Source organism: Pelophylax lessonae (assembly GCF_965119305.1).
Source record: "Pelophylax lessonae genome assembly, chromosome: 2".
Classification (NCBI taxonomy): domain Eukaryota; kingdom Metazoa; phylum Chordata; class Amphibia; order Anura; family Ranidae; genus Pelophylax; species Pelophylax lessonae.
The window spans coordinates 751,626,197-751,698,285 of NC_138769.1; the positions used below are offsets into that span (position 1 = coordinate 751,626,197).

The 72,089-nt window shown below is 49.2% G+C and overlaps 2 protein-coding genes across 2 annotated transcripts; both read left to right on the forward strand.

Moving 5' to 3' along the window:
• The first annotated feature begins 20,035 nt into the window (after positions 1–20,035).
• On the forward strand, positions 20,036–51,531 carry LOC309545538 (radial spoke head 1 homolog). Its single transcript, XM_082244749.1, has 9 exons — positions 20,036–20,185; positions 33,072–33,185; positions 34,952–35,057; positions 37,603–37,693; positions 38,547–38,682; positions 39,917–39,988; positions 44,326–44,446; positions 47,885–48,076; positions 51,385–51,531. The coding sequence occupies exons 1-9, from the start codon at positions 20,132–20,134 to the stop codon at positions 51,396–51,398; spliced, it is 900 nt and encodes a 299-aa protein (XP_082100875.1). The 5' UTR covers positions 20,036–20,131; the 3' UTR covers positions 51,399–51,531.
• A 7,444-nt stretch (positions 51,532–58,975) lies between these two features.
• Positions 58,976–60,277, forward strand: LOC309548404 (uncharacterized protein; the record flags this gene model as incomplete). Its single annotated transcript, XM_082248343.1, has 1 exon — positions 58,976–60,277. One exon carries the CDS (start codon positions 58,976–58,978, stop codon positions 60,275–60,277), a length of 1,302 nt encoding a protein of 433 aa, XP_082104469.1.
• Positions 60,278–72,089: the final 11,812 nt, after the last annotated feature.

A 72,089-nucleotide genomic window follows, 5' to 3' on the forward strand; every position in this document is an offset into this window, starting at 1 on the left:
TGCAGACATGATACAAGAGATGGTCAGAGACTGCAGACATGATACAAGAGATGGTCAGAGACTGCAGACATGATACAGGAGATGGTCAGAGACTGCAGACATGATACAGGAGATGGTCAGAGACTGCAGACATGATACAGGAGATGGTCAGAGACTGCAGACATGATACAGGAGATGGTCAGAGACTGCAGACATAGCACAAGAGATGGTCAGAGACTGCAGACATGATACAGGAGATGGTCACAGACTGCAGACATGATACAGGACATGGTCAGAGACTGCAGACATGATACAGGAGATGGTCAGAGACTGCAGACATGATACAAGAGATGGTCAGAGACTGCAGACATGATACAAGAGATGGTCAGAGACTGAGGACATGATACAGGAGATGGTCAGAGACTGAGGACATGATACAGGAGATGGTCAGAGACTGCAGACATGATACAAGAGATGGTCAGAGACTGCAGACATGATACAAGAGATGGTCAGAGACTGAGGACATGATACAGGAGATGGTCAGAGACTGAGGACATGATACAGGAGATGGTCAGAGACTGCAGACATGATACAAGAGATGGTCAGAGACTGCAGACATGATACAGGAGATGGTCAGAGACTGCAGACATGGTACAGGAGATGGTCAGAGACTGCAGACATGATACAAGAGATGGTCAGAGACTGCAGACATGATACAAGAGATGGTCAGAGACTGCAGACATGATACAGGAGATGGTCAGAGACTGCAGACATGATACAGGAGATGGTCAGAGACTGCAGACATGATACAGGAGATGGTCAGAGACTGCAGACATGATACAAGAGATGGTCAGAGACTGCAGACATGATACAGGAGATGGTCAGAGACTGCAGACAGGATACAGGAGATGGTCAGAGACTGCAGACATGGTACATGAGATGGTCAGAGACTGCAGACATGGTACAAGAGATGGTCAGAGACTGCAGACGTGATACAGGAGATGGTCAGAGATTCTGTGAAGATTCTGTGACTCCTATGTGAGGATTCTGTGACTCCTATGTGAAGATTCAGTGACTCCTATGTGAGGATTCTATGACTCCTGTGAGAGGATTCTGTGACTCCTATGTGAGGATTCTGTGACCCCTATGTGAGGATTCTGTGACTCCTATGTGAAGATCCTGTGACTCCTATGTGAAGATTCTGTGACTCCTATGTGAAGATTCTGTGATTCCTATGTGAAGATTCAGTGACTGCTATGTGAGGATTCTGTGACTCCTATGTGAGGATTCTGTGACTCCTATGTGAGGATTCTGTGACTCCTATGTGAGGATTCTGTGACTCCTATGTGAGGATTCTGTGAGGATTCTGTGACTCCTATGTGAGGATTCTGTGACTCCTATGTGAGGATTCTGTGAAGATTCAGTGACTCCTATGTGAAGATTCTGTGACCCCTATGTGAGGATTCTGTGACTCCTATGTGAAGATTCTGTGATTCCTATGTGAAGATTCAGTGACTGCTATGTGAGGATTCTGTGACTCCTATGTGAGGATTCTGTGACTCCTATGTGAGGATTCTGTGACTCCTATGTGAGGATTCTGTGACTCCTATGTGAGGATTCTGTGAGGATTCTGTGACTCCTATGTGAGGATTCTGTGACTCCTATGTGAGGATTCTGTGAAGATTCAGTGACTCCTATGAGAGGAATCTGTGACTCCTATGTGAGGATTCTGTGACTCCTATGTGAGGATTCTGTGACTCCTATGTGAGGATTCTGTGAGGATTCTGTGACTCCTATGTGAGGATTCTGTGACTCCTATGTGAGGATTCTGTGAAGATTCAGTGACTCCTATGAGAGGATTCTGTGACTCCTATGTGAGGATTCTGTGACTCCTATGTGACGATTCTGTGACTCCTATGTGAGGATTCTGTGACCCCTGTCATGATTCTGTGACTCCTATGTGAAGATTCTGTGACTCCTATGTGAGGATTCTGTGACTCCTATGTGAGGATTCTGTGACTCCTATGTGAGGATTCTGTGAAGATTCTGTGACTCCTGTCATGATTCTGTGACTCCTATGTGAGGATTCTGTGACCCCCTATGTGAGGATTCTGTGACTCCTATGTGAGAATTCAGTGACTCCTATGTGAGGATTCTGTGATTCCTATGTGAAGATTCAGTGACTGCTATGTGAGGATTCTGTGACTCCTATGTGAGGATTCTGTGACTCCTATGTGAGGATTCTGTGACTCCTGTGATGATTCTGTGACTCCTATGTGAAGATTCTGTGACTCCTATGTGACGATTCTGTGACTCCTATGTGAGGATTCTGTGACTCCTATGTGAAGATTCAGTGACTCCTATGTGACGATTCTGTGACTCCTATGTGAGGATTCTGTGAGGATTCTGTGACTCCTATGTGAGGATTCTGTGACTCCTATGTGAGGATTCTGTGAGAATTCAGTGACTCCTATGTGAGGATTCAGTGACTCCTATGTGAGGATTCTGTGACTCCTATGTGAGGATTCTGTGACTCCTATGTGAGGATTCTGTGACTCCTATGTGAAGATTCTGTGACTCCTATGTGATGATTCTGTGAGGATTCTATGACTCCTATGTGAGGATTCTGTGACTCCTATGTGAGGATTCTGTGGCTCCTATGTGAGGATTCTGTGACTCCTATGTGATGATTCTGTGACTCCTATGTGAGGAATCTGTGACTCCTATGTGAGGATTCTGTGAAGATTCTGTGACTCCTATGTGACGATTCTGTGACTCCTATGTGAAGATTCAGTGACTCCTATGAGAGGATTCTGTGACTCCTATGTGAGGATTCTGTGACTCCTATGTGAGGATTCTGTGAGGATTCTGTGACTCCTATGTGAAGATTCTGTGATTCCTATGTGAAGATTCAGTGACTCCTATGTGAGGATTCTGTGACTCCTATGTGAGGATTCTGTGACTCCTATGTGAAGATTCTGTGACTCCTATGTGAAGATTCTGTGACTCCTATGTGAGGATTCTGTGATTCCTATGTGAAGATTCAGTGACTGCTATGTGAGGATTCTGTGACTCCTATGTGAGGATTCTGTGACTCCTATGTGAGGATTCTGTGACTCCTGTGATGATTCTGTGACTCCTATGTGAAGATTCTGTGACTCCTATGTGAAGATTCTGTGACTCCTATGTGAAGATTCAGTGACTCCTATGTGAGGATTCTGTGACTCCTATGTGAAGATTCTGTGACTCCTATGTGAAGATTCTGTGACTCCTATGTGAGGATTCTGTGACTCCTATGTGAGGATTCTGTGAGGATTCTGTGACTCCTATGTGAGGATTCTGTGACTCCTATGTGAAGATTCTGTGACTCCTATGTGAGCATTCTGTGAGGATTCTGTGAGGATTCTGTGACTCCTATGTGAGGATTCTGTGAGGATTCTGTGACTCCTATGTGAGGATTCTGTGACTCCTATGTGACGATTCTGTGACTCCTATGTGATGATTCTGTGACTCCTATGTAAGGATTCTGTGACTCCTATGTAAGGATTCTGTGACTCCTATGTGACGATTCTGTGACTCCTATGTGATGATTCTGTGACTCCTATGTGAAGATTCTGTGACTCCTATGTAAGGATTCTGTGACTCCTATGTAAGGATTCTGTGACTCCTATGTGAAGATTCTGTGACTCCTATGTGAGGATTCTGTGACTCCTATGTAAGGATTCTGTGACTCCTATGTGAAGATTCTGTGACTCCTATGTGAGGATTCTGTGAAGATTCTGTTACTCCTATGAGAAGATTCTGTGACTCCTATGTGAGGATTCTGTGACTCCTATGTAAGGATTCTGTGAAGATTCAGTGACTCCTATGTAAGGATTCTGTGACTCCTATGTGAGGATTCTGTGACGATTCTGTGACTCCTATGTGATGATTCTGTGACTCCTATGTGAAGATTCTGTGACTCCTATGTGAGGATTCTGTGACTCCTATGTGATGATTCTGTGACTCCTATGTGAAGATTCTGTGACTCCTATGTGAGGATTCTGTGACCCCCTATGTGAGGATTCTGTGACTCCTATGTGACGATTCTGTGACTCCTATGTGAAGATTCAGTGACTCCTATGTAAGGATTCTGTGACTCCTATGTGAAGATTCTGTGACTCCTATGTGACGATTCTGTGACTCCTATGTGACGATTCTGTGACTCCTATGTGAAGATTCTGTGATTCCTATGTGAAGATTCAGTGACTCCCATGTGAGGATTCTGTGACTCCTATGTGAGGATTCTGTGACTCCTATGTGAGGATTCTGTGACTCCTATGTGAGGATTCTGTGACTCCTATGTGAGGATTCTGTGAAGATTCAGTGACTCCTATGAGAGGATTTTGTGACTCCTATGTGAGGATTCTGTGACTCCTATGTGAAGATTCTGTGATTCCTATGTGAAGATTCAGTGACTCCTATGTGAGGATTCTGTGACTCCTATGTGAGGATTCTGTGACTCCTATGTGAAGATTCTGTGATTCCTATGTGAAGATTCAGTGACTCCTATGTGAAGATTCTGTGACTCCTATGTGATGATTCTGTGACTCCTATGTGAAGATTCTGTGACTCCTATGTGACTCCTGTGTGACTCCTATGTGAAGATTCTGTGACTCCTATGTGAGGATTCTGTGACTCCTATGTGAGGATTCTGTGAAGATTCAGTGACTCCTATGAGAGGATTTTGTGACTCCTATGTGAGGATTCTGTGACTCCTATGTGAAGATTCTGTGATTCCTATGTGAAGATTCAGTGACTCCTATGTGAGGATTCTGTGACTCCTATGTGAGGATTCTGTGACTCCTATGTGAAGATTCTGTGATTCCTATGTGAAGATTCAGTGACTCCTATGTGAAGATTCTGTGACTCCTATGTGATGATTCTGTGAGGATTCTATGACTCCTATGTGAAGATTCAGTGACTCCTATGTGAGGATTCTGTGACTCCTATGTGAAGATTCAGTGACTCCTATGTGAGGATTCTGTGACTCCTATGTGAAGATTCAGTGGCTCCTATGTGAGGATTCTGTGACTCCTATGTGAAGATTCAGTGACTCCTATGTGAGGATTCTGTGACTCCTATGTGAAGATTCAGTGACTCCTATGTGAGGATTCTGTGACTCCTATGTGAAGATTCAGTGACTCCTATGTGAGGATTCTGTGACTCCTATGTGAAGATTCTGTGATTCCTATGTGAAGATTCAGTGACTCCTATGTGAGGATTCTGTGACTCCTATGTGATGATTCTGTGAGGATTCTATGACTCCTATGTGAGGATTCTGTGACTCCTATGTGAGGATTCTGTGGCTCCTATGTGAGGATTCTGTGACTCCTATGTGAGGATTCTGTGAGGATTCTGTGACTCCTATGTGAGGATTCTGTGACTCCTATGTGAAGATTCTGTGACTCCTATGTGAGGATTCTGTGAGGATTCTGTGAGGATTCTGTGACTCCTATGTGAGGATTCTGTGACTCCTATGTGACGATTCTGTGACTCCTATGTGATGATTCTGTGACTCCTATGTGAAGATTCTGTGACTCCTATGTAAGGATTCTGTGACTCCTATGTAAGGATTCTGTGACTCCTATGTGACGATTCTGTGACTCCTATGTGATGATTCTGTGACTCCTATGTGAAGATTCTGTGACTCCTATGTGAGGATTCTGTGACTCCTATGTGAGGATTCTGTGACTCCTATGTAAGGATTCTGTGACTCCTATGTAAGGATTCTGTGACTCCTATGTGAAGATTCTGTGACTCCTATGTGAGGATTCTGTGACTCCTATGTAAGGATTCTGTGACTCCTATGTGAAGATTCTGTGACTCCTATGTGAGGATTCTGTGAAGATTCTGTTACTCCTATGAGAAGATTCTGTGACTCCTATGTGAGGATTCTGTGACTCCTATGTAAGGATTCTGTGAAGATTCAGTGACTCCTATGTAAGGATTCTGTGACTCCTATGTGATGATTCTGTGACTCCTATGTGAGGATTCTGTGAGGATTCTGTGAGGATTCTGTGACTCCTATGTGAGGATTCTGTGAGGATTCTGTGACTCCTATGTGAGGATTCTGTGACTCCTATGTGATGATTCTGTGACTCCTATGTGATGATTCTGTGACTCCTATGTGATGATTCTGTGACTCCTATGTAAGGATTCTGTGACTCCTATGTGAGGATTCTGTGACTCCTATGTGAGGATTCTGTGACTCCTATGTGATGATTCTGTGACTCCTATGTGAAGATTCAGTGACTCCTATGTAAGGATTCTGTGACTCCTATGTGAAGATTCTGTGACTCCTATGTGAGGATTCTGTGAGGATTCTGTGAGGATTCTGTGACTCCTATGTGAGGATTCTGTGAGGATTCTGTGACTCCTATGTGAGGATTCTGTGACTCCTATGTGATGATTCTGTGACTCCTATGTGATGATTCTGTGACTCCTATGTGATGATTCTGTGACTCCTATGTAAGGATTCTGTGACTCCTATGTGAGGATTCTGTGACTCCTATGTGAGGATTCTGTGACTCCTATGTAAGGATTCTGTGACTCCTATGTGATGATTCTGTGACTCCTATGTGAAGATTCAGTGACTCCTATGTAAGGATTCTGTGACTCCTATGTGAAGATTCTGTGACTCCTATGTGACGATTCTGTGACTCCTATGTGAAGATTCTGTGACTCCTATGTGATGATTCTGTGACTCCTATGTGAGGATTCTGTGACTCCTATGTGATGATTCTGTGACTCCTATGTGAAGATTCAGTGACTCCTATGTAAGGATTCTGTGACTCCTATGTGAAGATTCTGTGACTCCTATGTGACGATTCTGTGACTCCTATGTGAAGATTCTGTGACTCCTATGTGAGGATTCTGTGACTCCTATGTGACGATTCTGTGACTCCTATGTGAAGATTCTGTGACTCCTATGTGACGATTCTGTGACTCCTATGTGAAGATTCTGTGACTCCTATGTGATGATTCTGTGACTCCTATGTGAAGATTCAGTGACTCCTATGTAAGGATTCTGTGACTCCTATGTGAAGATTCTGTGACTCCTATGTGACGATTCTGTGACTCCTATGTGAGGATTCTGTGACTCCTATGTGAAGATTCAGTGACTCCTATGTAAGGATTCTGTGACTCCTATGTGAGGATTCTGTGACTCCTATGTGACGATTCTGTGACTCCTATGTGAAGATTCTGTGACTCCTATGTGAAGATTCTGTGACTCCTATGTGACGATTCTGTGACTCCTATGTGATGATTCTGTGACTCCTATGTGAAGATTCAGTGACTCCTATGTAAGGATTCTGTGACTCCTATGTGAAGATTCTGTGACTCCTATGTGACGATTCTGTGACTCCTATGTGAAGATTCTGTGACTCCTATGTGATGATTCTGTGACTCCTATGTGAAGATTCAGTGACTCCTATGTAAGGATTCTGTGACTCCTATGTGAAGATTCTGTGACTCCTATGTGACGATTCTGTGACTCCTATGTGAAGATTCTGTGACTCCTATGTGAGGATTCTGTGACTCCTATGTGACGATTCTGTGACTCCTATGTGAAGATTCTGTGACTCCTATGTGACGATTCTGTGACTCCTATGTGAAGATTCTGTGACTCCTATGTGATGATTCTGTGACTCCTATGTGAAGATTCAGTGACTCCTATGTAAGGATTCTGTGACTCCTATGTGAAGATTCTGTGACTCCTATGTGACGATTCTGTGACTCCTATGTGAGGATTCTGTGACTCCTATGTGAAGATTCTGTGACTCCTATGTGAGGATTCTGTGACTCCTATGTGAGGATTCTGTGAAGATTCAGTGACTCCTATGAGAGGATTTTGTGACTCCTATGTGAGGATTCTGTGACTCCTATGTGAAGATTCTGTGATTCCTATGTGAAGATTCAGTGACTCCTATGTGAGGATTCTGTGACTCCTATGTGAGGATTCTGTGACTCCTATGTGAAGATTCTGTGATTCCTATGTGAAGATTCAGTGACTCCTATGTGAAGATTCTGTGACTCCTATGTGATGATTCTGTGAGGATTCTATGACTCCTATGTGAAGATTCAGTGACTCCTATGTGAGGATTCTGTGACTCCTATGTGAAGATTCAGTGACTCCTATGTGAGGATTCTGTGACTCCTATGTGAAGATTCAGTGACTCCTATGTGAGGATTCTGTGACTCCTATGTGAAGATTCAGTGACTCCTATGTGAGGATTCTGTGACTCCTATGTGAAGATTCAGTGACTCCTATGTGAGGATTCTGTGACTCCTATGTGAAGATTCTGTGATTCCTATGTGAAGATTCAGTGACTCCTATGTGAGGATTCTGTGACTCCTATGTGATGATTCTGTGAGGATTCTATGACTCCTATGTGAGGATTCTGTGACTCCTATGTGAGGATTCTGTGGCTCCTATGTGAGGATTCTGTGACTCCTATGTGAGGATTCTGTGAGGATTCTGTGACTCCTATGTGAGGATTCTGTGACTCCTATGTGAAGATTCTGTGACTCCTATGTGAGGATTCTGTGAGGATTCTGTGAGGATTCTGTGACTCCTATGTGAGGATTCTGTGACTCCTATGTGACGATTCTGTGACTCCTATGTGATGATTCTGTGACTCCTATGTGAAGATTCTGTGACTCCTATGTAAGGATTCTGTGACTCCTATGTGAGGATTCTGTGACTCCTATGTAAGGATTCTGTGACTCCTATGTAAGGATTCTGTGACTCCTATGTGAAGATTCTGTGACTCCTATGTGAGGATTCTGTGACTCCTATGTAAGGATTCTGTGACTCCTATGTGAAGATTCTGTGACTCCTATGTGAGGATTCTGTGAAGATTCTGTTACTCCTATGAGAAGATTCTGTGACTCCTATGTGAGGATTCTGTGACTCCTATGTAAGGATTCTGTGAAGATTCAGTGACTCCTATGTAAGGATTCTGTGACTCCTATGTGATGATTCTGTGACTCCTATGTGAGGATTCTGTGAGGATTCTGTGAGGATTCTGTGACTCCTATGTGAGGATTCTGTGAGGATTCTGTGACTCCTATGTGAGGATTCTGTGACTCCTATGTGATGATTCTGTGACTCCTATGTGATGATTCTGTGACTCCTATGTGAGGATTCTGTGACTCCTATGTGAGGATTCTGTGACTCCTATGTGATGATTCTGTGACTCCTATGTGAAGATTCAGTGACTCCTATGTAAGGATTCTGTGACTCCTATGTGAAGATTCTGTGACTCCTATGTGAGGATTCTGTGAGGATTCTGTGAGGATTCTGTGACTCCTATGTGAGGATTCTGTGAGGATTCTGTGACTCCTATGTGAGGATTCTGTGACTCCTATGTGATGATTCTGTGACTCCTATGTGATGATTCTGTGACTCCTATGTAAGGATTCTGTGACTCCTATGTGAGGATTCTGTGACTCCTATGTGAGGATTCTGTGACTCCTATGTGATGATTCTGTGACTCCTATGTGAAGATTCAGTGACTCCTATGTAAGGATTCTGTGACTCCTATGTGAAGATTCTGTGACTCCTATGTGAGGATTCTGTGAGGATTCTGTGAGGATTCTGTGACTCCTATGTGAGGATTCTGTGAGGATTCTGTGACTCCTATGTGATGATTCTGTGACTCCTATGTGAAGATTCTGTGACTCCTATGTAAGGATTCTGTGACTCCTATGTGAGGATTCTGTGACTCCTATGTGATGATTCTGTGACTCCTATGTGAAGATTCAGTGACTCCTATGTAAGGATTCTGTGACTCCTATGTGAAGATTCTGTGACTCCTATGTGACGATTCTGTGACTCCTATGTGATGATTCTGTGACTCCTATGTGAAGATTCAGTGACTCCTATGTAAGGATTCTGTGACTCCTATGTGAGGATTCTGTGACTCCTATGTGAGGATTCTGTGACTCCTATGTGATGATTCTGTGACTCCTATGTGATGATTCTGTGACTCCTATGTGATGATTCTGTGACTCCTATGTAAGGATTCTGTGACTCCTATGTGAGGATTCTGTGACTCCTATGTGATGATTCTGTGACTCCTATGTGAAGATTCAGTGACTCCTATGTAAGGATTCTGTGACTCCTATGTGAAGATTCTGTGACTCCTATGTGACGATTCTGTGACTCCTATGTGATGATTCTGTGACTCCTATGTGATGATTCTGTGACTCCTATGTAAGGATTCTGTGACTCCTATGTGAGGATTCTGTGACTCCTATGTGAGGATTCTGTGACTCCTATGTGATGATTCTGTGACTCCTATGTGAAGATTCAGTGACTCCTATGTAAGGATTCTGTGACTCCTATGTGAAGATTCTGTGACTCCTATGTGAGGATTCTGTGAGGATTCTGTGAGGATTCTGTGACTCCTATGTGAGGATTCTGTGAAGATTCAGTGACTCCTATGTGAGGATTCTGTGACTCCTATGTGAGGATTCTGTGACTCCTATGTGATGATTCTGTGACTCCTATGTGATGATTCTGTGACTCCTATGTAAGGATTCTGTGACTCCTATGTGAGGATTCTGTGACTCCTATGTGAGGATTCTGTGACTCCTATGTGATGATTCTGTGACTCCTATGTGAAGATTCAGTGACTCCTATGTAAGGATTCTGTGACTCCTATGTGAAGATTCTGTGACTCCTATGTGATGATTCTGTGACTCCTATGTGATGATTCTGTGACTCCTATGTAAGGATTCTGTGACTCCTATGTGAGGATTCTGTGACTCCTATGTGAGGATTCTGTGACTCCTATGTGATGATTCTGTGACTCCTATGTGAAGATTCAGTGACTCCTATGTAAGGATTCTGTGACTCCTATGTGAAGATTCTGTGACTCCTATGTGAGGATTCTGTGAGGATTCTGTGAGGATTCTGTGACTCCTATGTGAGGATTCTGTGAGGATTCTGTGACTCCTATGTGATGATTCTGTGACTCCTATGTGATGATTCTGTGACTCCTATGTAAGGATTCTGTGACTCCTATGTGAGGATTCTGTGACTCCTATGTGAGGATTCTGTGACTCCTATGTGATGATTCTGTGACTCCTATGTGAAGATTCAGTGACTCCTATGTAAGGATTCTGTGACTCCTATGTGAGGATTCTGTGACTCCTATGTGAGGATTCTGTGACTCCTATGTGATGATTCTGTGACTCCTATGTGATGATTCTGTGACTCCTATGTGAAGATTCAGTGACTCCTATGTAAGGATTCTGTGACTCCTATGTGAAGATTCTGTGACTCCTATGTGACGATTCTGTGACTCCTATGTGATGATTCTGTGACTCCTATGTAAGGATTCTGTGACTCCTATGTGAGGATTCTGTGACTCCTATGTGAGGATTCTGTGACTCCTATGTGATGATTCTGTGACTCCTATGTGAGGATTCTGTGAGGATTCTGTGAGGATTCTGTGACTCCTATGTGAGGATTCTGTGAGGATTCTGTGACTCCTATGTGATGATTCTGTGACTCCTATGTGATGATTCTGTGACTCCTATGTGAGGATTCTGTGACTCCTATGTGATGATTCTGTGACTCCTATGTGAAGATTCAGTGACTCCTATGTAAGGATTCTGTGACTCCTATGTGAGGATTCTGTGACTCCTATGTGAGGATTCTGTGACTCCTATGTGATGATTCTGTGACTCCTATGTGATGATTCTGTGACTCCTATGTGAAGATTCAGTGACTCCTATGTAAGGATTCTGTGACTCCTATGTGAAGATTCTGTGACTCCTATGTGACGATTCTGTGACTCCTATGTGATGATTCTGTGACTCCTATGTAAGGATTCTGTGACTCCTATGTGAGGATTCTGTGACTCCTATGTGAGGATTCTGTGACTCCTATGTGATGATTCTGTGACTCCTATGTGAGGATTCTGTGAGGATTCTGTGAGGATTCTGTGACTCCTATGTGAGGATTCTGTGAGGATTCTGTGACTCCTATGTGATGATTCTGTGACTCCTATGTGATGATTCTGTGACTCCTATGTGAGGATTCTGTGACTCCTATGTGATGATTCTGTGACTCCTATGTGAAGATTCAGTGACTCCTATGTAAGGATTCTGTGACTCCTATGTGAAGATTCTGTGACTCCTATGTGAGGATTCTGTGAGGATTCTGTGAGGATTCTGTGACTCCTATGTGAGGATTCTGTGAGGATTCTGTGACTCCTATGTGAGGATTCTGTGAGGATTCTGTGAGGATTCTGTGACTCCTATGTGAGGATTCTGTGAGGATTCTGTGATGATTCTGTGACTCCTATGTGAGGATTCTGTGACTCCTATGTGATGATTCTGTGACTCCTATGTGATGATTCTGTGACTCCTATGTGATGATTCTGTGACTCCTATGTGAGGATTCTGTGACTCCTATGTGAGGATTCTGTGACTCCTATGTGAGGATTCTGTGACTCCTATGTGATGATTCTGTGACTCCTATGTGAAGATTCAGTGACTCCTATGTAAGGATTCTGTGACTCCTATGTGAAGATTCAGTGACTCCTATGTAAGGATTCTGTGACTCCTATGTGAAGATTCAGTGACTCCTATGTAAGGATTCTGTGACTCCTATGTGAGGATTCTGTGACTCCTATGTGAGGATTCTGTGAGGATTCTGTGACTCCTATGTGACGATTCTGTGACTCCTATGTGAGGATTCTGTGACTCCTATGTGACGATTCTGTGACTCCTATGTGAGGATTCTGTGACTCCTATGTGAAGATTCAGTGACTCCTATGTGACGATTCTGTGACTCCTATGTGAAGATTCTGTGACTCCTATGTAAGGATTCTGTGACTCCTATGTGAAGATTCTGTGACTCCTATGTAAGGATTCTGTAAGAGAAAAAAGATGCGATCCCTGATACCTAAACTAAGTTGGTGTAGCCACCGTCCCAGAGAAACGTATTAAAACATTTTGATGCCTCAGGTCAAAGGAAATGGGACTTTTACGGGCTTATTAAAAAATTATATTTATTGGAGATTATTAGAAAATTTCTTGCTATTGAGCAAAGAATATATAGAAATACAAACAAAATAATATAATACAAATGGTGCAAATGGGTTATAGACCCATGTGAGAAGGTGAAAATGGAACGAAAGGTGACAAGGTGGAAATGGTGACTTTTTTGAAACTCTGTCTGTGGGGCTCAGAATTGTGAGCTTGTTGAGAGAGAGTGTGTGTCTTGTCAGACTTCCAACGCGTTTCGGCGTATATTGCCTTTATCAAGGAAGCGGAGACAGTTCACCATGTCTGAAATATGTAATAAATATATATTGAAATGTACAATATAACACTATTTGAAAAAATAGTGAAAAAATATATGTAGTAAACACATACAGGTGACCGAGGCGGTTATGTCCCGGGTTGTATTATTCCCATTGCTCTTCCAAAACTATTCTCACGGGATTTCTGTGGAGTGGCTGTCTGAAATGATATGATTTTGGGTGATGGTAATATTGCCGGTTTGATATGGTTAAAATGGGAAATATATAGGCAATATATGTTAAGCAGACTTACATAGCATAGGGATCACATGGAGGGGATCCTTATCTAACAGCATGGGGGTCACATGAAGGGAATCCTTCTGGTTGGCCTAAAGGTATAGCATATTGGATCAAAATTTGAAAATGTATTTATTTTATTATTTCAATAGCTTTTTCCTGAGAGCACTGTAAAGTATGGTGCTGGTCACTTACAATTGAAAGACTTGATGGTGATCCAATTTTGTTAGGAGGCCTGTGGAGAGGAGGAGGATTGAGAGGATTCTGTGACCACCTATGTGAGGATTCTGTGACTCCTATGTGAGGATTCAGTGACTCCTATGTGAGGATTCTGTGACTCCTATGTGAGGATTCTGTGACTCCTATGTGAGGATTCTGTGACTCCTATGTGAGGATTCTGTGACTCCTATGTGAGGATTCTGTGACTCCTAAGTGAGGATTCTGTGACTCGGTGTACGGAGTACTCCTGACTTGGAACTGTGATAGGTTGTTTCCAGCATGTCAGTGTGCTGTGAGTGGCTGATTGGTTACAGGGAGGGGCGGAGCTCTCTCACTCTAGGATCAGACCTGATTCTCCTATAGAGTCAATAGTGATCTGTTTCATATGAATCCGTTCCGTCAGATGAACTGAACATTACTACTGTGCTGTCAGTGCTGCCTCTGTCAGTGCAGCGTTAGTGAGAGTGTAACAGACACTCTGCTTACAACTGGAGCCAGTAACCCCGCCATGGATCCGCAGACCGGGCTTTTGGCCCCTCTCAGTGGCGGAACGTCGGGGCCCAGTTGCCTGTGTGACTCCTGCAACCCTGGAAGTGTTATGTAATGGTATCAGCCAAATGATCAGACCAGTGGTGATGTGCAATTTCTACTTTACTTAACAATGTAGAACGTAGATTACACAGGAGATCATGTAATCAGGGGTTTGCAGTACAAAACAGCAATATGAGGAAGGGAGAAACAGGCATAAAACGTGTGAAAACAATTCTATTGCAGTTCTACTAACGGCCACTAGATGGCAGCAGAGTGCTCTGAGTTCAGTTTACTGATAGGATAAAGAACTGAAGATTCTCACCTGTTCCAAGAGATTGATCGTTCATTCAGCAGACTGTGAGCTGAGGGGATTTCCTGCTGGCACAGACTTCACACAGGCGCTGCTGATGCTGACTTTGGTCAGGAGGCTCTGGGGGCCATAGATAGGACCAACCGACTGCTTGGACAACTTCTCCACATGGACTGTAACAGAGTCCTCTCCAGTGACTGGGGCTTGGATAGATGCTGCGTGCTCTTGTGCTCACTGCTGGTGGCCCACACACCAGACTGATCAGATGAGGACCCAGCACCTGGGAACAGCTCACTTGCCCAGTCACTGCTGGTGGCCCGCACACCAGACTGATCAGATGAGGACCCAGCACCTGGGAACAGCTCACTTGCCCAGTCACTGCTGGTGGCCCGCACACCAGACTGATCGAATGAGGACCCAGCACCTGGGGACAGCTCACTTGCCCAGTCACTGCTGTCCCATCAGGCAGGATCTCTCTGAGCACAGGAAGCTGGGCGGAGCTGGCATTTATACTCCCTGGGCGTGTCCTGGAACTCAGGGGATGCTGGGAGCCCAGAGGATTGTGGGGAATCGAGTTAAAGGGACTTGCACCTGCATCTGCATAAAGGGGCACACCACTACAGTAGTTCCACCACTGTCACCAACCCATCTTATGGTGCCTGCATAGTTCTAAGACCAACGCCACTTACCAAAGCCAGCAGCCGGACACCAATGATCTTTCTGGACACAATCACCACATAGATGTCCTGACTAACTCTTCTCACTGCCAGATTCTTCCACCGGTCAGCTTTCTCCCCATGGTACTGGTACTCACCAACCCACCAGTCAGCCTTCTCCCCATAGTACTGGTACTCACCAACCCACCGGTCAGCCTTCTCCCCATGGTACTGGTACTCACCAACCCACTGGTCAGCCTTCTCCCCATGGTACTTGTACTCACCAACCCACCGGTCAGCCTTCTCCCCATGGTACTGGTACTCACCAACCCACCGGTCAGCCTTCTCCCCATGGTACTGGTACTCACCAACCCACCGGTCAACCTTCTCCCCATGGTACTGGTACTCACCAACCCACCGGTCAGCCTTCTCCCCATGGTACTGGTACTCACCAACCCACCGGTCAGCCTTCTCCCCATGGTACTGGTACTCACCAACCCACCGGTCAGTCTTCTCCCCATGGTACTGGTACTCACCAACCCACCGGTCAGCCTTCTCCGCATGGTACTCACCAACCCACCGGTCAGCCTTCTCCCCATGGTACTGGTACTCACCAATCCACCGGTCAGCCTTCTCCGCATGGTACTCACCAACCCACCGGTCAGCCTTCTCCCCATGGTACTGGTACTCACCAACCCACCGGTCAGTCTTCTCCCCATGGTACTGGTACTCACCAACCCACCGGTCAGCCTTCTCCGCATGGTACTCACCAACCCACCGGTCAGCCTTCTCCGCATGGTACTCACCAACCCACCGGTCAGTCTTCTCCCCATGGTACTGGTACTCACCAACCCACCGGTCAGCCTTCTCCGCATGGTACTCACCAACCCACCGGTCAGCCTTCTCCCCATGGTACTCACCAACCCACCGGTCAGCCTTCTCCCCATGGTACTGGTACTCACCAACCCACCGGTCAGCCTTCTCCCCATGGTACTGGTACTCACCAACCCACCGGTCAGCCTTCTCCCCATGGTACTGGTACTCACCAACCCACTGGTCAGCCTTCTCCCCATGGTACTTGTACTCACCAACCCACCGGTCAGCCTTCTCCCCATGGTACTGGTACTCACCAACCCACCGGTCAGCCTTCTCCCCATGGTACTGGTACTCACCAACCCACCGGTCAACCTTCTCCCCATGGTACTGGTACTCACCAACCCACCGGTCAGCCTTCTCCCTATGGTACTGGTACTCACCAACCCACCGGTCAGCCTTCTCCCCATGGTACTCACCAACCCACCGGTCAGCCTTCTCCCCATGGTACTGGTACTCACCAACCCACCGGTCAGCCTTCTCCCCATGGTACTGGTACTCACCAACCCACCAGTAAGCCTTCTCCCCATGGTACTGGTACTCACCAACCCACTGGTCAGCCTTCTCCCCATGGTACTTGTACTCACCAACCCACCGGTCAGCCTTCTCCCCATGGTACTGGTACTCACCAACCCACCGGTCAGCCTTCTCCCCATGGTACTGGTACTCACCAACCCACCGGTCAACCTTCTCCCCATGGTACTGGTACTCACCAACCCACCGGTCAGCCTTCTCCCTATGGTACTGGTACTCACCAACCCACCGGTCAGCCTTCTCCCCATGGTACTGGTACTCACCAACCCACCGGTCAGTCTTCTCCCCTTGGTACTGGTACTCACCAACCCACCGGTCAGCCTTCTCCGCATGGTACTCACCAACCCACCGGTCAGCCTTCTCCGCATGGTACTCACCAACCCACCGGTCAGTCTTCTCCCCATGGTACTGGTACTCACCAACCCACCGGTCAGCCTTCTCCGCATGGTACTCACCAACCCACCGGTCAGCCTTCTCCCCATGGTACTCACCAACCCACCGGTCAGCCTTCTCCCCATGGTACTGGTACTCACCAACCCACCGGTCAGCCTTCTCCCCATGGTACTGGTACTCACCAACCCACCGGTCAGCCTTCTCCCCATGGTACTGGTACTCACCAACCCACCGGTCAGCCTTCTCCCCATGGTACTGGTACTCACCAACCCACCGGTCAGTCTTCTCCCCATGGTACTGGTACTCACCAACCCATGTGATGGCTGACCATAGAAAAGAGTGGTGACCAGGCTCGCCCTCCTATGTTCTGGTATAGATGGATATTTAAGGGGGGCACTCAGTACACAGCTCAGACCCCCAACAAACATCTACATCACCCAACCATCTACATCACCCATTCTCAGCCAGGGTGCTGAGGGTCCCCAGGGTTCCTTCAGAAGTTCTCAGGGGTTCCATGAGCTGTGGCTGATTGTCCTCCTATTTACAGGACTGACACCACACTGACACCACTCACCAAAACCAGGACACCAATTATCTGTCTGTCTGGGGGGACTTCTGAGCCCCCCTGGTGAGGGATGGATTTCCTCAGTGACCACCAACATAAAAAGTGTTTTTCCTGCTGACACCCGATTTATCCCTAGGGGTTCCCTGAGACCCGAAAATTATTTGAAAGCTCCGGGGAAATGTTGCGGCACTGTGCGGGTAACTGCTCCTTGTATACAGAAAATATATACTCACCCGATCCCCCGATCCTCCCTGCAGCTCCTTTCTGTTTTCTTATTATTATTTTTTTGTGTTCTTTGGTTTTTTTTTTTTTTTTTTTCTCTGTTGGTTGACAGCACTGTGGGGGGGGGGGTGTTCTTTTTTTTTTTTTTTTTTTACGTTTTACTCTTTCTTTTTTTATTTATTTATTTTTTGGTGAGCTTTGGTTTTCTTTTCTCTGTTGGTTGACAGCCGCGTGGGGGTGGGGGGGGGGGGTTATTTTTTAATTAAATTTATTTTTTTTTCCTTTTTTTCTATTTTTATTTGGAGGGGATATTTTTGTATTTTTTTTTATTTGTTCCACCTTTTTATTTCTACGTTTTGGGTGGGGTTTTTTTTTATTTTATTTTTTTATTGTTTTCAATGTGTTTTTGTTTTCATTATTTTCTTCTGTTTCCTTTTTTTATTCTCTTCTATATTTTTTTTGTGGGGGGTTATTTCTTTATTTTTTATTTTTTAATTTCCTTCTCTTTGGTGTTTTTTGGTGTTCTTTGGTTTTTATTTTTATTTCTATTGGCTGGCAGCTGAGCAGGGGGGGGGGGGGTGCTACAGTATACAATATACGTGTGTGGATAATATGTGGAGGATTTCCATAAGTATGTATTCATGATGTGTGCTTAGATCTGTATGGGGGCTTATGTGGGGGATGGGGGGGGGGGCTTATAGTTTTTAGTTTAAAAAATATATTTTTTGGAGGGGGCTTTTTTTCTGTGTTATTTATTTTGTTTTTTGTGGGGGGTGTTATTTTTTTACATTTAATATTGTTTTTTTTTTTTGTTTTTTTGTTTTAATTTTTTTTGTTTTTTTTTCTCTTTTTTTTATTATTTATTGCTTTATTTTTTGGTGTTCTGTTTATATTTTTCTCTGTGTTGGTTGGCGGCTCTGTAGGGGGGGAGGGGTTCTGTAGGGGCGGGGAGCTGTAGGGGCGGGGCTCTGTAGTATATTTGTGCGCTATATTCAGGATTTCCATAAATATATGTATAAGACATAGGCTAAGATCTGTAATGGGGGAGAATGTGGAGACTGGGGGGGGGGCTCATAATTTTATGGGGGGATTTTAGGTGAAATTTTATTTTTTACACTTTTTAGTCACATAAATTTGTGGGGGGGGGGGGTCTTTTTTTGTATATTTTGATTTCGTTTCTTTTCAGTTTTTCTTTTTTTTTGGTGGGGGGGGGGGCTGTTTTAAATTAATTTTTTTGTTTTTTTTTTTGCTTTCCTATTTTTTTGGAGGGGGGGGGGGTTATTTTTGTATTTTTTGTTTTATTTATATTTCTTCAGTTTTTTATTTCTATGTTTTTGGTGGGGTTCTTTTTTTTTTGTTTTATTTTTTATTGTTTTCAATTTTTTTTTAATTTTTTTTTCTGTTTCCTTTTTATTTTTTTCCCTTTTGTTTGTTTTCTATTTTTTTTTTTCGGGGGAGGGGGGGGTTCTTATTTTATGTTTTGCTTTCCTTTTTTTATATTTATTGTGTTTTGTTTGGTGTTCTCTGTGTATGGGGGCGGAGCTCTGTAGGGGGCGGGGCTTTGTAGGGGGATAGGGCTCTGCGCTATATTCAGGATAAGACGTGTACAAGGATCTGTATGTGGGGGCGGGGTTCATATTTTTGGGAGGAGTTTAGGTGTAACGAGCCCCTCCCAACACATTTCTTCCATCAGAACGGGCCACACTATCAAACACGCCCCATTACAAATTTGACCAATAGACACTCAGTATTCATGAAAACCCCGCCCCACGATCAGTCGCTATCCACACATGATAAGTAGGACCTCGAACTAAGGGATAAAACACGCCCCCCGAGACATCTACCAATCAGCCGCATGAAAATCCCGCCCACCAACCAATCACTGAACCGCATCATAATTAAAAGTTGAGAGAGAAAAACTCCCAATCCGTGCGCGCGGTTTATAAAACTCCCGCCCACCAACCAATCATTGCGCACATGGTGACGGAAAGCTTGGAGAAAACACGCCCCCTCTGCATCAGCGCTCAGTACACCGTTTGTAAGCGAAAGATACTCGGGCTGCGCTGACCAATGAGGTTCCAGTCACATGACATGACCCCGCCCCCCCGCCAAATTCATCACTCTCCCGCCTCCTGCCCCGGAAGTGTGCGTCTCCATGGTGACGTGATTCGGCTTGTGGGCGGTCCCGGTGTCCATGGAGACGGAGATACACAGAGCGCTGACTACAGAGTAGAGAGGAGAGGAGAAGATGTCTGACCTGGGATCAGAGGAGTTCGAGGAGGAGCAGGAGGCCGACCTGGGGGTGAGACTCTCACACACACACCGGGGGGGTATATACACAGTGTCTACGTCACACATCCCCATCACCTGAGATTATCCCTCTCTGCTGTGGTGTCACCAGGACAGGAAAATAGAGGAAATCTCCCCCAATGGGGACACCGGTTCTCCTCACATTTCCCCTTGTCTCTCGGGTACAGGAAGTGAGGGGAAATCTCCCCCAATGGGGACACCAATTCTTCTCTAACTTCCTGTTGCATCTCAGGGACAGGAAGTGAAGAGAAATCTCCCCCAGTGGGGACACCAGTTCACAAGTCACTTCCTGTTGCGTCTCAGGTACAGGAAGTGAAGAGAAATCTGCCCGAATGGACACTGGATCTTCTCTCACTTCCTGTTGCGTCTCAGGGACAGGAAGTGAAGGGAAACCTCCAATGGGGATACCTGTCAGTGAGGGGGGGGGGGGGGGGTATAACCCGTCATATACTCCATCATATACTCCATCCAACATGGAAAAGATAAATATATATACAGAGTATCCGTCATTTCCTAGTGACAGTGCCATCTCCGCAACAATGTAACTATTCATGGGAGAAATTATATATACACCCCTCCCCCTATGTCTCTCCAGGTGTCGGGGTCTCACCTCTTTGTCTCTCCAGGTGTCGGGGTCTCACCCCTATGTCTCTCCAGGTGTCGGGGTCTCACCTCTATGTCTCTCCAGGTGTCGGGGTCTCCCCCTATGTCTCTCCAGGTGTCGGGGTCTCCCCTCTATGTCTCTCCAGGTGTCGGGGTCTCCCCTCTATGTCTCTCCAGGTGTCGGGGTCTCCCCTCTATGTCTCTCCAGGTGTCGGGGTCTCCCCTCTATGTCTCTCCAGGTGTCGGGGTCTCACCCCTATGTCTCTCCAGGTGTCGGGGTCTCACCTCTTTGTCTCTCCAGGTGTCGGGGTCTCCCCTCTATGTCTCTCCAGGTGTCGGGGTCTCACCCCTATGTCTCTCCAGGTGTCGGGGTCTCACCTCTATGTCTCTCCAGGTGTCGGGGTCTCACCTCTTTGTCTCTCCAGGTGTCGGGGTCTCCCCTCTATGTCTCTCCAGGTGTCGGGGTCTCCCCTCTATGTCTCTCCAGGTGTCGGGGTCTCCCCTCTATGTCTCTCCAGGTGTCGGGGTCTCACCCCTATGTCTCTCCAGGTGTCGGGGTCTCACCTCTTTGTCTCTCCAGGTGTCGGGGTCTCCCCTCTATGTCTCTCCAGGTGTCGGGGTCTCCCCTCTATGTCTCTCCAGGTGTCGGGGTCTCCCCTCTATGTCTCTCCAGGTGTCGGGGTCTCCCCTCTATGTCTCTCCAGGTGTCGGGGTCTCACCTCTATGTCTCTCCAGGTGTCGGGGTCTCACCTCTATGTCTCTCCAGGTGTCGGGGTCTCACCCCTATGTCTCTCCAGGTGTCGGGGTCTCACCTCTATGTCTCTCCAGGTGTCGGGGTCTCACCCCTATGTCTCTCCAGGTGTCGGGGTCTCACCCCTATGTCTCTCCAGGTGTCGGGGTCTCACCTCTTTGTCTCTCCAGGTGTCGGGGTCTCCCCTCTATGTCTCTCCAGGTGTCGGGGTCTCACCTCTATGTCTCTCCAGGTGTCGGGGTCTCACCCCTATGTCTCTCCAGGTGTCGGGGTCTCACCTCTATGTCTCTCCAGGTGTCGGGGTCTCACCCCTATGTCTCTCCAGGTGTCGGGGTCTCACCCCTATGTCTCTCCAGGTGTCGGGGTCTCACCTCTTTGTCTCTCCAGGTGTCGGGGTCTCCCCTCTATGTCTCTCCAGGTGTCGGGGTCTCCCCTCTATGTCTCTCCAGGTGTCGGGGTCTCCCCTCTATGTCTCTCCAGGTGTCGGGGTCTCCCCTCTATGTCTCTCCAGGTGTCGGGGTCTCACCCCTATGTCTCTCCAGGTGTCGGGGTCTCACCTCTATGTCTCTCCAGGTGTCGGGGTCTCACCCCTATGTCTCTCCAGGTGTCGGGGTCTCACCCCTATGTCTCTCCAGGTGTCGGGGTCTCACCTCTTTGTCTCTCCAGGTGTCGGGGTCTCCCCTCTATGTCTCTCCAGGTGTCGGGGTCTCACCTCTATGTCTCTCCAGGTGTCGGGGTCTCCCCTCTATGTCTCTCCAGGTTTCGGGGTCTCACCCCTATGTCTCTCCATGTGTCGGGGTCTCACCTCTATGTCTCTCCAGGTGTCGGGGGATCACCTCTATGTCTCTCCAGGTGTCGGGGTCTCACCCCTATGTCTCTCCAGGTGTCGGGGTCTCACCCCTATGTCTCTCCAGGTGTCGGGGTCTCACCTCTATGTCTCTCCAGGTGTCTGGGTCTCACCTCTATGTATCTCCAGGTGTCGGGGTCTCCCCCCTATGTCTCTCCAGGTGTCGGGGTCTCACCCCTATGTCTCTCCAGGTGTCGGGGTCTCCCCTCTATGTCTCTCCAGGTGTCGGGGTCTCCCCTCTATGTCTCTCCAGGTGTCGGGGTCTCCCCCCTATGTCTCTCCAGGTGTCGGGGTCTCACCTCTTTGTCTCTCCAGGTGTCGGGGTCTCCCCTCTATGTCTCTCCAGGTGTCGGGGTCTCACCCCTATGTCTCTCCAGGTGTCGGGGTCTCCCCTCTATGTCTCTCCAGGTGTCGGGGTCTCACCTCTATGTCTCTCCAGGTGTCGGGGTCTCCCCTCTATGTCTCTCCAGGTGTCGGGGTCTCACCTCTATGTCTCTCCAGGTGTCGGGGTCTCACCTCTTTGTCTCTCCAGGTGTCGGGGTCTCCCCTCTATGTCTCTCCAGGTGTCGGGGTCTCCCCTCTATGTCTCTCCAGGTGTCGGGGTCTCCCCTCTATGTCTCTCCAGGTGTCGGGGTCTCACCCCTATGTCTCTCCAGGTGTCGGGGTCTCACCTCTTTGTCTCTCCAGGTGTCGGGGTCTCCCCTCTATGTCTCTCCAGGTGTCGGGGTCTCCCCTCTATGTCTCTCCAGGTGTCGGGGTCTCCCCTCTATGTCTCTCCAGGTGTCGGGGTCTCCCCTCTATGTCTCTCCAGGTGTCGGGGTCTCACCTCTATGTCTCTCCAGGTGTCGGGGTCTCACCTCTATGTCTCTCCAGGTGTCGGGGTCTCACCCCTATGTCTCTCCAGGTGTCGGGGTCTCACCTCTATGTCTCTCCAGGTGTCGGGGTCTCACCCCTATGTCTCTCCAGGTGTCGGGGTCTCACCCCTATGTCTCTCCAGGTGTCGGGGTCTCACCTCTTTGTCTCTCCAGGTGTCGGGGTCTCCCCTCTATGTCTCTCCAGGTGTCGGGGTCTCCCCTCTATGTCTCTCCAGGTGTCGGGGTCTCCCCTCTATGTCTCTCCAGGTGTCGGGGTCTCCCCTCTATGTCTCTCCAGGTGTCGGGGTCTCACCTCTATGTCTCTCCAGGTGTCGGGGTCTCACCTCTATGTCTCTCCAGGTGTCGGGGTCTCACCCCTATGTCTCTCCAGGTGTCGGGGTCTCACCCCTATGTCTCTCCAGGTGTCGGGGTCTCACCTCTTTGTCTCTCCAGGTGTCGGGGTCTCCCCTCTATGTCTCTCCAGGTGTCGGGGTCTCCCCTCTATGTCTCTCCAGGTGTCGGGGTCTCACCCCTATGTCTCTCCAGGTGTCGGGGTCTCACCTCTATGTCTCTCCAGGTGTCGGGGTCTCACCCCTATGTCTCTCCAGGTGTCGGGGTCTCACCCCTATGTCTCTCCAGGTGTCGGGGTCTCACCTCTTTGTCTCTCCAGGTGTCGGGGTCTCCCCTCTATGTCTCTCCAGGTGTCGGGGTCTCACCTCTATGTCTCTCCAGGTGTCGGGGTCTCCCCTCTATGTCTCTCCAGGTTTCGGGGTCTCACCCCTATGTCTCTCCATGTGTCGGGGTCTCACCTCTATGTCTCTCCAGGTGTCGGGGGATCACCTCTATGTCTCTCCAGGTGTCGGGGTCTCACCCCTATGTCTCTCCAGGTGTCGGGGTCTCACCCCTATGTCTCTCCAGGTGTCGGGGTCTCACCTCTATGTCTCTCCAGGTGTCGGGGTCTCACCTCTATGTATCTCCAGGTGTCGGGGTCTCCCCCCTATGTCTCTCCAGGTGTCGGGGTCTCCCCCCTATGTCTCTCCAGGTGTCGGGGTCTCACCTCTATGTCTCTCCAGGTGTCGGGGTCTCACCCCTATGTCTCTCCAGGTGTCGGGGTCTCACCCCTATGTCTCTCCAGGTGTCGGGGTCTCACCCCTATGTCTCTCCAGGTGTCGGGGTCTCACCCCTATGTCTCTCCAGGTGTCGGGGTCTCACCTCTATGTCTCTCCAGGTGTCGGGGTCTCCCCTCTATGTCTCTTAAGGTGTCGGGGTCTCATCCTTGTGTCTCTCCAGGTGTCGGGGTCTCACCTCTATGTCTCTCCAGGTGTCGGGGTCTCACCTCTATGTCTCTCCAGGTGTCGGGGTCTCACCTCTATGTCTCTCCAGGTGTCGGGGTCTCCCCTCTATGTCTCTCCAGGTGTCGGGGTCTCACCCCTATGTCTCTCCAGGTGTCGGGGTCTCACCCTTATGTCTCTCCAGGTGTCGGGGTCTCACCCCTATGTCTCTCCAGGTGTCGGGGTCTCACCTCTATGTCTCTCCAGGTGTCGGGGTCTCCTCCTATGTCTCTCCAGGTGTCGGGGTCTCACCTCTATGTCTCTCCAGGTGTCGGGGTCTCACCCCTATGTCTCTCCAGGTGTCGGGGTCTCACCCCTATGTCTCTCCAGGTGTCGGGGTCTCACCCCTATGTCTCTCCAGGTGTCGGGGTCTCACCTCTATGTCTCTCCAGGTGTCGGGGTCTCCCCCCTATGTCTCTCCAGGTGTCGGGGTCTCACCCCTATGTCTCTCCAGGTGTCGGGGTCTCACCTCTATGTCTCTCCAGGTGTCGGGGTCTCACCCCTATGTCTCTCCAGGTGTCGGGGTCTCACCCCTATGTCTCTCCAGGTGTCGGGGTCTCACCTCTTTGTCTCTCCAGGTGTCGGGGTCTCCCCTCTATGTCTCTCCAGGTGTCGGGGTCTCCCCTCTATGTCTCTCCAGGTGTCGGGGTCTCCCCTCTATGTCTCTCCAGGTGTCGGGGTCTCACCTCTATGTCTCTCCAGGTGTCGGGGTCTCACCTCTATGTCTCTCCAGGTGTCGGGGTCTCACCCCTATGTCTCTCCAGGTGTCGGGGTCTCACCTCTATGTCTCTCCAGGTGTCGGGGTCTCACCCCTATGTCTCTCCAGGTGTCGGGGTCTCACCCCTATGTCTCTCCAGGTGTCGGGGTCTCACCTCTTTGTCTCTCCAGGTGTCGGGGTCTCCCCTCTATGTCTCTCCAGGTGTCGGGGTCTCACCTCTATGTCTCTCCAGGTGTCGGGGTCTCCCCTCTATGTCTCTCCAGGTTTCGGGGTCTCACCCCTATGTCTCTCCATGTGTCGGGGTCTCACCTCTATGTCTCTCCAGGTGTCGGGGGATCACCTCTATGTCTCTCCAGGTGTCGGGGTCTCACCCCTATGTCTCTCCAGGTGTCGGGGTCTCACCCCTATGTCTCTCCAGGTGTCGGGGTCTCACCTCTATGTCTCTCCAGGTGTCTGGGTCTCACCTCTATGTATCTCCAGGTGTCGGGGTCTCCCCCCTATGTCTCTCCAGGTGTCGGGGTCTCACCCCTATGTCTCTCCAGGTGTCGGGGTCTCCCCTCTATGTCTCTCCAGGTGTCGGGGTCTCCCCTCTATGTCTCTCCAGGTGTCGGGGTCTCCCCCCTATGTCTCTCCAGGTGTCGGGGTCTCACCTCTTTGTCTCTCCAGGTGTCGGGGTCTCCCCTCTATGTCTCTCCAGGTGTCGGGGTCTCACCCCTATGTCTCTCCAGGTGTCGGGGTCTCCCCTCTATGTCTCTCCAGGTGTCGGGGTCTCACCTCTATGTCTCTCCAGGTGTCGGGGTCTCCCCTCTATGTCTCTCCAGGTGTCGGGGTCTCACCTCTATGTCTCTCCAGGTGTCGGGGTCTCACCTCTTTGTCTCTCCAGGTGTCGGGGTCTCCCCTCTATGTCTCTCCAGGTGTCGGGGTCTCCCCTCTATGTCTCTCCAGGTGTCGGGGTCTCCCCTCTATGTCTCTCCAGGTGTCGGGGTCTCACCCCTATGTCTCTCCAGGTGTCGGGGTCTCACCTCTTTGTCTCTCCAGGTGTCGGGGTCTCCCCTCTATGTCTCTCCAGGTGTCGGGGTCTCCCCTCTATGTCTCTCCAGGTGTCGGGGTCTCCCCTCTATGTCTCTCCAGGTGTCGGGGTCTCCCCTCTATGTCTCTCCAGGTGTCGGGGTCTCCCCTCTATGTCTCTCCAGGTGTCGGGGTCTCACCTCTATGTCTCTCCAGGTGTCGGGGTCTCACCTCTATGTCTCTCCAGGTGTCGGGGTCTCACCCCTATGTCTCTCCAGGTGTCGGGGTCTCACCTCTATGTCTCTCCAGGTGTCGGGGTCTCACCCCTATGTCTCTCCAGGTGTCGGGGTCTCACCCCTATGTCTCTCCAGGTGTCGGGGTCTCACCTCTTTGTCTCTCCAGGTGTCGGGGTCTCCCCTCTATGTCTCTCCAGGTGTCGGGGTCTCCCCTCTATGTCTCTCCAGGTGTCGGGGTCTCCCCTCTATGTCTCTCCAGGTGTCGGGGTCTCCCCTCTATGTCTCTCCAGGTGTCGGGGTCTCACCTCTATGTCTCTCCAGGTGTCGGGGTCTCACCTCTATGTCTCTCCAGGTGTCGGGGTCTCACCCCTATGTCTCTCCAGGTGTCGGGGTCTCACCCCTATGTCTCTCCAGGTGTCGGGGTCTCACCTCTTTGTCTCTCCAGGTGTCGGGGTCTCCCCTCTATGTCTCTCCAGGTGTCGGGGTCTCCCCTCTATGTCTCTCCAGGTGTCGGGGTCTCACCCCTATGTCTCTCCAGGTGTCGGGGTCTCACCTCTATGTCTCTCCAGGTGTCGGGGTCTCACCCCTATGTCTCTCCAGGTGTCGGGGTCTCACCCCTATGTCTCTCCAGGTGTCGGGGTCTCACCTCTTTGTCTCTCCAGGTGTCGGGGTCTCCCCTCTATGTCTCTCCAGGTGTCGGGGTCTCACCTCTATGTCTCTCCAGGTGTCGGGGTCTCCCCTCTATGTCTCTCCAGGTTTCGGGGTCTCACCCCTATGTCTCTCCATGTGTCGGGGTCTCACCTCTATGTCTCTCCAGGTGTCGGGGGATCACCTCTATGTCTCTCCAGGTGTCGGGGTCTCACCCCTATGTCTCTCCAGGTGTCGGGGTCTCACCCCTATGTCTCTCCAGGTGTCGGGGTCTCACCTCTATGTCTCTCCAGGTGTCGGGGTCTCACCTCTATGTATCTCCAGGTGTCGGGGTCTCCCCCCTATGTCTCTCCAGGTGTCGGGGTCTCCCCCCTATGTCTCTCCAGGTGTCGGGGTCTCACCTCTATGTCTCTCCAGGTGTCGGGGTCTCACCCCTATGTCTCTCCAGGTGTCGGGGTCTCACCCCTATGTCTCTCCAGGTGTCGGGGTCTCACCCCTATGTCTCTCCAGGTGTCGGGGTCTCACCCCTATGTCTCTCCAGGTGTCGGGGTCTCACCTCTATGTCTCTCCAGGTGTCGGGGTCTCCCCTCTATGTCTCTTAAGGTGTCGGGGTCTCATCCTTGTGTCTCTCCAGGTGTCGGGGTCTCACCTCTATGTCTCTCCAGGTGTCGGGGTCTCACCTCTATGTCTCTCCAGGTGTCGGGGTCTCACCTCTATGTCTCTCCAGGTGTCGGGGTCTCCCCTCTATGTCTCTCCAGGTGTCGGGGTCTCACCCCTATGTCTCTCCAGGTGTCGGGGTCTCACCCTTATGTCTCTCCAGGTGTCGGGGTCTCACCCCTATGTCTCTCCAGGTGTCGGGGTCTCACCTCTATGTCTCTCCAGGTGTCGGGGTCTCCTCCTATGTCTCTCCAGGTGTCGGGGTCTCACCTCTATGTCTCTCCAGGTGTCGGGGTCTCACCCCTATGTCTCTCCAGGTGTCGGGGTCTCACCCCTATGTCTCTCCAGGTGTCGGGGTCTCACCCCTATGTCTCTCCAGGTGTCGGGGTCTCACCTCTATGTCTCTCCAGGTGTCGGGGTCTCCCCCTATGTCTCTCCAGGTGTCGGGGTCTCACCTCTATGTCTCTCCAGGTGTCGGGGTCTCCCCCTATGTCTCTCCAGGTGTTGGGGTCTCACCCCTATGTCTCTCCAGGTGTCGGGGTCTCACCCCTATGTCTCTCCAGGTGTCGGGGTCTCACCCCTATGTCTCTCCAGGTGTCGGGGTCTCACCTCTATGTCTCTCCAGGTGTCGGGGTCTCCCCTCTATGTCTCTTAAGGTGTCGGGGTCTCATCCTTGTGTCTCTCCAGGTGTCGGGGTCTCACCTCTATGTCTCTCCAGGTGTCGGGGTCTCTCCTCTATGTCTCTCCAGGTGTCGGGGTCTCACCTCTATGTCTCTCCAGGTGTCGGGGTCTCCCCTCTATGTCTCTCCAGGTGTCGGGGTCTCCCCTCTATGTCTCTCCAGGTGTCGGGGTCTCACCCCTATGTCTCTCCAGGTGTCGGGGTCTCACCCCTATGTCTCTCCAGGTGTCGGGGTCTCACCTCTATGTCTCTCCAGGTGTCGGGGTCTCACCCCTATGTCTCTCCAGGTGTCGGGGTCTCACCTCTATGTCTCTCCAGGTGTCGGGGTCTCACCCCTATGTCTCTCCAGGTGTCGGGGTCTCACCCCTATGTCTCTCCAGGTGTCGGGGTCTCACCCCTATGTCTCTCCAGGTGTCGGGGTCTCACCCCTATGTCTCTCCAGGTGTCGGGGTCTCAACTCTATGTCTCTCCAGGTGTCGGGGTCTCACCCCTATGTCTCTCCAGGTGTCGGGGTCTCACCCCTATGTCTCTCCAGGTGTCGGGGTCTCACCTCTATGTCTCTCCAGGTGTCGGGGTCTCACCCCTATGTCTCTCCAGGTGTCGGGGTCTCACCCCTATGTCTCTCCAGGTGTCGGGGTCTCACCTCTATGTCTCTCCAGGTGTCGGGGTCTCACCCCTATGTCTCTCCAGGTGTCGGGGTCTCACCCCTATGTCTCTCCAGGTGTCAGGGTCTCACCTCTATGTCTCTCCAGGTGTCGGGGTCTCCCCCTATGTCTCTCCAGGTGTCGGGGTCTCACCCCTATGTCTCTCCAGGTGTCGGGGTCTCACCTCTATGTCTCTCCAGGTGTCGGGGTCTCCCCTCTATGTCTCTTAAGGTGTCGGGGTCTCATCCTTGTGTCTCTCCAGGTGTCGGGGTCTCACCTCTATGTCTCTCCAGGTGTTGGGGTCTCACCTCTATGTCTCTCCAGGTGTCGGGGTCTCACCTCTATGTCTCTCCAGGTGTCGGGGTCTCCCCTCTATGTCTCTCCAGGTGTCGGGGTCTCACCCCTATGTCTCTCCAGGTGTTGGGGTCTCACCCTTATGTCTCTCCAGGTGTCGGGGTCTCACCCCTATGTCTCTCCAGGTGTCGGGGTCTCACCTCTATGTCTCTCCAGGTGTCGGGGTCTCCCCCTATGTCTCTCCAGGTGTCGGGGTCTCACCTCTATGTCTCTCCAGGTGTCGGGGTCTCCCCCTATGTCTCTCCAGGTGTCGGGGTCTCCCCCTATGTCTCTCCAGGTGTCGGGGTCTCCCCCTATGTCTCTCCAGGTGTCGGGGTCTCCCCCTATGTCTCTCCAGGTGTCGGGGTCTCCCCTCTATGTCTCTCCAGGTGTCGGGGTCTCACCCCTATGTCTCTCCAGGTGTCGGGGTCTCACCCCTATGTCTCTCCAGGTGTCGGGGTCTCACCCCTATGTCTCTCCAGGTGTCGGGGTCTCACCTCTATGTCTCTCCAGGTGTCGGGGTCTCCCCCTATGTCTCTCCAGGTGTCGGGGTCTCACCTCTATGTCTCTCCAGGTGTCGGGGTCTCCCCCTATGTCTCTCCAGGTGTTGGGGTCTCACCCCTATGTCTCTCCAGGTGTCGGGGTCTCACCCCTATGTCTCTCCAGGTGTCGGGGTCTCACCCCTATGTCTCTCCAGGTGTCGGGGTCTCACCTCTATGTCTCTCCAGGTGTCGGGGTCTCCCCTCTATGTCTCTTAAGGTGTCGGGGTCTCATCCTTGTGTCTCTCCAGGTGTCGGGGTCTCACCTCTATGTCTCTCCAGGTGTCGGGGTCTCACCTCTATGTCTCTCCAGGTGTCGGGGTCTCACCTCTATGTCTCTCCAGGTGTCGGGGTCTCACCTCTATGTCTCTCCAGGTGTCGGGGTCTCCCCTCTATGTCTCTCCAGGTGTCGGGGTCTCCCCTCTATGTCTCTCCAGGTGTCGGGGTCTCACCCCTATGTCTCTCCAGGTGTCGGGGTCTCACCCCTATGTCTCTCCAGGTGTCGGGGTCTCACCCCTATGTCTCTCCAGGTGTCGGGGTCTCACCCCTATGTCTCTCCAGGTGTCGGGGTCTCACCCCTATGTCTCTCCAGGTGTCGGGGTCTCACCCCTATGTCTCTCCAGGTGTCGGGGTCTCACCGCTATGTCTCTCCAGGTGTCGGGGTCTCACCCCTATGTCTCTCCAGGTGTCGGGGTCTCACCTCTATGTCTCTCCAGGTGTCGGGGTCTCCCCTCTATGTCTCTCCAGGTGTCGGGGTCTCACCCCTATGTCTCTCCAGGTGTCGGGGTCTCACCCTTATGTCTCTCCAGGTGTCGGGGTCTCACCCCTATGTCTCTCCAGGTGTCGGGGTCTCACCCCTATGTCTCTCCAGGTGTCAGGGGTCTCACCCCTATGTCTCTCCAGGTGTCGGGGTCTCCCCTCTATGTCTCTCCAGGTGTCAGGGTCTCACCTCTATGTCTCTCCAGGTGTCGGGGTCTCCCCCTATGTCTCTCCAGGTGTCGGGGTCTCACCTCTATGTCTCTCCAGGTGTCGGGGTCTCACCTCTATGTCTCTCCAGGTGTCGGGGTCTCCCCTCTATGTCTCTTAAGGTGTCGGGGTCTCATCCTTGTGTCTCTCCAGGTGTCGGGGTCTCACCTCTATGTCTCTCCAGGTGTCGGGGTCTCACCTCTATGTCTCTCCAGGTGTCGGGGTCTCACCTCTATGTCTCTCCAGGTGTCGGGGTCTCCCCTCTATGTCTCTCCAGGTGTCGGGGTCTCACCCCTATGTCTCTCCAGGTGTTGGGGTCTCACCCTTATGTCTCTCCAGGTGTCGGGGTCTCACCCCTATGTCTCTCCAGGTGTCGGGGTCTCACCTCTATGTCTCTCCAGGTGTCGGGGTCTCCCCCTATGTCTCTCCAGGTGTCGGGGTCTCACCTCTATGTCTCTCCAGGTGTCGGGGTCTCCCCCTATGTCTCTCCAGGTGTCGGGGTCTCCCCCTATGTCTCTCCAGGTGTCGGGGTCTCCCCCTATGTCTCTCCAGGTGTCGGGGTCTCCCCTCTATGTCTCTCCAGGTGTCGGGGTCTCACCCCTATGTCTCTCCAGGTGTCGGGGTCTCACCCCTATGTCTCTCCAGGTGTCGGGGTCTCACCCCTATGTCTCTCCAGGTGTCGGGGTCTCACCTCTATGTCTCTCCAGGTGTCGGGGTCTCCCCCTATGTCTCTCCAGGTGTCGGGGTCTCACCTCTATGTCTCTCCAGGTGTCGGGGTCTCCCCCTATGTCTCTCCAGGTGTTGGGGTCTCACCCCTATGTCTCTCCAGGTGTCGGGGTCTCACCCCTATGTCTCTCCAGGTGTCGGGGTCTCACCCCTATGTCTCTCCAGGTGTCGGGGTCTCACCTCTATGTCTCTCCAGGTGTCGGGGTCTCCCCTCTATGTCTCTTAAGGTGTCGGGGTCTCATCCTTGTGTCTCTCCAGGTGTCGGGGTCTCACCTCTATGTCTCTCCAGGTGTCGGGGTCTCACCTCTATGTCTCTCCAGGTGTCGGGGTCTCACCTCTATGTCTCTCCAGGTGTCGGGGTCTCCCCTCTATGTCTCTCCAGGTGTCGGGGTCTCCCCTCTATGTCTCTCCAGGTGTCGGGGTCTCCCCTCTATGTCTCTCCAGGTGTCGGGGTCTCACCCCTATGTCTCTCCAGGTGTCGGGGTCTCACCCCTATGTCTCTCCAGGTGTCGGGGTCTCACCCCTATGTCTCTCCAGGTGTCGGGGTCTCACCCCTATGTCTCTCCAGGTGTCTGGGTCTCACCCCTATGTCTCTCCAGGTGTCGGGGTCTCACCCCTATGTCTCTCCAGGTGTCGGGGTCTCACCGCTATGTCTCTCCAGGTGTCGGGGTCTCACCTCTATGTCTCTCCAGGTGTCGGGGTCTCACCCCTATGTCTCTCCAGGTGTCGGGGTCTCACCCCTATGTCTCTCCAGGTGTCGGGGTCTCACCCCTATGTCTCTCCAGGTGTCTGGGTCTCACCCCTATGTCTCTCCAGGTGTCGGGGTCTCACCCCTATGTCTCTCCAGGTGTCGGGGTCTCACCGCTATGTCTCTCCAGGTGTCGGGGTCTCACCCCTATGTCTCTCCAGGTGTCGGGGTCTCACCTCTATGTCTCTCCAGGTGTCGGGGTCTCACCTCTATGTCTCTCCAGGTGTCGGGGTCTCCCCTCTATGTCTCTCCAGGTGTCGGGGTCTCACCCCTATGTCTCTCCAGGTGTCGGGGTCTCACCCTTATGTCTCTCCAGGTGTCGGGGTCTCACCCCTATGTCTCTCCAGGTGTCGGGGTCTCACCCCTATGTCTCTCCAGGTGTCGGGGTCTCACCCCTATGTCTCTCCAGGTGTCGGGGTCTCACCCCTATGTCTCTCCAGGTGTCAGGGGTCTCACCCCTATGTCTCTCCAGGTGTCGGGGTCTCCCCTCTATGTCTCTCCAGGTTTTGGGGTCTCACTTCTATGTCTCTCCAGGTGTCGGGGTCTCACCAGGTGTTGGGGTCTCACCCCTATGTCTTTCTCTCTTCCAGGAATATGAAGGGGAGCGGAATGAAGTTGAGGAGAGACACGGTCAGGGTAAAGCGCGGTTGCCGAACGGTGACACCTATGAAGGGATGTATGAGAAAGGGAAGAGACAAGGCCAGGTGAGTACAGATCCTCCATATATCTGCCGTCCACTCTCATGCAGCAATCCCTCCATAACCGGGCTCATCCTGAAGTCCTGGGAAGTGACCTCCATGGGCCATCACATTCCTCCCACACTCCTCCTCGCTCACACCTTCTTCTTACATCTGTCCAGTCCCGTGTTTTGTATAGCAGCTCTCACTTCTTTCCGTGTCCCCCAAACTCTTTGGCTGCTTCACCATAAAAGTGAGACTTCCTTTTTCTGAATCTGAAGGAATTTCCACCCAGCCCCCAAGTCTGAGAGCAGCAGGAGGAGCGGCCTCTTCTCATCACTATTCTAATACACCCAGAGGGAAACTGATCACTACATAAACATAATGCATCAAATATTTATAGTACATACCTAATACAAAGGAAGAGGAGATTGGGGACCCTATGATGGTTGGATCAAAGGCAAAAGAGCTTGGGGATCCTTCAGTAGTGTGATTGGAGATGGAGGAGGTAAGAGACCCAACAGTGCAGGGATCAGAGGTAGAAAAACGTGGGGACCCTACAATGGTTAAATAAGAGGTAGAGGAGATTGGAAACCCCTTAGTGGTGAAATTGGAGATGGGAGAGGTAAGAGACCCCACAGTGAAGGGATCAGAGGTAGAAGAGATTGGGAACACCACAGTGGTAGGATAGGAGATTGGGGAGTTGCAACATACCCCACAGTGGTGGGATTGGAGGTAGGGGGGGAAGGAAACCCCACAGTGGTGGTATCAGAGGTAAGAGAGGTTGGCAATCCCATGGTAGTTGGATCAGAGGCAAAAGAATTTGGTGTTCCTGCAGTGGTGGGATCAGAGCTAGGAGAGGTTGTGGATCCCAGGGCGGTGGGATTGGAGCTAGGAGAGGTTGTGGATCCCAGGGCGGTGGGATTGGAGCTAGGAGAGATTGAGGATCCCATGGCGGTGGGATTGGAGCTAGGAGAGATTGAGGATCCCAGGGCGGTGGGATTGGAGCTAGGAGAGGTTGGGGATCCCAGGGCGGTGGGATTGGAGCTAGGAGAGATTTGGTACCCTCGTGGTGGTGGGATTGAAGGTAGAGCAGATTGAAAACTCTGGGAAACTCAACAGTTGTGAAATAAGAGGTAGGTGAGATTGGGGACCCAACTGTCATAGGATCATAGGTGGGCGTGGCCCCACAGTGGTGAGTTTGGAGGTGGGAGAGATAGGCGACCCCAGGGTGATGAGATCAGAGGTAGGTGAGATTGGGGACACCAAAATGGTTGGATCAGAGGCAGAAGATATTGGGGACCCCTCATGAGTGGGGGGAGGAAGAGACCCAACAGTGGTGGATCACAGCTAGGAGAGGTTGGGGATCCCATGGCGGTAGGATTGGAGTTAGAGAATGGGGACTCCACAGTGGTGGGATGGGAGGTGGGAAATGTAGGAAACCCCATAAAGGTGATATCAAAATTAGTAGAGATTGGGTATCCAATGATGGTGGGATTGAAGGTAGAAGAGATTGGGGCCCTGGGAGACTTAACAGTTGTGGAATCGGAGTTGGGAGAGATTGGGGGCCCCACTGTCGTAGGATTAGAGGCAGGAGAGATTGGGGACCCCACGGTTTGGAGGGAGGAGGAATTGGGGACCTCATGGTGAGGGGATGGGATGTCCCCTGCCATCTACACACTGCTGGCATGCCTGGCACAACTCATATGGCAGAGCCCCGAAGGGGTAACGGGCCCGGAGATGAGGCTGGATGTGTGTATGTGTAGAATATTAATCCTTCTTTCCATTGACAGGGAACTTACAGATTCAAGAACGGCTCCCGGTACATAGGAGAGTATTACCAGAACCGGAAACACGGCGTGGGGACCTTCATGTATCCTGATGGATCCAAGTACGAAGGTAACTGGAGAAGAATTTGGAGACCCCTTTCTCTGTCTTGTTCTTCAATAAAAGCTTTTGAGTTGAAGACCAAATAATCTCAGCATTCAGCCAGGTAACATAAAAAACGCATTTCAGGCTACACTACCCACCTTCAACCTGGAGGTGTCACCCGTCATGCCTCTTCTTCACCCGTCCTCAGTCTTCTGGATTTAATAACGCCCAGCATCAGACTTAGGCCATGATATGAATTCACAGAGTCATGGAGACATCCTTAGGTGGTCCCATAATGTGGGTTGGTCATGTGACATTGGGTCTTTCCTCTGTCTCCTGATCTCCTCCAGTGGTGGGTGGTGCTATGATACAGATTGGTCACGTGAAATTGGGGCTTTCCTTCTTCTCCCATTCTCCTCCAGCTGTGGGCGGGTCTTGGGAGACGATGGAAAGCCCCAATAACACGTGACCGGACCACCTACCACTGGAGATCAGGAGAAGGAAAGTCCCAATGTCATGTGACTGGACCACCTACCACTGGAGATCAGGAGAAGGAAAGTCCCAATGTCACGTGACCGGACCACCTACCACTGGAGGAGATCAGGAGAAGGAAAGTCCCAATGTCATGTGACCGGACCACCTACCACTGGAGGAGATCAGGAGAAGGAAAGTCCCAATGTCACATGATCAATCCGTATTATAAGGGCAGCCCCAATGTCAAGTGACCGCCCCACATCTGAGGACCACCCATCACTGGAGGAGATTGGGAAAATAATTGAAGCCCCAAAGTTATGTGACCAACCTGCATTAGAGAATCCCTGCATTAGAGTTGGGCTCTTCTCCTCTCTTTGGGTTATGGATGGGCTCTTCTCCTCTCTTTGGGTTATGGATGGGCCCTTCTCCTCTCTTTGGGTTATGGATGGGCCCTTCTCCTCTCTTTGGGTTATGGATGGGCCCTTCTCCTCTCTTTGGGTTATGGATGGGCCCTTCTCCTCTCTTTGGGTTATGGATGGGCCTTTCTCCTCTCTTTGGGCTATAGGTAGACCCTTCTCCTTTCTTTGGTTAATGGACGGGCCCTTCTCTTTTCTTTGGGTTATGGGTGGGCCCTTCTTCTCTCTTTAAGCTATGGGTGGGCACTTCTCCTCTCTTTGGTATATAGACAGTCCCTTCTTCTCTCTTTGGTTCATGGATGGGCCCTTCTCCTCTCTTTGGGTTATGGGTGGGCAGGCCCTTCTTCTCTCTTTGTGCTATGGGCGGGCCTTTCTCCTCTTTTTTTGGGCTATGGGTGGACCCTTCTCCTCTCTTTGGGCTATGGCAGGCCCTTCTCCTCTCTCTTGATTATGAATGGCCTATTCTCCTCTCTTCGCTTATAGTTGGGCCCTTCTCCTCTCTTTGGGCTATGGACGGACCCTTCCCTTCTCTTTGGCTTATGGGTGGACCCATGGGTGGGTGGCTATGAGCAGCCCGTCTTCTCTCTTTTGGTTATGAGCGGGCCCTTCTTTTCTCTTTGGGCTATGGATGGGTCCTTCTCCTCTCTTAGAGCTATGGACAGGCCCTTCTCCTCTCTCTTGATTTATGAATGGTCTATTCTCCTCTCTTTGCTAATGAACGGGCCCTTCCCCTCTCTTTGGGCTATGGGTGGGCTTTTCTCCTGTCTCTTGATTATGAATGGCCTAATCTCTTCTCTTCACTTATGGATGGGCCCTTCTTCTCCTGGATGAAAGGGGGGGGGGTCAGAGGGGTGACCAGATGGCTTACAGAGGAGAAGGATGTTTCAGTCACAAAGTCAGCCCTCGGCCTGCAGATGTCAGTGCAGCCTGAAGGTGGCAGTGTTCCTCTCTTTTATACTGTAATTCTCACATACAATTGCAGGATTTGAGAATAAAAATATTAATACATTGATGAAAAAATAGCAAAAATGTTATTTTTTTTTGTTTTATATTTTTACAAGAATCATCCTCTGCAGCCTCCTTCTTACTTCTCCCCCACCACAGATCCCCATAGAAGTGATCCTCTGCAGCCTCCTCTCACCTCTCCCCCACCCCATCCCAGATCCCCCCAGAAGTGATCCTCTGCAGCCTCCTCTCACCTCTCCCCCACCCCATCCCAGATCTCCCCAGAATGATCCTCTGCAGCCTCCTCTTACTTATCCCCCACCCCAGATCCCCCCAGAAGTGATCCTCTGCAGCCTCTCACCTCTCCCCCACCCCATCCCAGATCTCCCCAGAATGATCCTGTGCATCCTCCCCTTACTTCTCCCCCCCCCCCCCCCATCCCAGATCTCCCCCACAATTATCCTCTGCGCCTCCTCTCACTTCCCCCCCCATCCCAGATCTCCCCAGAATGATCCTCAGCAGCCTCCTCTCACTTCTCCCCCCCCCCCATCCCAGATCTCCCCAGAATGATCCTCAGCAGCCTCCTCTCACTTCTCCCCCCCCCCCCATCCCAGATCTCCCCAGAATTATCCTCTGCAGCCTCCTCTCACTCCCCCCCCCCACCCCTAGAATGATCCTTTCACACAGGGTACAATGTCAGCAGTTCTGGTGACGCCCTCCTTTTCCTCTCCCTCCAGGTGATTGGGTGGATGACCAGCGGCAGGGACAAGGCGTCTACACCTACCCCAATGGAGACACGTACAGCGGGGACTGGTTCTCCCATCAGAGGTAATATCCTATACAGTGTACTCAGAGGGAAGCTCTCTCCACTCCTATCATTGTCTCCTCATCTCCTGGGCATGCTGTGAGCTGCACTGTAGTGATTAATACTTCCCCACCTCCAGTCCCGCCTCCAGTCCCGCCCCTTTTCTGACACTTTTTCTTTATGTGTAACAATCCGTTTTTGCTAGAAAATGACTTAGAACCCCCAAAAATGATATATTTTTTAAAGCCGAGGCCTTAGAGAATAATAAAGTCAGTGTTGCATCTTTTTGATGTCACGGTTTTTGCGCAGCGTTTTTTCCAACGCAATTTTTGGGAAAAAATTCACCTTTTTGAATTTTAATGCAAAAGAAGAAAACCCAATTATTTTGTAAAATATAAAAGACGATGTCACGCCGAGTAAATAAATACCACACATGTTATGCTTTAAAATTGCGCAAGCCCGTGCAACTGCGGCAAACAACGTAAATGTTACTATCCATAGGAGACACTTTAAAAGCCTTTACTGGTCACCACTTTAGATGTACGGAGGAGGTCTGGCGATAGAATTACTGCCCGTCTTCTGACGATCGCGGCGATACCTCACGTGTGTGGGACGAGAGCGCCTGGTAAAGCTGCAGAAGGAGGCGGGGACAGGGGCGGGGCCTGAGACATCCCCTCCACCTCCCTCTGCTTGTAATAGCAATCCAGCAGCTAGTTAGCCACTCCGATTACTAAAACAAGAGAGGGAGGGAGAAACACAAGAATTTGTACATCTGATGTAGTGGCTGTGGTCCTATAATGTGCGTATTGTCCTCCCCTCCCCCACCATGGTCTGTGGTCCTATAATGTGTGTATTGTCCCCTCCCCTCCCCCGCAGGCATGGACAAGGCATGTACACCTACGCTGACACGGGGTCGAAGTATGTGGGCACCTGGGTGAACGGTAAGCAGGACGGAGCCGGAGAACTCATTCACCTCAATCACCGCTACCAGGGGAAGTTCTCCAACACCACGGTGAGTAGCTCCGCCCCCTTACTGAAATATCCCAGTGTGTGGGACGGCCCAGGGACATTCTAGTTCGGGGTTTAAAGGTTTGCTGCCTAAAGCCCAACTCCGGGATTAAGCCTCCCCCCTCTTTCATTGGACCGGTCCAGTGACATCACAGGTCCTCACAGGACTGTCCACCCATAGTCCCTGTCCACCCATAGTCCCCATCCAACCTGACTGTCCATCAACGGCCTTCATCCAACCTGAATGTCCACCAATGGCCTCCATCCAACCTGACTGTCCACCGACGGCCCCCATCCAACCTGACTGTCCACCGACGGCCTTCATCCAACCTGAATGTCCACCAATGGCCCCCATCCAACCTGACTGTCCACCGACCGCCTCCATCCAACCTGACTGTCCACCAATGGCCTCCATCCAACCTGACTGTCCACCAATGGCCTCCATCCAACCTGACTGTCCATCGACCGCCTCCATCCAACCTGACTGTCCACCAATGGCCTCCATCCAACCTGACTGTCCACCAATGGCCTCCATCCAACCTGACTGTCCACCAACGGCCCCCATCCAACCTGACTGTCCACCGATGGCCTCCATCCAACCTGACTGTCCATCGACCGCCTCCATCCAACCTGACTGTCCACCAATGGCCTCCATCCAACCTGACTGTCCACCAATGGCCTCCATCCAACCTGACTGTCCACCAACGGCCCCCATCAAACCTGACTGTCCACCGATGGCCTCCATCCAACCTGACTGTCCACCGACAGCCTCCATCCAACCTGACTTAGTTTGAGAGAATGGAAAAAAATGAAGGGGGTCTGAATACTTTATGAATGCACTATAAATATACTCGGCACTCACATAGACTGAGCTTTATAGAACAGATTTTCATTTAGAATCTCTTTCCTCTAGTCAGCTTTCCCCCAACCCTGACTAGTCTCCCAGTCCCACCCCCACAGCAGGATGCTGCCACCACCATGCTTCACAGTTGGGATGATATTGACAGGTGATGGGCGGCGCCCAGTTTTAGAATTGAGTTTAATCTTGGTTTTATCATATGGATTGAGGTATCAGGTTACTGCCTCCTATTTTGAGCTTTGATGCTCTTTTGATGGGGTTTTCCCTACCTGGTGAACCCGCCTCCCTGCCGCCTTTCCCTTGTTTGTTTTCAGTGTTTGTTCTAACCCCTCCCCAACCCCCGATGTATAAATCCTGACCAATCTGTGTCTCTCCTCAGATGCTCGGTCCTGGGAAGTACATTTTTGACATTGGCTGTGAGCAGCACGGAACCTACGTACAGGTTGAACAGGTAATCCTCCATGTTGGATCTTCAGACTTTTCTATTATGTGTTTCATTATCGATGCGTTTTACGTATTTGCTGTTCCATATTTCCCATCACCAAGAGATATGAGACTCTGTCTGCGGGTCTCAAGCCTCAATGCAGTCCAAAAAATAAATCAGCACAAGGGATAGAAGGGATAGGAGCCGGCTTTGTTTTCAGCGATGGAAGTGGCAGATCTTGGATTTGCGCATGTAGGGGACTGGAGCCGTGCATGCTGCTGGGTGGGGCAGCTTTCTCACTTGGTGGTCTCAGGGACGTCCCTTTGGGGCTCTCGGGGAGTGGGGATTTGACACTTGGGGTTTGTGGTGTGTGGCGTGCAGTGTGGGCTGGACTCTGCTCCCCCCTCCCTGCTAGGATACCCCTTTGCTCCCACGTCTGTGACATCATAGAGCACTCCTCTGCATCACCCGACACTACAGGGCACTCCTCTGCACCCCCCGATAACACAGTGCACTCCTCTGCCCCCAACACTGCAGGGCACTTCTCTGCACCCCCCGATAACACAGTGCACTCCTCTGCCCCCGACACTGCAGGGCACTTCTCTGCACCCCCCGATAACACAGTGCACTCCTCTGCCCCGACACTGCAGGGCACTTCTCTGCACCCCCCAATACCACAGGGCACTCCTCTGCACCCCCCGACACCACAGGGCACTCCTCTGCACCCTTGACACCACAGGACACTCTTCTGCACCCTTGACACCACAGGGCACTCCTCTGCATCCCCCAATACCACAGGGCACTCCTCTTCCCCCCCCCGATACCACAGGGCACTCCTCTGCACCCCCCCACACCACAGGGCACTTCTCTGCACCCCCAACACCACAGGGCACTCCTCTGCACCCCCTGACAACACAGGGCACTTCTTCGCCCCCCGACACCACAGGGTACTCCTCTGCATCCCCCAATACCACAGGGCACTCCTCTGCACCCCCCGACACCACAGGGCACTCCTCTGCACCCCCCGACACCACAGGGCACTCCTCTGCACCCCCCGACACCACAGGGCACTCCTCTGCACCCCCTGACAACACAGGGCACTTCTTCGCCCCCCGACACCACAGGGTACTCCTCTGCATCCCCCAATACCACAGGGCACTCCTCTGCCCCCCCCCCCCCCGACACCACAGGGCACTCCTCTGCACCCCCAATACCACAGGGCACTCCTCTGCCCCCCCCCCCGACACCACAGGGCACTCCTCTGCACCCCCCCGACACCACAGGGCACTCCTCTGCACCCCCAACACCACAGGGTACTTCTCTGCACCCCCCGAAACCACAGGGTACTTCTCTGCACCCCCCGAAACCATAGGGCACTTCTCTGCACCCCCCGAAACCACAGGGCACTCCTCTGTATCCCCCTAATATGACAAGATACCCCTCTGCACCCAACTGACACCACAGGATACCACCCTCCTCTGTGGCACCACAGGATAGCCCTCTGCATTTCAGTAACACCACGTTACTGCCCTTTGCACCCTCCAACATCACATTACACCACAGGATACCACCCCCTCCTATGGACATCCCCCCCCCCCCCGCACCTGACAACACAGGATAGTGACCCCCCCGTGATATCACAGGATAAACCTCTGAACCCCGCTAATACCTCAGGACACTTCCCCCCCCCCCCTTTTTTGGGACACAAAAATTCCCCCCACCTACTGACACTACAGGGTATGCAGTATTCACCCCAATATGACACCACAGGATACCTCCTCTCCCCCCAGTATAATCTCCGGTACCCCGATCTGTGACGTGCCCCTTGTGCACGCGCTCCCCAATAATCTCAGTAGCTGTCAGCGCTCACACATGAAGGAAAGCTGCTATCCTGGGACCAGATAGTGATAGAGGTTTCTGGCCTGTGCTGTATTATCGGCGCCCTCTGGTGGTGAGAGGTGTGGGGGTATCAGAACAGGAGCTATCCGCTCGGGGCAGTGTGAGTTTCTCGCACCTGGTGCTGGTGGTGGATGGGCTGGCAGGGGCTCAGGTGCCGGGACACCTGACTTACATTCAGTGTGATGTGTCACTTGTGCTGATGCCCCCCTCCCTGGGAGAGCAGAGACAGGCACTAAACAGGAGAGGCCAACTTTGCCCATCCTTTTATCCCAGCTCCTCCTTTCACTGAAACCGTACTACAGCTTCTGTGAAAGACAAACAATCTATGAATGGAGGAGGGGTGAATTATTGATGGCTCCGCCCCTCCATTCATAATTCTTGTGTCATTTTATAGAAGCTGTAGTATGGCATCAATGAATGATGGAGATGGGCAGGAAGGGGCGGGCGTAGTCAGGCTCTCTCGAGTGTCTGTCACAGCTCTCCCAGTTTATTTGAACCCCTGCAAAACCAGATATGGTGACATCAGCTAACAGAAGAGACATCAGCACAAGGGACACATCACACTTATGTCCCTTGTGCTGATTTTATTTATTTATTGTAATTTAGTGACCCAGCTGTCTCTGAGACACGAGTTGTGGGTGGAGTCACACTCTAAATAAGGTAACACCTGATCTGCCTGGTTTGTTTAGCTGCCTCGTCCCGGGAAAGTGCAGAGCAGTCGGTCCAGTGCCCGCTCCGGCCCCGGGTATGGGAACCCCATTGAAGTATCTGTGATGGCCGAGGACACGGTGACACCGGTTGTGGGTGGAGTGGTGTGTTGTGTTCCGGGATGGTGCATGACACTCAGCAATGTGGAGGGGAATAGATGGTTAGCAGGGTGGGGGTGGGGAGTAGGCATTGCTGTGCCGTGTTTGCAGTGGTGGATGGTGGTGGGGGAGGGTCTCTGATCCATAGGTGTGGACATGGTTACCTGTCAATGAAAGCAAAACTCCAGACAAAATGTCCTATTTAACTTTGGTTGGAGTGGTGAAGGGTTAGAGCCTCTGTTAGAGTTTTGTATCTGTCTATGTCCCCTTCATTAGCAGCTCACCATCCCCCCCCTTTTGTCAGGAGATCACCAGTCCTCCCTTCTTCAGGTGCTCACCAGTCCCCCCTTCTTCAGGTGCTCGCCAGTCCCCCCTTCTTCAGGTGCTCGCCAGTCCCCCCTTCTTCAGGTGCTCACCATTCCCCCCTTCTTCAGGTGCTCACCAGTCCCCCCTTCTTCAGGTGCTCACCATTCCTCCCTTCTTCAGGTGCTCACCATTCCCCCCTTCTTCGGGTGATGGACAGTCCCCCCTTCTTCAGGTGTTTACCATTCCCCCTTCATCAGGAGCTCACCAGTCCTCTCTTCTTCAGGTGCTCACCAGTCCCCCCTTCTTCAGGTGCTCGCCAGTCCCCCCTTCTTCAGGTGCTCGCCAGTCCCCCCTTCTTCAGGTGCTCACCAGTCCCCCCTTCTTCAGGTGCTCACCAGTCCCCCCTTCTTCAGGTGCTCACCATTCCTCCCTTCTTCAGGTGCTCACCAGTCCTCCCTTCTTCAGGTGCTCACCAGTCCTCCCTTCTTCAGGTGATCACCAGTCCTCCCTTCTTCAGGTGATCACCATTCCCCCCTTCTTCAGGTGATCACCAGTCCCCCCTTCTTCAGGTGATCACCAGTCCCCCCTTCTTCAGGTGCTCACCAGTCCCCCCTTCTTCAGGTGCTCACCAGTCCCCCCTTCTTCAGGTGCTCACCAGTCCCCCCTTCTTCAGGTGCTCACCAGTCCCCCCTTCTTCAGGTGCTCACCAGTCCCCCCTTCTTCAGGTGCTCACCAGTCCCCCCTTCTTCAGGTGCTCACCAGTCCCCCCTTCTTCAGGTGCTCACCATTCCCCCCTTCTTCAGGTGCTCACCATTCCCCCCTTCTTCAGGTGCTCACCATTCCCCCCTTCTTCAGGTGCTCACCATTCCCCCCTTCTTCAGGTGCTCACCATTCCCCCCTTCTTCAGGTGCTCACCATTCCCCCCTTCTTCAGGTGCTCACCATTCCCCCCTTCTTCAGGTGCTCACCATTCCCCCCTTCAGGTGCTCGCTATTCCCCCCCCCCTTCTTCAGGTGCTCACCATTCCCCGCTTTTTCAGGTGCTCACCAGTCCTCCCTTTTTCAGGTGCTCACCAGTCCTCCCTTTTTCAGGTGCTCACCAGTCCTCCCTTGTTCAGGTGCTCACCAGTCCTCCCTTGTTCAGGTGCTCACCAGTCCCCCCTTCTGCTCACCAGTCCTCCCTTCATCAGGAGCTCACCAGTCCTCCCTACATCAGGGGCTCACCGGTCCTCCCTACATCAGGGGCTCACCGGTCCTCCCTACATCAGGGGCTCACAGGTCCTCCCTTTATCAGGGTCTCGCCAATCCTCCAGCCAGTGTACTCAGTAACACAAATCTTATTTTTCCCGCACTAGGAAAAGGAGGAGGAGGAAGAGGAGGAGCCTCTGGCAGTGACGGCAACACGATGGAACGCAGAGAAGATCAGCAGCCTGACCACCTGGTCCCCCACAGAGGTGGTACCGCCCCCAGCTCCAGGTATGAAGTCACCCTATGGCCCCATCCACACAAAAAAGAAAATAATAATAATCCTACATAAAATAAATACACAAATAACTAAAAAATCATAAATAAATGAAATGAATAATGTGTCATAATAAATAAATAATTATTAACCTCTACCCTTAAAAAAATGAATGAAATAAATGATTTTTAGCAGTGATAATAATGAATACCCAAACTTGAACAATAATAATATAAATAATAATAATGTATTACTTTAATTAATTTTAATAATACTAATAACTAATATTATGTATTTATTTTGTGTTAGGGTGTTTATCATTATTTTATTTTATTTTTTTATGTTTTTAAGGGTAATTATTTATTATTGCATAGTATTCATTTATTTATGATTATTTATTTTTTTGTGTATTTATTTTACAAAATCACACATAAAAACGCACAAAAAACGCTCAAAGACGCCAAGCTCAGGTGTGAATGCAGCTTTTCTCCAACTGTTATCTGGCTCAGCCGAGGCTTCTACTTCCTGACTCCTGAAGGCGGAGCTTTGTTTTGGGGTGGGCACATTGCACTGCAAACACTAACCAAGGTGTGAGAAGAAGTGTTGGTTGCATCCTTAATTTGTTCTCATCATCATTCTTTGGTGTTGGTTTTGTGGATCCCGCCCTTAGATTCTCTAGGAGGCTCAGGGTCTCTTTGGGCCTCTGGGTTGTATTTGGGCAGTACATTCAATGGTGTTCCTCACTTATTGTGGTCAGTTATCTAGCTTGGCAAGCCACGGATCTTCTTTCCCATTAACCTTAGGGGTGATAGGCTTTGTGTCTGTGTAGACCACATACTGTATGTTAAACACAAGGCTCACTGGACAAATCCAGCCCATCTGGCCTTGTCATGTGGTCCTCCCACACAGTTTAGCAGCCGGAACGTGGCGGAACTCCATTCCACCATCTCCGGATCTCATCCTCCACTCCCGCTCCCCGCTGTCACTTGTAAAAACAGAAGCCTTCTGTGTTTAGAAGGGACAGCTTTGCTTTCAGCGACTTCCAGATGTTACAGATCCCTCATGGCGGGGCACGGCAGGGACAGTTCTCCAGAATGTGAGAGCCGCCTACACAGGGAGGTATACCTGAGGCAAATACACAGGTAGTAGAGAGAGAGCCGCATACACAGGGCGGTACTAGAGCTGCCTACATAGGGGGTTACCAGAGCTGGATCAGGTAAGGGTGGGTGGGTTGTGGTGTTGCACACTGTGCATAGCACGCCCCAAAACCTTGTACTCTGTTCATAGAGCACCCCTAAATCCTGCACTCTGTACACAGCGCCCTCCTGAACTCTGCACTCTGTACATAAGGCACCCCTGAACTCTGCATTCTGTATGTAACGCACTCCTGAACTCTGCATTCTGTATGTAATGCACTCCTGAACTCTGCATTCTGTATGCAACGCCCTCCTGAACTCTGCACTCTGTAAGTAACACACCCCTGAACTCTGCATTCTGTATGTGACGCACACTCCTGAAATCTGCACTATGTATGTAACGCACTCCTGAACTCTGCACACTGTATGCAGCACACCCCTGAACTCTGGACTCTGTATGTAAAGCACTCCTGATCACTGCATTCTGTATGTAACACATTCCTCAACTCTGCACTCTGTATGTAACGCACTCCTGAACTCTGCACTCTGTATGTAACACACTCCTGAACTCTGCACTATGTATGTAACGCACTACTGAACTCTGCACTATGTATGTAACGCACTACTGAACTCTGCACTATGTATGTAACGCATCATTGAACTCTGCACTCTGTATGTAGCGCACTCATGAACTCTGCACTCTGTATGTAGCGCACTCATGAACTCTGCGCTTAGTATGTAGTGCACTCATGAACTCTGCACTCTGTACATAGCGCACTGCTGAACCCTGCACTCTATATGTAACACACTCCTGAACTCTGCATGTAATAACCTCCTGAACTCTGCACGTATTGCACTTCTAAACTGTGCATGTAACACACTCCTTAACTCAACACTCTGCACGTAACACACTCCTGAACCCTGCACTCTGTATGTAGTGCACTCCTGAACTTTGTATGTAACACACTCCTGAACCCTGCACTCTGTACATAGGGCACTCCTGAACCCTGCACTCTGTAAATAGCGCACTCCTGAACCCTGCACTCTGTATGTAACACACTCCTGAACTCTGCATGTAATAACCTCCTGAACTCTGCACGTATTGCACTTCTAAACTGTGCATGTAACACACTCCTTAACTCAACACTCTGCATGTAACACACTCCTTAACTCAACACTCTGCATGTAACACACTCCTGAACCCTGCACTCTGTACATAGTGCACCCCACATGCACATAGGTTTCCTATTGAGACCTGTCTTTACCAGGGGTTATCTCTGTACTTTCTGTTCTGTTGACCACACCAGGTTGTGGGTCTATTCTTCCCTGTTGGTAATTGGTCATACTTCCAGTTCCAGTGGATTATGGTTGATCATCTTCTCTGGCTAAGGATTGGTGTTTCCCTTCTGTGTAGAGTAATTCCCTCCTGGCTGTGTCCTTCCATCTTGGTCTGGAGTATCAGGTTCATCCTCTGTGCTTTTCCTCTTGGTAGTGTTAGTGATTCCTCTATCTAGCAGCAAGCCCCAGCTCATCTCTTCAGGCTTGGGGATTGGTCCTTTTAGGCAGCTCCTGGGTCACATGGTCCTCCTAATGAGGAGAGTTTTTCCTGTTGCCCATCTCTAACTGGACTACTTTGAGATGTCCTCACTGTATTTGAATTCCTATGTCCCTCGATGAGAGATTAATCTGCTCAGTGTTGGGTGACCCTCGGCAGAGTTCAGTGAATAAACCATTGTACGCTGTGTGACTGACACTTATGTTTTAAAGTTATAACGTTCTGTTCAATTTCCCTATCCATTGTAAACATTGGGATGGTGCCATCTGACCTCCAGAGAGCATCTCTCAGTATGTCTCTTCTCCCTGCAGTGGTTGGAGAGGTGGCTGTGGCAGAGGGTTCTGAGTCATCTGACCTCAGAGATGGACCTGTATCTCTCAGTATGTCTCTTCTCCATGCAGTGGTTGGAGAGTTGGCTGTGGCAGAGGGTTCTGAGTCATCTGACCTCAGAGATGGACCTGTATCTCTCAGTATGTCTCTTCTCCCTGCAGTGGTTGGAGAGGTGGCTGTGGCAGAGGGTTCTGAGTCATCTGACCTCAGAGATGGACCTGTATCTCTCAGTATGTCTCTTCTCCTTGCAGTGGTTGGAGAGTTGGCTGTGGCAGAGAGTTCTGAGTCATCTGACCTCAGAGATGGACCTGTATCTCTTAGTATGTCTCTTCTCCTTGCAGTGGTTGGAGAGTTGGCTGTGGCAGAGGGTTCTAAGTCATCTGACCTCAGAGATGGACCCGTATCTCTCAGTATGTCTCTTTTCCTTGCAGTGGTTGGAGAGCCGGCTGTGACAGAGGATTCCGAGGCACCCCCAGAGCCTGTGACCTTGACCGATCAGTCAGGAATTCTATCCGAAGAGGCTCCATCTTCTGATCAAACACCTGAAAACATAACTGCCACGCCTGAGGCAACATCTGTCTTACCAGAAAGTTCAGAGGCTGAGAGGACAAATCCAGATGAAGGTGAGGGGGGTATGAAGTGTCATTGTCTTGTTTTGTCTGTCATGTTTCTGCTCTATCTCCTCCTTCCTTCCCACTTTGGATCTTCCAGTTGGGTCATCAGAGCAGCTGGTTCTACTGGACACAACTAAATGAGACCTAAACCCTGGAAAACTTGTATACAGCTCTCTGAAAGGGTCAGAAGATGTTATTTATTAAAGTTTGAAGCCCACTCAAAATAAAATACTTGGGTATCTAGTAACTTTGCCTTAAGGCCCAACTCCAGCCAATAAAAGATAGAAAAATAAACTGCCCATGGTGGCTGGCATCCCAGGATCCTGGATCTGTATCCAAGGCTGAGCCAAGGAAGTGGGTTCAATATGGAAGGGCAGGCCCAAGAAGTGCAATTAGTATCTGAGGCCGGGCCCAGAAACTGGGATCAGTATCCAAGGCTGGGCCAAAAAAGTGGGTTCAATATCAAAGGGTAGGCCCAAGAAATGCTATTAGTATCCGATGTTGGACTCAGAAACTGGCATCAATATTTTAGACTGGGCCCAGTAAAAGGGATCTGTATCCGAGGCCGGGCCCAGTAAGGGGGATCTGTATCTGAGGCTGGGCCCAGTAAGGGGGATCTGTATCCGAGGCCGTGCCTGAGGATACAGAAAGCTGAATCAGTATTCAAGTCCAGGTCTAGGAAACAAGATCAGTATTCAAGGCCCGGCCCAAGAAAACTGGGATCAATATCCAAGCCCAGGATGTGGGATTAGTCTCTGATCCCAGAAAGCATGAACCGTACCAGAGACCAGGCCCTGGAATCAGTGCCCCAAGACTGTGATCTGGGATCGATATCCAAGGCTGGACCTAACAACTTGGTCGAATATCGGAGGGCAGACCCAAAAAGTGGCATTAGTATCCAAGGTCGGACCAAGAAACTTGGATCAGTATCCAAGTCTAGGAGGCAGAATCAGCATCCAAGACTGGGACCAGAAGCCGGAATGATGCCTAAGTCTGGACCCAGAAACTGGGATCAGTATTCAAGGCCTGGGCCTAGGAAGCCGAATCCGTATTCAAGGCCAAGCCAAGGAAGCAGGATCAGTTTTTGAGGAAGGGCCTAGGAAGCGAGATCAGTATTCAAAGCCAAGGCAAGGAAGCGGGATTGGTATTTGAGGATGGGCTTAGGAAGCAGGATTGGTATCCGAGACCAGGCCAAAAAGCTGGGTTGGTGTCCCAGGCCAGGCAGAGGAACTGGGGTCAGTTTCTGAGTAACAAGAAAACAGCAAGAACCTGATACAACAAAAAAGATGAAATGACACCGCAATACAACAATGAATCAAAATAAAGAACGAATAAAAAGGAGTCATGTGACCTTTCTCTGTTGCTGATCGGTACATGTAGCACTGCCCCCTTGGGGCTGCTTGTAATTGTATGTTCTCCTGTGCCGCTTTGACCCTGTGAACCGTCCAGCCCTCCTGACACTCTAGGTTCAGACATGTTGTGTATACCTTTAAATGACACAATGCAGATCGGTCTTAACTCCTTAGTTTGACTTTCCTCAAGAAAAAGGCTTGAAAAGAGTATTAATCAACTAGGCCCCGGAAAAACAGCCAACGCGCAGTTGAAATAACACTGAAAGACAGTAAATAACAAGTTATAATACACCAAATGTACACAGTATATTACAGTAAGTGAATTAATCTCTCAGCTATAAATTGCTATCAGAAATGCTTTTACTAAAGGGGAACCCCTATAATACCTGTATCCTAATGAGAGACGAGGTAATCTAGATACCAGTAATGTGTCCCCTTTAAGAGCAATGATATAGCAATGTTCAGTATGCAAGGCCTTGCTAAGATCTTCACCGGCAGTTGGAGCGCAAAGAACAAAATGATTCCCCAGTGTAGCTCAGTGTGAGACAGGCAATGCAGTACAGCTGGTTCTGATTAAGGATGACCCACTAACTGGCCCAAGTGTAGATTTTCTGTGTTCAGTGTTTAAAAGAAACTGTAGCAACTGGTAACTGGACTCTGAGCAGGCGCTCTCTCACCCATCCTGATGTCCTTCTTATGAGTCCTGGAAGAACAGACAGCGGCAACTCTCCACGATGTGAGACAAGGAGATTACTGCGCTCTGCTGTCTCAGTGAGTCCAGCCGTCTCCACTCGATCAGTGATACTGCAAGGATGTCCGAGATGCAGCGATGGTCATCCGTCCCACCTGGGCTGAGTCTGCAGACTGCTGGGAGGTGTGCAGTAAGCCGCAGTCCTCTCCCTCTGCGGCAGACTGATGGACACACAATGGATCCAGGGAAGCAAGAGAGCGTGGGCCTGTTCAGCAGATCCCTTTTATAGTCTCTCCCACAATTCTCTCCTGGAGCCCGTGGCCTGCTGGGAAGTATAGTTCTTTAACAGTTCAGCAGTGCAGTATAATCCTTGTAGAAGACTACAGTTCCCACAATGCCTTTCTTCCAGTCTCAGGAGTATGATGCATGAAATCTGAGAACAACACTAGGTGAGTATAGAGATAGTCAGAGAACAGGGAGTAAGTCTGCAGTGTCAGATAATGGTAGTAGGCTCCCGGCTACATTCACAATACTCCATGTCCACAACTGAGCCTGAACCTGCCTTGTATACCGATCCCTATTCCTCAGCCCAGTTCCTGGGCCCGGCCTTGCATGCTGCTCCCTGTACCAGGGCCCAGACTCATATACAGATCTGGTTCCCGGTTCCAGCCTTGGAAACTGATTCTGGTTTTCAAGCCCAGCTTTGAATAATGATCCTGGTTCCTAGGTTTTGCCTTGGATACTAATGCTGGTTCCTCAGTGTGGCCTCAGATACTCATCCCGGTTCCAGGGCTCAGCCTAAGATATTCATCCTGGTTCCTCAGCGTGGCCTCAGATACTCATCCCGGTTCCAGGGCTCAGCCTAAGATATTCATCCTGGTTCCTCAGCGTGGCCTCAGATACTGATCCCAGTTCCAGGGCTCAGCCTAAGATATTCATCCTGGTTCCTCAGCGTGGCCTCAGATACTGATCCCAGTTCCAGGGCTCAGCCTAAGATATTCATCCTGGTTCCTCAGCGTGGCCTCAGATACTCATCCCGGTTCCAGGGCTCAGCCTAAGATATTCATCCTGGTTCCTCAGCGTGGCCTCAGATACTCATCCCAGTTCCAGGGCTCAGCCTAAGATATTCATCCTGATTCCTGGGACAGTGCTTTATATGAGAGCAGGTTCCATGTCCTGTAGGAGCCCTGAGTTTCATTTCATGGTGAAGATCGGCTGAGGCAAATCAGGTGGGCGATTTTCTAACTGCAGTAACAATGATCTCTTTCTAACAGATCATGAAGGCTAACTTGTGAAGATGGCGGCCATAGTGGTCAGAAATTCCTATGAAGGTGGAAGTGTCTGGGGAGGTGTGGGGATGCAACCTCCTCCATCTTGTTCCTCACCTCCGGAGGTCCATGCTGCAACATTTTTTTCTCTCTCTATATATATATATATATATATATATATATATATATTTTGTCTTTCTGATTACTTTCAATAAAAATTGTTTAAAAAACTCATGACAACCTGTGGTCAGTATCTGTGTGCCCCTCTGAATGTACAGGGATGTGGTCATTTTCTGTACTGTAGGAAACATTAGAAGCCTGAGATGAATACAAAACATTCTGGATGGACCCTCTGCACACTGCTACACCCTTTCCAGCAAACTATGAAAAACCGGGATATTTAGCTCACATATTGCAATATATGTTTAAGCTGAGCAACTGCGTCAAAGTAATCCCTCTTCTGAGGAGTCCTACACTGCCTTGCCACTGCAAATGCTACGGTGGGCACCATGCCAATACGGGGCATAAAGACCCAAGGGGAGAGCAACTGGGTTCAGATCTGGCCACTGACCCGCGTTACAACAAAGAAAAGATATAGCCTCAAGAGCTCAGGTATATCTCCTCTGAGATGAACACAACTCTTCCATCATGGGGTCTGGACTTCTCCACTACCAACTGGGTTTTATGAAGTTGTTGCATTGTACCAGCTTGGACCAATGTAAGTACACACATGGGATAATGTAGGACTTTATTCTGCCCCCCCCCCCCCCCCATTCATACTCAAAGTCATGGAAATTTGTTGCCTGGAGGACCTTGTCCTCTCTCCCCGAACTAAACAAGACTCCTTCAGAAGGACCGGGTTCTGCTGACTAGACTTCACACCTTTCGGAGGAAGGTAAGGCTCTCTTGTTTAAGGACGCTTGACTCCACCCCCCATCTGATATACCACCCAAGTGGGTACCCCCCTTCCCCCCCCTTTTCCTTTTTTTTTTTTTTCTTTTCTCCTAAATCCGGTTACATTCTCAGCCTTCCCCTATTTTCATTTATTCAAATAGCTTCCCTTCCACCCAATCTTCTCATCCCACCCCTCTTCCCGGTTCTCTTCCCCAGCAAGCTTCTACCCCCCCCCTTTTTATTTTTTATTTTGATTTGTTATTTTTCATGTTTCCTCTGATAATTTGATGGCTTTCTGTGCTGAGATTCATTGTTCCAACAATCTCTATTCACATTCTATATCCTCAGTCTACGGAACTCCAATATTTATTATCATTTTCTAAGTTCTCACTTTCTTTGTCTGCAAAATGAAAAAAAGAGAATAAAAAAAAAGAAGTTACATTTAACTGCAGTGGCGGCTGGTGCTCCATGGGTCGGGGGGGCGTTAGACGGACCTGACCATGAACCACATCACCTCCAGCCCGCACCACGCACTATACCCCTCCCCTTCCCCCAGTCGCTGACTCACTCACCCTGTGCTGCCCCTGGACTGACATGTGGAGGCGGCGGCAGCGGCTTCCCCCTCAGTCTCTTCCGTGTCCCCCTTCGTTGGTCTGGCTTACCCTGCGTCTCCTTCCTCCTCATCCTTCGCCAATAGGATAACTTCTCCTTTCGGCCAAGCAGGAAATGGGTTTCAGGACCCGCTTCCTTATTGGCCAGGAGGAGAATCCGTGTGACAACAGCGAATATTCCTTCACTATTGTCACACAACTGGGTGGGCTCAGAGCACCCCGAGCCCACCCTTTTTTGACGCTTATTAGAGCCTCTGGCTCTAAACACGTGCTTCAAAAAAAAAACGGGGGCACTGCGAGGGGGGGGGGGCGCTACGGGGGCACTGCGGGGGGGCGCTACGGGGGCTTCCTTCTAAGGAAAGTATTTTATAATCAGTCAGTATGGGACGCACACATTATGTCTTGCAGGATCTGTGTGTGGAGGGTAGGTAACGTGATCTGTGTGCAGGAGGAGGTAGGTGATCTAGTGGGTGAGGGGAGGTTAATGATCTGTGTGGGTGAGGGGAGGTAGATGATCTGGGTGCCCTCTGAAGGAATGGCCGCCCGTGCCGTGAATGACCCCCGGAAGGAAGGCGGCTGAACATGTCAGCGGCACTGAGGGGGGCGCTGCGGGGGCACTGTGGGGGGGGCACTACGGGGGCTTCCTTCTAAGGGAAGTATTTTATAATCAGTCAGTATGGGACGCACACATTATGTCTTGCAGGTTTTCTTTAGTTTGTTTTTTCTGAGGTTTTCATCTTCCCAACCATTCACAATTGTTGAAGGAAAACCCAAAAATTCTCTCCGTCCGCCTTCATATAAAGTGCTGGAGGGATCATCATACCCCTCCCCCTACACAACTCTCCAGGAAGTTTCTCCCTCCATGTTCTTGTAGCTCAGAAAGGGGCAGGGGTGTCCTCCATGTTCTTGTAGCTCAGAAAGGGGGAGGGGTGTCCTCCATGTTCTTGTAGCTCAGAAAGGGGGAGGGGGTGTCCTCCATGTTCTTGTAGCTCAGAGAAGGGGGGAGGGGTGTCCTCCATGTTCTTGTAGCTCAGAAAGGGGGAGGGGGTGTCCTCCATGTTCTTGTAGCTCAGAAAGGGGGAGGGGGTGTCCTCCATGTTCTTGTAGCTCAGAAAGGGGGAGGGTTGTCCTCCATGTTCTTGTAGCTCAGGAAGGGGTGTCCTCCATGTTCTTGTAGCTCAGAAAGGGGGAGGGGGTGTCCTCCATGTTCTTGTAGCTCAGAGAAGGGGGGAGGGGTGTCCTCCATGTTCTTGTAGCTCAGAAAGGGGGAGGGGTGTCCTCCATGTTCTTGTAGCTCAGAAAGGGGGAGGGGGTGTCCTCCATGTTCTTGTAGCTCAGAAAGGGGGAGGGTTGTCCTCCATGTTCTTGTAGCTCAGGAAGGGGTGTCCTCCTGTAGATCAGGGATCAGTCTCCATGTGATTATACAATGTTTCATAGTTTGGAAGGAATGTCTCCATCTTGTTTTCTCTTTCTCCTCTCTGTGGAGTGGCGCCATCTAGTGTCTTCTCTCCATACTGCATCCTCTGTATTATCAGTCCTCCTCCTGATGGGAGAAATCCCGGATTGAGCGATGTGTGAAATGTCACTTCCTGTCCATGGAAGACGTTTCCTGTTTTCAACCTTTTTTCAAGTTGAGCAAATTTCCCATCTCCATCCCAAACACTGGATCACCATTTCTCCATGTCACACCACACAGGTAAGTCAGGTGGATGTCCTATTCATGGCACATTCCTGTCCCTGCTATATACATATCAATCATCTGTGACCGGCTCTTCCTCCGTCTCATCAATCATCTGTGGCATGCAATGCCAAGCCGCTGCAAGCAAAGCCAACAGAATACTGGGATGTATAAAAAAGGGGATTCACTCCAGAAATAAAGAGATTATTCTTCCACTCTACAAGACTCTGGTCCGGCCACATCTGGAGTATGCTGTCCAGTTCTGGGCACTGGTCCTCAGGAAGGATGTGCTGGAACTGGAAAGAGTCCAGAGAAGGGCAACAAAAATAATTAGGGGGGGAAAGACTACAAGCACTGAACCTATTCTCTCTGGAGAAGAGACGATTGAGGGGGGATATGATATCAATGTACAAATACTGTACTGGTGACCCTAGCATAAGGAACAAACTATTCAGAGAAAGGAGATACAATAAGACACGTGGCCACTCACTAAAACTAGAGGAAAGGCGGTTTAACATTAAAATACGTAAGGGGTTCTTCACTGTAAGAGCGGTAAGGATGTGGAATTCTCTTCCACAAGCAGTGGTATCAGCAGGGAGCATTGATAGTTTCAAAAAACTATTAGATGGGCACCTTAAAGACCACAACATACAGGGGTATACAATGTACAACATACAGGGGGTATACAATGTATAACATACAGGGGGTATACAATGTACAACATACAGGGGTATACAATGTATAACATACAGGGGTATACAATGTACAACATACAGGGGGTATACAATGTATAACATACAGGGGGTATACAATGTACAACATACAGGGGGTATACAATGTATAACATACAGGGGGTATACAATGTACAACATACAGGGGTATACAATGTACAACATACAGGAGTATACAATGTACAACATACAGGGGGTATACAATGTACAACATACAGGGGGTATACAATGTACAACATACAGGGGGTATACAATGTACAACATACAGGGGGTATACAATGTATAACATACAGGGGGTATACAATGTACAACATACAGGGGGTATACAATGTACAACATACAGGGGTATACAATGTATAACATACAGGGGTATACAATGTACAACATACAGGGGGTATACAATGTATAACATACAGGGGGTATACAATGTACAACATACAGGAGTATACAATGTACAACATACAGGGGGTATACAATGTATAACATACAGGGGGTATACAATGTACAACATACAGGGGTATACAATGTACAACATACAGGAGTATACAATGTACAACATACAGGGGGTATACAATGTACAACATACAGGGGGTATACAATGTACAACATACAGGGGGTATACAATGTATAACATACAGGGGTATACAATGTACAACATACAGGGGGTATACAATGTATAACATACAGGGGGTATACAATGTACAACATACAGGGGTATACAATGTACAACATACAGGAGTATACAATGTACAACATACAGGGGGTATACAATGTATAACATACAGGGGGTATACAATGTACAACATACAGGGGTATACAATGTACAACATACAGGAGTATACAATGTACAACATACAGGGGGTATACAATGTACAACATACAGGGGTATACAATGTACAACATACAGGGGGTATACAATGTACAACATACAGGGGGTATACAATGTACAACATACAGGGGGTATACAATGTATAACATACAGGGGGTATACAATGTACAACATACAGGGGTATACAATGTATAACATACAGGGGTATACAATGTACAACATACAGGGGGTATACAATGTACAACATACAGGAGTATACAATGTACAACATACAGGGGGTATACAATGTATAACATACAGGGGGTATACAATGTACAACATACAGGGGGTATACAATGTACAACATACAGGGGTATACAATGTACAACATACAGGAGTATACAATGTACAACATACAGGGGGTATACAATGTACAACATACAGGGGTATACAATGTACAACATACAGGGGGTATACAATGTACAACATACAGGGGGTATACAATGTACAACATACAGGGGTATACAATGTACAACATACAGGGGTATACAATGTACAACATACAGGGGGTATACAATGTACAACATACAGGGGTATACAATGTACAGTTAACAACAAACACACACACATCATAGGTTGAACTGGATGGACTGATGTCTTTTTTAAACCTCACTAACTATGTATCTGTGACCGGCTCTTCTGGACATATATATACTGTATATACACACTTACCGGTCACTTTATTAGGCACACCTTTCTAGTATTGGGTTGGACCCTCTTTTGCCTTCAGAACTGCATTCAATTCTTTATCTCATAGATTCAGCAAGGTGTTTCCCTCTCCCCGCTCAAACATGCACTGGTTACCCCCATACTTAAAAATTCCTCACTAGACCCCGCCTGTTTGAATAACTTAACACCCATTTCCCTGCACCCGTTTGCCTCCAAGCTTCTTGAACACAACCCTATGAGTTGCTACCTCACTAACAACAACCTTCTCAATCTCCTACAGTCCAACTTCCACAGCATTCCATTGAAACTGCCCTACTAAAACTGCTGAAACCCGTGGCCAGTACTCCACTCCCTTGGCCTCCGTGACTCTGCTCTTTCCTGGTTCTCCTCCTACCGATCTCTGAGCACTTTGTGTCACATACAACGCCATCTCCTCTGCTCCTCTTTCTGTTGGGGTACCCTAGGGCCCTGGCCTTGGGCCCCGCCTATTCTCTCCCTATACCTCTTCCCTGGGCCAGTTAATAGCCTCCCATGGATTCAAATACACCTCTATGCTGAAAACACCCCCTTCTAGCTCTCGGCTCTTCAACTAACCACCTCACTCTTCTCACGCATCGCAAATTTATTGAGCGACATACCAGTATGGATGTCACTCCACTTCCTCAAACTTCGACCTCCTCGATCCCCTCCTCATGACTTTACCATTGAAATCAACAGCCCAACCATTGGTCTCTCCACACATGCCAGGGTGCTCAGTGTAATCCTAGACTCTGGCCTCTCCTTCAGCTAAATCTTGCTGCCTTAACATCCACTGCATCTCCAGAATTTGCCCCTTCCTGACTAATGACACCACAAAACAACTTATTCACCCCCTGGTTATTTCCCGCCTCGACTATTGCAACTCTCTCCTCACTGGCCGAACTTTACACAGCCTATCCCCCTTCAATCTATTATGAATGCTGCCGCTAGACTTTTACACCTTACTCACTAATCCTTGACTGCTTCCTCTCTCTGCCAATCCCTCCACTGAACTCCATTCAGTGTCCTCCACCCCTCTCTGCCAATCCCTCCACTGGCCTCCATTCAGTGTCCTCCACCCCTTTCTACCAATCCCTCCACTGAACTCCATTCAGTGTCCTCCACCCCTCTTTGCCAATCCCTCCACTGGCCTCCATTCAGTGTCCTCCACCCCTCTCTGCCAATCCCTCCACTGGCCTCCATTCAGTGTCCTCCACCCCTCTCTGCCAATCCCTCCACTGGCCTCCATTCAGTGTCATCCACCCTTCTCTGCCAATCCCTCCACTGGCCTCCATTCAGTCTTCTCCACCCCTCTCTAACAATCCCTCCACTGGTCTCCATTCAGTGTCCTCCACCCCTCCCTGCCAATCCCTCCACTGCCTTCTATTCAGTGTCCTCCACCCCTCTCTGCCAATCCCTCCACTGGCCTCTATTAAGTGTCCTCCACCCCTCTCTGCCAATCCCTCCACTGGCCTCCATTCAATGTTCTCCACCCCTCTCTACCAATCCCTCCACTGGCCTCCATTTAGTGTCACGCTGTCAGTATAAGGAAAGAAGAAGGCGATAATCGGCTCGTGTTTACTTCTGTGATCAGCCTTTTACTCTGATTTGTGATCAGCAGAGTCGGTAGGGGGCGCATGGGCAGCAGGATCACTGGAGGACGTCCATGTACGCCCTCCCTGCAAAGTAGCTGTCTTTCGGATATAGCGCGGGCAGAAGCTGGTTAAAAAAATATTTGATCATTTAAAAGAAAAAAAAAAGTAAATCACAACTTTAATTTAGCCATATTAAGAGATAGGGCTTTCTGTTTTATTGGACTTTATTTATTTTTTTATTATTATTCCTATAGGTGGATTGACGAATCAAGTTTTCAGTTAAGTTGGCCTCCAGACACCCAACTGAGTCACATGGAAAATGAGCCAAATGGGTGAAAGGCTTTACTACAGTTCACTGGAGGGTTTACACGGGACACAAGCCGTATCCGTGTTCTACATGTCATACATGTTATGAATACTCTTACAATACTGATCAAGTCTTAAAGGCCAATAGAAGTAATTTCAGCGTTCTGGACGTGACACTGTATTTACGGTAAAGGACAACCCATGCAAGTTATTTGGAAGGTTTTACAATGAAGGCAACACATGTCAGACACCAGAAGGTTCACAATGGAGAGAAGACACATAAGTGTTCTGAATGTGACAAAGCTTTTAGAGTGAAGGCAAAGCTTGTCATACACCTAAGAGTTCACACTGGAGAAAGGCCATATCCATGTTCTGAATGTGACAAAGCTTTTAAAGTAAAGTCAGCTCTTGTCAAGCATGAGAGGATTCACACTGGAGAGAAGCCATATCCATGTTCTAAGTGTGACAAAGCTTTTATAGATAAGTCAACTCTTACCATCCATGAGCGAATTCACACTGGAGAGAGGCCATATCAGTGTTCTGAATGTGACAAAGCGTTTACAAGGAAGAAGGATCTTATCATACACCAAATGATTCACACTGGAGCGAGGCCATTTAAGTGTTCTGAATGTGACAAAACGTTTACAAGGAATAAAGAACTTCTCATACATGAAAAGATTCACACTGGAGAGAAGCCACATCAGTGTTCGGAATGTGACCAAGCTTTTACAACGAAGGTGAAACTTGCCAGACACAAGAGTCATCACACTGGAGAGAGGCCATACCAGTGTTCTGAATGTGATAAAGCTTTTGCACTAAAGTCAACCCTTATCAACCACCAGAAGGTCCACACTGAAGATAAGCCATATCACTGTTCTGAATGTGACAAACATTTTACAGGGAAGACGGATCTTTTTAAACACCAGTGGATTCACACTGGATTGAAGCTGTATCGGTGTCCTGAATGTGGCAAAGCTTTTCCAGGGAAGTCCCATCTTATCATACACCAGAGGATTCACACTGGAGAGAAGCCATTTCAATGTTCTGAATGTGGTAAAGCTTTTACACAGAAGGCCAATCTTATTGCCCACCAGAGGATCCACACTGGAGAGAAGCCCTATCAGTGCTCTGAATGTGATAAGATGTGTGTTTGCAAAAGCTTTATCAGACGCCAGAGAGCTCACACTGGAGAGAAGCCCTATCAGTGTTCTGAATGTGGTAAAGCTTTTAACAAAAAGACTAATCTTATCCGACACCTGAGGATTCACACTAGAGCAAAGCCATTTCAGTGTTCTGAATGTGATGAAGCTTTTCCACATAAGTCGGCTCTCATCATACACCAAATGGGTCACGCTGGAAAGAATCCTTATCAATGTTCTGAATGTGGTAAAACTTTTGTAGGGAAGAGAGATCTTATCAGACACAGGAGAGTTCACACTGGAGATAAGCCACATCCATGTTCTCAATGCGATGAAGCTTTTAAAGAGAAGTCCAGCCTTATCAGACACCAGATGCTCCACACTACATAGAAACTAGGGCTGCGCATCTTCACTTACCTCACGATTCGATGCGATTATGATTATTAGGGTCGCGATTCGATTCTGCGATGCATCACGATGCATCACGATTACTATGGGGACCCTTTTCTAAAGGGGGATCTATGGGGACCCTGCTCTAAAGGGGGATCTATGGGGACCCTTCTCTAAAGGGGATCTATGGGGACCCTGCTCTAAAGGAGATCTATGGGGAGCCTGGGCCTGCCCTAAAGGGGATCCAGGGGAACTGAGCTCTAAAGGGGGATCTATAGGGACCCTGCTGTAAAGGGGGATCTATGGAATAGATCCCCTTTAGTGCAGGGTCACCATAGATCCCCCTTTAGAGCAGGCCAGCATCCCCAGAGATCCCCCTTTAGTAGAGCAGGTCCCCCCATAGATCCCCCTTTAGTAGAGCAGGTCCCCTCATAGGTCCCCCTTTAGAGCAGGCCACATCAGGTTAGAAGAGCTACCTGATGCTAGTTGTAGTACTGTAGGCCCTGGTAAGGAGGAATGCTGGGCTCTGTAGTCCCCCTAGTTGTAGTATAGCAGGCTCTGGTAAGGAGGAATGCTGGGCTCTGTAGTCCCCCTAGTTGTAGTATAACAGGCCCTGGTAAGGAGGAATACTGGGCTCTGTACAGAGCTACAGAGCCCAGCATTCCTCCTTACCAGGGCCTACTGTACTACAACTAGGGGGACTACAGAGCCCAGCATTCCTCCTTACCAGGGCCTACTGTACTACAACTAGGGGGACTACAGAGTCCAGCATTCCTCCTTACCAGGGCCTACTGTACTACAACTAGGGGCACTACAGAGCCCAGCATTCCTCCTTACCAGGGCCTGTTATACTACAACTAGGGGGACTACAGAGTCTGTAGTAGTCCCCCTAGTTGTAGTATAACAGGCCCTGGTAAGGAGGAATGCTGGGCCCTGTAGTGCCCCGACTTACCAGGAAGCAGAGCTGCAGCCAGTTGTGGGTGAAGTAGCGGTAGGTGTATGGAGTAGGGCTCGGACAGGTACGGGGGTGATGAGCCTCATGTCGGGAATTTGGAGCTCGGACTCGTGCAGTGCACGGTACAGGCGGTCCCCATGCGGTCAATTCGGGCTGTCTGTCGAGAACCGCACCGCTACCAGAAGTGTACTGAGCTGGGAAGGCCGCGACTTCGGGCGGCCGGGCTGTCAGAGTGGGCGGTCGGGCAGCAGCGTGTTAAGTGGGCGTGCCATGTGTATCCCAGGGCCAGAGAGAGCACTGATAGCTCCGCACTCCTCTCCTCTCCCGCGCCGCGAGGAGGAGCTCCGTGTTCCACAAGCCCGGCCAGCACCACCATGTCACTTCTGTCCCCGCCCCCGGAACTGACGTCATTAGGTAATCGATTTTTCAATCACCCCGAATCGATGCAGAATCGTGAAGGGTCGCATCACGATTCATCGATTCGGCGATTATATTCAGCAGGCCTAATAGAAACCATATCAGTGTTCTGAATGTGTCAAAGCTTAAACAGATAAAACAAACCTGATCGGACACCGGAGGATTCACAATCTTCAACTGCAGGGAGATAACTCTTGGAGAAGGGGGATGGTAAAGGGGTAGCAGCTAAATCGCAATGAAAGAGTTAGGGGTGACTTATCTGTTCCACATCCCATGTCCTCTCCCAAGCTAGTTTGAAGGTAAAAAGGTCTAATGCTACTTTGACCAAACAAAATTGACAAATGCAATGAATTGAGTGCTTTACCCATCACGTAGACTTCTTGGAAGTCTCTCAATTTTTTTAGATCTTTTTTTTTTAGACAAGTACCAATGCTTGTTTTTTTTTTTCTTTCCTCATGATCCTCATCATTCTTTTGCTTATGGAGCTTTGGCTCAAGATATTTTGCATTTAAATCATAAACTAGCTGATGTCTACCTTCCATGTTCCACCTCCACTCAGTGATGACAAAATTCAAGGCAGATCTGCAGCCAGAACACCAACCAAAAGGAGTCACTATTGGGTCAAAAGACCGCTCCCTAAACTGGTTAGGCCTTCCACCAGGGAGTCTCTTGTTTGCTGTTTTATGGGATGTGTTTGACAGCACCCCTTAGGCCCCGTTGGCCGATTGTGTATTGTCCGGTTCTTCCACAAGTCCAGGCGTTCAATCCGATGAAGATTGGATGTCCTCATTATCTGGCTTCTCTGTCCGGCTATTGTTCATCTACATAAACGAAAAATGCTTTGCTACAAATCACACAATACAACTGCAAGAGATCTGAAATGAACACATTGGTCTGACCATATTCCTCCAACTTCTTCTGGGGGGGGGGCTGACATTTCTCTGATTGTGATTTCCTTCCATGATTTCTGAGTGGACAGATCTCTACTCCTGGTAACGTGTGCTTGAGGAGAACACTTTTCATCTCTAGAAACTCTACTATGTAGCAGTAAATGGGCAAAATGTAAAATAACATAAATGATACAACATGTCCATAACAAAGTGCGTTTTCTTTATCTGAGTTTAGATGTCCAGTAAAAGCGTCAGCTGGAGGGGTTGAGACCATGGCTGGGACAAAGAATGGGGATAGCAGAAGGGGCAGCTGCCTTGGATGCATACTCCTGACCACTGCACTCCATACACCATCTTCTCCTGACTCCTGCACTCTATAGGCTATACTGTAATTACATGCACCTGACCACTGCACTCCATACACGATCCTCTCCTGACTCCTGCACTCTATAGGCTATACTGTAATTACATACTCCTGACCACTGCACTCCGTACATGATCTTCTCCTGACTCCTGCACTCTATAGGCTATAATGTAATTACATACACCTGACCACTGCACTCCATACACGATCCTCTCCTGACTCCTGCACTCTATAGGCTATACTGTAATTACATACTCCTGACCACTGCACTCCGTACATGATCTTCTCCTGACTCCTGCACTCTATATGGTATACTGTAATTACATACTCCTGACCACTGCACTCCGTACATGTCTTCTCCTGACTCCTGCACTCTATAGGCTATACTGTAATTACATATTCCTGACCACTGCACTCCATACATGATCTTCTTCTGACTCCTGCACTCTAGGCTATACTGTAATTACATATTCTTTACCACTACACTCCGTACATGATCTTCTCCTGACTCTTGCACTCTATATGGTATATTGTAATTACATACTCCTGACCACTGCACTCCATACATGATCTTTGCCTGACTCCTGCACTCTATAGACTATACTGTAATTACATACTCCTGACCACTGTACTCCATACATGATCTTCTCCTGACTCCTGCACTCTATAGGCTATACTGTAATTACATACTCCTGACCACTGCACTCCGGACATGATCTTCTCCTGACTCCTGCACTCTATATGGTATACTGTAATTACATACTCCTGACCACTGCACTCTGTACATTATCGTCTCCTGACCCCTGCACTCTATATGGTATATTGAAATTACATACTCCTGACCACTGCACTCCGTACATGATCTTCTCCTGACTCCTGCACTCTATAGGCTATACTGTAATTACATACTCCTGACTCCTGAACTCCGTACATGATCTTCTCCTGACTCCTGCACTCTATAGGCTATACAGTAATTACATACTCCTGACCACTGCACTCCGTACATGATCTTCTTCTGACTCCTGCACTCTATAGGCTATACTGTAATTACATACTCCTGACCATTGCACTCCGTACATGATCTTCTCCTGACTCTTGCACTCTATAGGCTATACTGTAATTATATACTCCTGACCACTGCACTCTGTACATGATCTTCTCCTGACTCCTGCACTCTATATGGTATACTGTAATTACATATTCCTGACCACTGCACTCCGTACATGATCTTCTTCTGACTCCTGCACTCTATATGCTTTACTGTAATTACATATTCTTTACCACTACACTCCGTAAATGATCTTCTCCTGACTCCTGCACTCTATAGGCTATAATGTAATTACATACACCTGACCACTGCACTCCATACATGATCTTTGCCTGACTCCTGCACTCTATATGGTATATTGTAATTACATACTCCTGACCACTGCACTCAATACATGATCTTTGCCTGACTCCTGCACTCTATAGACTATACTGTAATTACATACTCCTGACCACTGTACTCCATACATGATCTTCTCCTGACTCCTGCACTCTATAGGCTATACTGTAATTACATACTCCTGACCACTGCACTCTGGACATGATCTTCTCCTGACTCCTGCACTCTATATGGTATACTGTAATTACATACTCCTGACCACTGCACTCTGTACATTATCGTCTCCTGACCCCTGCACTCTATATGTTATATTGAAATTACATACTCCTGACCACTGCACTCCGTACATGATCTTCTCCTGACTCCTGCACTCTATAGGCTTTACTGTAATTACATACTCCTGACCACTGCACTCCATACATGATCTTCTTCTGACTCCTGCACTCTATAGGCTATACTGTAATTACATACTCCTGACCACTGCACTCCGTACATGATCTTCTCCTGACTCCTGCACTCTCTAGGCTATACTGTAATTACATACTCCTGACTCCTGCACTCCGTACATGATCTTCTCCTGACTCCTGCACTCTATAGGCTATACAGTAATTACATACTCCTGACCACTGCACTCTGTACATTATCGCCCACTGACTCCTGCATTCTATATGGTATACTGTAATTACATATTCCTGACTACTGCACTCTGTACATGATCTTCTCCTGACTCCTGCACTCTATAGGCTATACTGTAATTACATATTCCTGACCACTGCACTCTGTACATGATCTTCTCCTGACTCCTGCACTCTATAGGCTATACTGAAATTACATACTCCTGACCACTGCACTCCGTAAATGATCTTCTCCTGACTCCTGCACTCTATAGGCTATACTGTAATTACATACTCCTGACCACTGCACTCTGTACATGATCTCCTGACTCCTGCACTCTATAGGCTATACTGTAATTACATACTCCTGACCACTGCACTCTGTACATGATCTCCTGACCCCTGCACTCTATAGGCTATACTGTAATTACATACTCCTGACTACTGATTTCTGTACATGATCTTCTCCTGACTCCTGCACTCTATATGGTATACTGTAATTACATACTCCTGACCACTGCACTCTGTACATGATCTTCTCCTGACTCCTGCACTCTATATGGTATACTGTAATTACATACTCCTGACCACTGCACTCTGTACATGATCTTCTCCTGACTCCTGCACTCTATAGGCTATACTGTAGTTACATACTCCTGACCTCTGCACTCCGCACATGATCTTCTCCTGACTCCTGCACTCTATATGGTAATGACATACTCCTGACAAAAACCTTGAATTATATTTTCACCACACAAGACATTGGTTTGGTGTTCTTCTTCAACCCCTCCCCTCATAAGGTATATATGTAAGTAAAGAAATTCACACTTGTGAATCTTCAGTGAAAACTTTATTAATCAAAATATCATAAAAGCAGCACAAAAGCAATAGCGGGGGAGGGGTGATGGATGGTTCAAATGTTGCGCTTTGTCAAAACCTACCGGCCCAAGCTGGACAAGCTGGCTCTCACTGATTATTCACTACATGCAGATTCTCAAGGGGATTTTTGTCAAGTGCACCAACGTCCTTCAAGGGCCCCAACAATAGCTGGCAGATAGATAATATTAGAGACTGCCCCTTTCGGTATCCCTCCCCATACCCCCATTAGTCTCTCCCCATACCCCCCATTAGTCTCTTCCCATACCCCCCATTAGTCCTTCCCCCATACCCCCCATTAGTCCTTCCCCATACCCCCCATTAGTCTCTCTCCATACCCCCCATTAGTCTCTCCCCATACCCCCCATTAGTCCCTTCCCATACCCCCCATTAGTCCCTCCCAATTCCCCATTAGTCCCTCCCCATACCTCCATTATTCCCTCTCCATACCCCCATTAGTCCTTTTAGTATATTCTATCATCACTTGTTTTGTTGGTGCTTTTCCAGTCAGTCTAGGCCTAGCATAGTTGCTGTCAGTGCACATAAGCAGTAAAGCCCTACCTGTTTGTAGTTCCAATTCCTTTACTGCTCAAGGTTTCTCTACTGGTTGTATTGTTGCTGTTTATGTTGGTGTTGGAGATTTTTATTTTACTATTTCCCTCTGTAACAGATCCCCAATACTTGGACCAAGTATTTCTGTCTTAGGTCTCCAGAATCTCACATGATGCAGTGACCTGGCCCCTCAATTCCCCCCAAACATCAGCCTAAGCTCAATGAAGGGTAAAACAAAAGACACTTTATTCAACAACTCACTTCCAATATATACAGTCTCATGTGTTTGATTTCATTATCATATGCAAATGTAATTGAATACAGAACATAGTCAACGTACCTTGGTCATCTGGAAAGAGACAACAGGTGAATGAGACTGCAACATTATCATCATTAACTCAACAAGCCCAAAACATAGCCGAATATGAATTCCTAGAAGTGTGAACACACTTCACCTCTAGACAGATGAAAGCAGAAGACATCGGCTCTCAGACAGCACGTCTCCATTTTCAAAACACCTTACTATAACTGTCAGTACACATCCCCACAGCAGACAATAGCTGAGTTTGACGTCATTAGCATCTCTTTCGTCTCTCATTGTGTGGAGAAGTCCTCTGCTGTAACAGGCAGCTTTAGGCCTGTAACATGGATCTTATTCTCAGAGTCTGTATCTTGGGGTGACATGGATTTGAGTCCAAAGCAACACTACTCCCATGGTCCTCCAGCATATACCCCCACACAGAGGTGCACTCCCCTACAAGCCAGGGCCCATAGTCCGTGGGCAGGAGTCTGGCCTCCACATACCTCCAGTAGCCCGTGGTGAACGTCCCAGCAAATAGGCATTTGTCACACCCTCATAGTCTATTGACACTTCCTGCAGCTGTGTAACTGTCTGCCCGTACGGAGATGCAGCAGAGATGTCAGCAGAAGCCGGATATCCACTGATCACGGGTGCAATGCTTGGCTGGCTCAAGTGTAAAATAAAATAATAAATGGACCATTTTTACATAGTGACAAAATTCAATCCTGCTGGGACATGAAATATCCAGAAGAGAGAAGAAAGGGGGTGGGAGTTGCCACTAAGTGCAGTATTATAAGGAATGCGTTTATTACAAAAGATTAAAAACACTTACAAATGGGTAAGAAATGGTAGGCATCTCTAGGAGTGGAGGTCTCATGGTAGGCGTCTCTAGGAGTGGAGATCTCATGGTAGGCATCTCTAGGAGTGGAGGTCTCATGGTAGGCATCTCTAGGAGCGGAGGTCTCATGGTAGGCGTCTCTAGGAGTGGAGATCTCATGGTAGGCATCTCTAGGAGTGGAGGTCTCATGGTAGGCATCTCTAGGAGCGGAGGTCTCATGGTAGGCATCTCTAGGAGCGGAGGTCTCATGGTAGGCGTCTCTAGGAGTGGAGATCTCATGGTAGGCATCTCTAGGAGCGGAGGTCTCATGGTAGGCATCTCTAGGAGTGGAGGTCTCATGGAAGGCATCTCTAGAAGCGGAGGTCTCATCGTAGGCATCTCTAGAAGTGGAGGTCTCATGGTAGGCATCTCTAGGAGTGGAGGTCTCATGGTAGGCATCTCTAGAAGTGGAGGTCTCATGGTAGGCATCCCTAGGAGTGGAGGTCTCATGGTAGGCATTTCTAGGAGTGGAGGTCTATCTCCTACTGCTGCATCCTGGAGGACTTGATCGCTCCAACGTCACTGGGGCTGAAGGGCTGGTGTTCCTCCGTAGTGCTTCTGCGTTTGGCCAGCATGGAACGCGGAATCAGAAGTGACGTCACTGGTACAAGGCGGCCAGTCCTGAACACAGGGTCTGTGGAGACTAGAAAGAGAGGCTACGCACTCGGAGCCTCAAGCTGGCCTCAAGCGTTGGAGCGATCAAGTCCTCCAGGATGCAGCAGTAGGAGATAGACCTCCACACCATTTCTTTCCCATTTGTAATGTTTAATCTTTTGCAATAAACGCATTCCTTAGAATAGTGCACTTAGTGGCGCCTCCCCTCCCCCCTCTTTCTTCTCTCTTGTACATACACAGAGCATGTGCACACTCTGAGGATGGCAGCCTAATCACAGTGCAATCAACCACCTGCACGGATGGCTCACTCCATTTCCCAGCCCTTTCCTAACCCTAACTCTAACCTTAACCCTAACTCTAACCCTAACCTTAACCCTAACCTCAACCCAGACCCTAACCCTTAGTTACCTTAACCCTAACCCTAACTCTAACCCAAACCCTAACCCTAACCCTAACCTTAACCTTAACCTCAACCCAGACCCTAACCCTTAGTTACCTTAACCCTAACCCTAACTATAACCCTAAATCTAACCCTAGCTCTAACCCTAACCCTAACTCTTACCTTAATCCTAACTCTAACCCTAACTCTAACCCTAACCCTAGCTGTAACCCTAATCCTGACTCTAACCTTAACCCTAACTCTAACCCTAACCCTAACCCTTAAGGCTAACCCTAACTCTAACCCCTAACTCTAACCCTAACCCTTACTCTAAGCCTTAGAGTTACCCTAACTCTAACCCTAACCTCAACTCTTACCCTAACCTTAACTCCAACTCAAACCCTAACCTTAAGCCTAACCCTAACCCTAACTCTAACCCTAACCCTAATTCTATGCCTAACTCTAACCCGAACTCTTACCCTAAGCCTAACCCTAACTCTAACCCTAACTCTAACCCTAACCCTAATCCTAACTCTAACCCTAACACTAACCCTAACTCTAACCCTAATTCTAACCCTAGCTCTAACCCTAAGCATAACCCTAACTCTAACCCTAACTTTAACCCAAACCCTATCTGGGGTTAGGGTTAACAATGTAGAACCTGTAGAACATCCTTTTGATTAGGGTTAATGTTAGGGTTAAGGCTAACCCACAACCCTAACTCTAACCCTAACTCTAACCCTAACCTTAACCCTAACCCTAACCCTAATCCTAACCCTAACTCTAACCCTGACCCTAACTCTAACTCAAACTCTAAGCCTAACCTTAACCCTAACCCTAACACTATCCCTAACCCTAACTCTAACCCTAACTTTTACCCTAACCCTAACTCTAACCCTAACCCTAACTGGGGTAAGAGTTAACCACGTAGAACATGTAGAACATCAGTTTGACTAGGGTTAAGGCTAACTCTAACCCTACCCCTAACTCAAACCCTAACTCTAACCCTAACCCTTACCCTAACCCAAACTCTAACCCTAACCCTAACCTTAACCCTAACCCTAACTCTAACCCTTACCTTAACCCAAACCCTAACTCTAACCCTAACCCTAACTCTAACGCTAACTCTAACCCTAACTATAACCCTAACCCTTACCCAAACCCAAACCCAAACCCTAACTCTAACCCTAATTCTAACCTTAACCTTAACCCTAACCCTGACTCTAACCCTAAACCCTAACTCTAACAATAACCCTAACTCTAACCTTAACCCTAACCCTAAGCCTAACCCTAACTCTAAACCTACCTCTAACCCTAACTCTTACCCTAACCCTAAGCCTAACCCAAACTCAAACCCTAACCCTAACTGGGGTTAGGGTTAACCATGTAGAACATCAGTTTGATTAGGGTTAATGTTAGGGTTAAGGCTAACTCTAAACCTAACTCTAACCCTAACCTTAACCCTAACACAAACCCTAACCCTAACTCTAACCCTAACCCTAACCCTAACTCTAACCCTAACTCTAACCCTAACCCTAAATCTAACCCTAACCCTAACCCTAACTCTAACCCTAACCTTAACCCTAACCTCAATCCAGACCCTAACCCTTGGAGTTACCTTAACCCTAACTCTAATTCTTAGAGTTACCCTAACTCTAACCCTAACTCTAATCCTAACCTTAACCCTAAGCCTAACCTTAACCCTAACTCTAACCTTAACCCAAAACCTAACCCTAACTCTAACCCTAACCCTAACTCTAACCCTAACCTTAACCCTAACCCTAGCTCTAACCCTAACCTTAACCCTAGCCTCAACCCAGACCCTAACTATTAGAGTTACCTTAACCCTAACTCTAACCCTAACCCTAACTCTAACCCTAACCCTTCCTCTAACCCTTAGAGTTACCCTAACTCTAACCCTAACCCTAACCTTAACCCTAACTCTAACCCTAACCTTAACCCTAACCCTAACTCTAACTCTAACCCTAACCCTTCCTCTAACCCTTAGAGTTACCCTAACTCTAACCCTAACCCTAACCTTAACCCTAACTTTAACCCTAACCTTAACCCTAACCCTAACTCTAACCCTAACCCTTCCTCTAACCCTTAGAGTTACCCTAACTCTAACCCTAACCCTAACTCTAACCATAATTCTAACCCTAACTCTAACCCTAAACATAACCCTAATTCTAACCCTAACTCTAATCCCTACCTCTAACCCTAAGCCTAACCCTAAACCTAACTCTAACCCTAACTCTTACCCTAAGCCTAACTCTAACCCTAGCTTTAACCCTAACCCTAGCTCTAACCCTAACCTTAACCCTAACCTCAACCCAGACCCTAACCCTTAGAGATACCTTAACCCTAACCTTAACCCTAACCCTAAGCCTAACTCTTACCCTAACTCTTACCCTAACTCTAACCCTAACTCTAACCCTAACCCTAACCCTAACTCTAACCCTAACTCTAACCCTAACCCTAACTCTAACCCTATCTTTTACCCTAACCCTAACTCTAACTCTAACCCTAACCCTAACCTTAGGGTTAAGGCTAACCCTAACTCTAACCCTGACTCTAACCCTAACCCTAACTCTAACCCTTACTCTAACCCTAACCTTAACCCTAACCCTAACTCCAACCCTAACCCCAACTCTAACCCTGACCCTAACTCTAAGCCTAACCTTAACCCTAACCCTAACACTATCCCTAACCCTAACTCTAACCCTAACCCGAACTTTTAGCCTAACCCTAACTCAAACCCTAACCCTAAGCCTAACCCTAACTCTAACCCTATCTTTTACCCTAAACCTAACTCTAAAGCTAACCCTAACCTTAACCATAACTCTAACCCTAAACCTAACCTTAACCCTAACTCTAACCTCAACCCTAACTCTAACCCTAACCCTAACCTTAACCCTAACCCTAGCTCTAACTCTAACCTCCACCCAGACCCTAACCCTTAGAGATACCATAACCCTAACTCTAACTCTAACCCTAACCCTTAGAGTTACCTTAACCCTAACTCTAACCCTAACTCTAACCCTTAGAGTTACCCTAACTCTTACCCTAACTCTAACCCTAACCTTAACCCTAACCCTAACTCTAACTCTAACCCTAACCCTAACCCTAACCCTAACTCTAACCCTAACCCTAACCTTAACCCTAACTCTAACCCTAACCATGAACCTAACTCTAACCCTAACTCTAACTCTAACCCTAACCCTAACTATAACCCTAACCCTAGCTCTAACCCTAAACTTAACCCTAACTCTAACCCTAACTCTAACCCTAACCTTAACCCTAACCCTAGTTCTAACCCTAACCTCCACCCAGACCCTAACCCTTAGAGTTACCTTGACCCTAACTCTAACCCTAACTCTAATCCTAACCCTAACACCCTAACCCTTAGAGTTACCTTAACCCTAACTCTTACCCTAACCCTAACCTTAACCCTAACCCTAACTCTAACCTTAACCCTAACTCTAACCCTAACCTTAATCCTAACTCTAACCCTAACCTTAACTCTAACCCTAACCCTAATTCTAACCCTAACTCTAACCCTAACTCTTACCCTAAGCCTAACCC

What these genes read in the sequence shown, in the direction of transcription:
- LOC309545538 (XM_082244749.1), top strand. Translation starts at nt 20,132, where the DNA reads ATGTCTGACCTGGGATCAGAGGAGTTCGAGGAGGAGCAGGAGGCCGAC. An exon ending in AAGGGAAGAGACAAGGCCAG is followed by an intron (nt 33,186 to 34,951) that starts GTGAGTACAGAT and finishes TTCCATTGACAG; the next exon opens with GGAACTTACAGATTCAAGAA. An exon ending in GACTGGTTCTCCCATCAGAG is followed by an intron (nt 37,694 to 38,546) that starts GTAATATCCTAT and finishes CCTCCCCCGCAG; the next exon opens with GCATGGACAAGGCATGTACA.